The sequence below is a fragment of the Leishmania major genome, chromosome 16 (genome assembly GCF_000002725.2).
Source record: "Leishmania major strain Friedlin complete genome, chromosome 16".
NCBI lineage: Eukaryota > Euglenozoa > Kinetoplastea > Trypanosomatida > Trypanosomatidae > Leishmania > Leishmania major.
In genome coordinates, this window is record NC_007257.2 from 632,553 (window position 1) to 699,530 (window position 66,978).

Below are 66,978 nucleotides of genomic sequence, written 5' to 3' on the forward strand. Positions count from 1 at the left end.
GGATAGAGTTCCGCTGAAGTTGTTCACCTCGCAATCAAAAACAACGTTACCACGCTGCGGCGAGGCCGTCACCATGTTTGCGCCTTCAGGGACGACGACATCAAAGGCTACTGGCTGGAAGCACAACGCATTGTTCTGCATGAGCTTGAAGCCGTTCCTGGTGGTGACCTGACCCATCAACTTCGTGTTTTTCTCGGCATCGCTGCGCTTGCAGTCGCTGCAGCACACACCCATGGCGCCAGAGCCGCTAGTGAGGAAGAGGGAGAGGGAGAGGTGAGAAAGCAGAACTAGGAGGAGAGGCGAGGGAGGGCGATGCAGGGGACGGCAGCAGCAAAGCGATCCACAAATTTCACACATGCGCACTCATGCATTCGTGGGTGACAGAGAGGGTGTCGCGTGTCGCGTGTGTGTGAGCAGAGGAAGAAAAAAGGCAAAGGCGGTGCAAAGAGATGCTCGATGAGATAGAGAGGGAGAACCGCGCTGACGACGATGGCGATGACGGTGCGGCGGTTATAAGCAGGGAAGCGACACCGGCAAGCGCGTGCGAAGGAGACTGCGAAGACACACAAAAGAAAAAAAAACGTGAAAGCGAGTAACTAGAAAGAGACGAGGAAAGAACGTACAGAGATCACACGAGCAGGCGCGGGCGCACCACACATCGAGGCCGAGAGAGGTGGTGGTGGTGGTGGTGGTACTCGCGAATGGCACAGCAGGGGGAGGGGGAAGACGGCGGCGGCGAAGAAAAGAGGTGACCGAACGAAGCAGAATAATAATACGAGAGGCCAAGAGCAGCTGCACACTGATAACGCAGGAGTGCTGCTGCTCCTGCTCCTGCGGAGGGGACCTCAAAAACACTAGCAAGTACGACAGCGGAAAAGAGAGACGGACAGACACAAGAGCAAGACCGCTGTCGTCTTCCGATGAGGTAAGCACACACCGACGAATGGCGGCCTTGTCGGCACACGCTCCGCCACACAGAGAGAGTGAGAGAAAGAGGGGGGAGGGGGAATGAGAGTAAGCGAGAGACGGTGAAACGGAGAAGCCCGTTTCCTATTTCTTTTTGTTTGCTGTTGGGGCGAAGGGCGAAGACGTGGTTTGAGTCGGACCGGTGCTGTGCGCTTCGTTGCAGTGTGTGCGTGTTAGCCGAGGCGTGTGTGCCTGTATGACGGCGTCGGAAGCACGAGAGGGGAGACTGGAGTGAACTGCGGAGAGAACACAAGAGCAAAGCGACAGGCGAAAAACTCTATCGAGTGGGAGATGGGGGCAGAGGCGGTCCAGTTATGCGTGTGCACGTGTGTATGAGTGTGGGTATGCGTAGTGTGTGTGGGGGGGGGGAATCGGAGAGAAGACGCGAGAGGGGGTGAAAGGTGTATCTACGTATGTGTGAGGTGGAAACATACAGGACTCTACACTTACAAAGAGCGAGAACGCTGCTTCGCATATGTTGGAGTGACGCGGTCGAAAGAATGTGTCGACGGGAGCGAAGGAGTTCGGGAGGGGAGAACAACACACGGCCAACAGTCGAGTATGTCGTTTGTCTTCTTTCAAGATGCCCGTTTCTCTGCTGTGCAGCACGAGTTCAAAACGCCGCCCCACTCGGGCCTGCCACAGGGCCCCCCCACCGCGTGGTGCAGTGCAGCGGGGAGATACGCGTTAGAATGCTGCCGGCCCAGTCATCTGAGAGCGCGGCCCCTGCACCAGACTCTACTCACCTCCGCTTCGCACGTCTCCTCACAGCCGCTTGCACCCTGCCGGTCGCCACCCCTGGTGCATGCATCTCGGGGTGGCTCTCAGGCTCCGCATCACCAGCAAGGGCAGTGTGAGGGCCGGGTGCGACGCGTCCGAGTCACGCTGGCACCCCGCCCTTCGCATGGACGGCACTAGCGCGTCCACTGCCGCAGGTCTCTCTGACCTGCAACCCCATCCAGGATCTGACACGGCCGACATCAGTAGCGATAGGTCGCCCTGGCCTCCCTATGTTGTAGGCGCTCGGCCCTGTCACCGCCAGGGGTGGCTCGGCATTTCGCAGGGGTTGCATGGTTGCCGGGGTGCACGGCTTCTCCAGAGAGAGTGCAGGTTTTTTCCCTTGTCGTTCTTCAACGTGTCCATGCTGCCACCAGCACGTCCACAGATGTGCGCATGCACAACCACATTTCGTCTTCCTCCGCTGCACTACGGCTGTGCCAAGGACATCAGGCCAACCAACACCGCTGGGCATCGTTCAGCCCACTGCATGCAGTGGGAAGCCAGGTTCCGAATCGCGCTCAGCACCGCCACGACGCAGCCAACGCAGAGGGGTGGTAGGTGGATGCGCATACTTGTTACGTCGCCGACACGATACTTGGTGAGCTAGCACGAACGTGATCATGCCAGCAAGTCTCTTCGGCACAGCGCCAGCGCAGCTCTGTCTGCTAACACTAAGAGTCCGAAACCATACCCAATCGCAGGCGGAAGGCTCTTGGGTTCCCCACAGAGTGCGTACTGGACACTAATGTCACGCTGCGGTCCTCCCTCATCAGCGGAGGTGGGGGGCAACAGCCTAGGCGATGTACACCAGAGCGAGAGCGAGGGAGAGAGGAGTCGCTCGAACACGGGGTACTCGTATGGAAGCGCCTGCCAGGTGTACGTGCGTGTCCCATACGAGAAACGCGCATCTAGAGGATCGATCGCGCACGCACAGCGTTGCAGATGCGTGCGAGTTCACGTGCGAGTGTCTTTGCCCACCGTCACCGTCTTTGTTCATCATTAGGGCACGCTCGTCGGCGAAGGGAATCAACCAGGCAAGGGAGCTGTTTCCAGACGCTCGATCATTCCTTCTCCCCACCCTTTCGCTCTTTGGGCCGCGGTCCCATCTTCTGTTGTGTTGCTGCGCTGTCTTGCTCACCTGCGTGCGTCTCCCCATTACCACATAGCGGATGCAGCCTCCTTTTGCGCAGGGTGTGCGCTACCCTTGCCCGCATCCTGTAATTTTAGCGTAGGCACACACACACACACACACACACTTGAGCCCACTGCAGCACAACTCGCACCCGCCCCTCACTCGCACAGCAGCGATGCAGAGAAAAAGGAGGGCAAACCCCAAAAAGAATGCGGAGGAAAGGATGCAAGTCCTCAGCTGCACTTGCTGCTGTCTGCGACCTCTGGCGCCCGCTCGATAAGCTCCTTTGGTACGCTGAAGGGAACTTTGGCGAACAGCTCATCGGCTTCCACGAACACGAGTCGTGGTGGGGCGTGCTCGATTGTCACGGCCGCGCTAGCGCCACCACCTGCAGCGGCTGCCTTGGCACTCAGTCCCCCTGGGCCCGTGGAGCTCCTTGTGCTTGCCTTATCACTCGGCGACGCGGCGCCAGCGCTACCGCTCGCGCCCGTTGAGGAAGCGACACCGCCGCCATTGGTGTCGACGGCAGCACTAACAGACTTGTTTCCTTCTAAGATGTAGTGGATGATTGCCTCGGTGTGGAAGTAGCCCCATGGGATGATCACCTCGCCGTCCGTTTCCTGCTCGAACCAGCGGGTACAATGCATCCGCGCCACTTGTGCCACCTTGCGCTCGCGGTGCTTGCGAATTACAGGGAAGGAGCCAAGCTGGCTTACCGCGATGCTGGATGGAAGGTGTTCGCCGAGCGTTTGAAGCCTCGCGGACTCTTCCTCGAGTAGGCGCTGCACATCGCGCATGTGCAAGTCGGCGTGGTTGCGCAGGTTCAGCCCGCACATGGCAGCCAGCTTGGGCTTCAGGTAACACTCCTGCAGGCGCACCGTGGACTCCATCGACTGCAAGAGCTCGTAACGGATGCCCACCTCCTGGCAAATCTCCCTCATCACCTCGGGTGAGTAGAGGGTGTTGTCGTCAGCCTTGGCAAGCATTGTCTGCCGCAGGGCGTCGTTTTGCATGATGTCCTGGTACTCCTGCATCTGCTGCTTCTCAGCCGCCTCGCTGTCGCAGATGCCCTCCAGTAGCACCAACGTGTCCTTGTTGCGCTTCACGGCGTGGTCAATGTACTCCAGCACGCGGTCGTAGAACTTGATGCCTGCTACGTGCAGCGTCGGGATAACAGTAATGATGGGGTGCGCCAGGTGGCTCTGCACGTGCGGCGGCCCCACTTCACCGGCATCGACGGACACAGCCAGTACTCGTGTCCAGCGGCTGCCGACCACGACAAGCTCGTCGTACGCGGAGTGCAGGAAGCGATTTCGCAGAAAGGACATGATGCGGCAGCGGAGAACACAACAGGAGAGTGCTCGAGGGCGGCCCCTATGGAGGGTGGAGGGTGAAAGCAGAAGGGAAGAGGTGTGATACAGACGACCGTTGCGAGGGGTCCAAGTGCCGTAAGGAGGTCAGCGGGTACGTGTGTGTGTGTGTGCGTGTGTTTGTGCCCCCTTGCACCGCCGAGCCATGGCAAGAGAAGGGGGATGGGAGAGCTGCTGTGTGCAGGCGTGTGGCTCCTTTCGGTTGCTTCTTTATTCGCTCACTTCTGGAGAGAGGGAGAGAGGCGGGCGGGCCACAGCGTGTGATACACCGAGAGGGTGGAGATCGAGGAAGAGGATCAAGCTGTATAACCGCCACACGCGGACTCCGCTCATCACAACGGCGGAGAGATCGGTGATGCTGGCGGGAGGGGAGGTATACGCCTTCAGCACAGCAGCCTCCTCACTCACTCATCCCCTCCTCCGCGCACGTCCTGCTTGCGTGCCTTGACCGAAAAGAGGGTCGGGAAGGTGAAAGGGGATGGGAACAACGTGAGTGCGTGCATGCCGCACACTTTTTCCGCTACCCACTGCCGCCAACAGTGCCTTGATCGCGTGCTGTCTCGCCAGAGGATGTCTCTCTACGCTTGGTTTTGTGGTTACTTGGTCTTACTCGGGCGTTAGTATGCGTGTGAGTGAGAGCGTGAGAAGAATGTTAGAGGGAGAGTGGAGCAGAGGGGTGGGGCTCAGACACACAGGTGAAACGCTAGGGATGTGATGAGAAACCCCCGCCGCTGTCTGCTGGTGCAGCGGCGTCGGGGAGGAAGGAGGTGAACGAGTCACGCAAGCACAGACGGAGGGAGGGAGTGACGCAGGAAGTAACCCGCGACGGAACGAACCCGCACACCCCACACAGGAGGGGACATACAAATCCAAGAGGGCCGTGGACAGCGGCGTAAACGTGTTCCAGACGCACGTGGGTACGTGTACGTCAGCGTCGGCTATGCGACCGGTGGGCCAGCATCGCGCATATCTCCCTCTAGCGCCTCTTCCTGCCAAAGGGCAAAGCGAAAACAACATGCCGCCCTGCGCACCCTAAACTAAGCGGCGCACTTTCGGGATGAGCGCAGTCGACAGGCGGCGCTGATGCTCTGCTCTGAGCTCAGTGAGGGCCCTCAGCCTCTGCTCCAGCGCCAATGCGGACTCGGTTGTGAGGCCATCGATGTCGCGCGTGATCAGCTCCTGCACAGCAGCCGCGACGGCGGCATCCTGCACAGCGGCACTGCCCAGAGTGTTCGCCTGTTCGAGGAGCTGAAGCAGTTCGGCCAGGGAGAGGGACTTCATGTTAGCAATCAGCTTGCTCGACACGAGTTGCAACGCCCGTCGGGACTGGGGTAGTAGCTGCAGCAGATGCGCGGTGGCATCCCTTCCTGACCCACCGCACGTGTCACCGCCGCCCATGGTGCCACCCATTGCCAGCTGTTCCACGGCATCCACGTAAAGCGCCACAATCTCAAGCTGGGACGCCACAGAGAGGTAGGCAGACGCGCTGTCGAGCATCTCGACGAGCTGAGCCGACAGCGCGTCCCCGACACGCTGCAGTGTAGAGAGACTTTGTGCGGCTTGCTCCATCTCCAGTACGCGCTGGCGTGCAGCGGACGGCGACGACAGGGAAAGAGGAGAAGTCAAGAGAGCAGCGCTGGAGAGAGAGCCGTGCAGCGCGGCGGTGACATCCACCCGTGACGCCGTACCAGCTGGGAGCGCCGGCGTTCGCAGCTCTGCAGACAAGGCAGAAAGGGAGACCAAGCCCTCCACGTAGACACGAAAGACTGCCAGCAGCTCGGCAGGCGTGAAGTCTGTGGACAGAAACAGCGCGCGATCCGCCATCTGCTGCGCCAACTCCAGTGCAAGCGAGTGGGTGCCGCGGACTGCTGAGAAGAGCATCGCTGTGGAGCGGGGGCACGCGCGGGATATGTCGCGCACAAATGCTTTCAGCAGGCGCCGCTGCAACGCCTCCGACAAAATCGGATCTGCCCCGCCCACACTCACCGCTCCTTGAAGGCACGTGAACAAGACTGCGATATCCATGCACTCCAGCTCCTCGAGGTGACACAACGCGCGCTGCCGAACAGGTTCCATGACGTCACGAACCCGACGCTGCGCGGCCGCTGGCAAGACGCTCCATGTGTCCAGCACCTCCACACACTGGGCAGGGCTAATCTCCTCTAGGTGCTCGGTGAGGTCACGCAGCACCGGCTCCGTCAGCTCCGGTGGCGTCTCGGCGGTACAGGCGCGACACACCGCCAGGCATTCCTCGGTTGTCAGGTCTGGCACGAGGGGGACGAGCTCCATAGCCACGCGGCGGTACAGCTCGCTCTCTTGGCGGCGCAGCTGCGGCATACAGGCAAAAAGTGCGACGAGCTCTACCGCTTCCATCCCCTCCAGCTGCAGGAAGAGCTCCGCCAGAATTTGGTCGACCTGCGCCGCATCCCAGAAGCCGAAGAACGCGGCACATTGCAGCACCACCACCATATCACCGAGGCGGGCGGCACGCAGGTCGCAGAGCTTGCCCGTGAAGTACTTGTACTCACCACGAAGCAGATTGCGCTCATGAAAGTCGCGCGTGTCCTCGTAGCGGGACTTGACGCGAGCCATCCGCCGCGAAATCTCGCCCAGCGGCACTGGACGCTCCGAGAGAAGGTAGTTGCGCTTCGAGTGCTCCAGCTCCGTCAAGCTACTCTGACGCCAAAAGACATACCCGGGCGTCCTCTTGCTAAGCCATAACGATGGGCAGCGGAGCATCACGCACAGCTCTGTCTCGCGATTGTGCGCGTGTGCACAAGTGCGTCTGTGACTGCGTGATGCAATATGGGGGTGAAGGCTGGGCGACAGGAGAGAGAGGGCCGGTTGAGCGGTGTGGGGGAGAAGACAACAAAAGTGGCAGCGAGGGGAGATGCGCACACGGACGTAGACACAGACGCGCTGGCTGCCCCGGCACTTCCCTTGCTTTGTGTGTGTGTGTGTATGTGTGCGTCCTGTGCGCGCCGTCTCGGCAGGTGAGCGCCAAGAGAGAACCAAAGGGGTGCCAGAGGCAGACGGTAAGCGTAGAGCAGGGGAAAGGGAGGAGGGAAAGACGAGCGAGAGCATCGGTCATGATGGCATTTCTCCTTATCCGCCCCTCCGCTCGGTAAAATGGACATAGCCACCCGCGAGAAGAGAGGTATAGCCGGGAGAAGCATTGACGCTGCCTTCTTCTCCCCTGGCCACTGCGGCACTTGTCGGCATCGCGTTTCTTCGCAGACGCGCGCACGCAGGCACGCCGCTGACAAGGTGAAGAGGCGTTGGCAACGCACACAAGGCGGCGACAGACACGGGGGTCAGAGAGAGAGACCCACAGAAGGACTCTTCGCGAGCCCTTTCGGACATCATCTTTCTCCTCCCTCCTCTCTCGTCCCGCGTCGCCATCGCAGGTCGATCCGTGCTTCCGGGGAGAGGAGAGACAGACAACGAAGGGGCGGCGCTTTGGAGCAAACCTGTCTGCTCCCTCTGCCCCTGGTTGACACGTGGGTGACTACATGCTTGCTTCCTTGGTTGGGTAGCTGGGATGGGCCTCCCCCGGCAGGCCATCGCTCAATCACATAAACATCCATTCAACAACGCTCCTCATCACAGCAAAAGCGAGGAGGAGGGGAGGGAGGGAGGGGGGGGGGGGAACAACGAAACACAAGAAAGGGAAATAAAGAAGGCGGGTGTTGAGAGAGAGGCGGAGAAGACAGATGGCTGCTCTGTGGGACGCACCATCAGCTTCGACGCCTGTCTCGCGCTCGCTCCCTCATAGAAGGTGACACACACACACATAGACACACATACATGTTAGCTCCAAGAGACTCTTGTTCTCTCCGTCGCTCGTCTACATCCGTGGCACCGAGCCCACACAGCGAGGGTGGGGCGGGGCAGTAGGAGAGAAGAGCAAACACGCATATACACACACAAGGAGACCATCACGGCGGAGTGGGTCTCGCCGTAACGCCAAGCGCAGACCAAAGGCAGGAGGGGCTTTACCAGAGAAGCGCAGTGGAAACGGATGCGGAGTGCTTGTCCACACAAAGGTAAGCGTGACAGCGGGACACAACGGCGGCGGTGTTGCCAACTTGCGAGAAGGTGCCCACGCAGAGAAAGAAAGAGTGTATCTGTGTGTGTGTGTGTGTGTGTGTGTGTGTGTGCGTGTCTGCACCAATGCACCAGCACTAAACCATTGGCCCCTTTTCACCTTCCTCCGTTATGGAAGCCTTACCGCAATGTCAGCGCCGGTGAGATGCCGTCACGGGTGGACGCCAGGAGCTTCTGCTGTGTCTGCATCGATCCTGTTGTGTCAAAGAACTGCATGCAGAAGATGCAAATCTCCTCCCGCTTGTACAGCTGCGACGGCGGCGGCATGTACTCGCCTCGACGTACGTCCATGCCCCATTTCTGGCGCAGCTCTAAGATGGACTTGTGCGTGATGGCCCCGGGCAGCTCGTTCACGTAGAAGATCTGGGTGCACAGGGAGCACTTCTTGCGCCTCTGCAGACCCTGGCGCACTCGGAGGTTGATCTCCTCTTGCGTGAGCACCTCCTGCGTCTTCTGGGACATGGAGAATACTACGTCAATTGCTGGTGCAATGAGCGTCCCTGTGAACACCCAGTCAATCTGAGGAGGACCAATCAAGCGGGTGGTGTTGACTCAAGGCGCTGTCGTCGTACGTGTATCTGGAGGGAGTGGGGTTTTGGGCGTCGCATTACTGGAGACACATACATGTGTGTGTGTGCGTGTGTGTACGTTCGAATGCAAGCATGTCGTCAGTGTTGTGGTTCAGAGACACACAGCAAAGTAGGGAACGGAGCAAGGAAATAGAGGCACCATCGAGTGTGGAGAGATGAACGGAATCGCGACAGATGAGAAGCACACAGAGGGCCTGCGTGCGCCACCTGTGCGAAGGAGTATTGTGCACTCACACTCTTTGCCACATCTTTTCACCACGAACAGTGCGCTAAAGTCGCGCAAGTGAAAGACGATGAAGATGATCGTCTTCCGCACTCTTTTCCCTCGCCTCTTCCGCGATCTAGCAAGCAGTCTCCCCTACAAACCGCCCCGCGCCAAAATCGGAGACTGTTGTGACACTTCCCTACCTCGACGCCTCTTTGTGGAGAGGGAGGACAGCACACACGAACACGGGTGGGCTCCTCCTTACGCGACGGCCATGTTCCGCTTCGCTGTAGCGCTTGCAGCTACGTGATCTCCCCTATGGCAACTCTTCTATGCAGGCAACGGAAAAGTAGAGAGGCTCGGAATCAAACCGGCAGAGGAGGAGCAGGAGGGGGGAGGGGGGAGGGGCGCCTGTGCCTCACGCGCCTACACTCGCCATGACGCAACTTGTCGTTTGTCTTCTTTCAAGATGCCCGTTTCTCTGCTGTGCAGCACGAGTTCAAAACGCCGCCCCACTCGGGCCTGCCACAGGGCCCCCCCACCGCGTGGTGCAGTGCAGCGGGGAGATACGCGTTAGAATGCTGCCGGCCCAGTCATCTGAGAGCGCGGCCCCTGCACCAGACTCTACTCACCTCCGCTTCGCACGTCTCCTCACAGCCGCTTGCACCCTGCCGGTCGCCACCCCTGGTGCATGCATCTCGGGGTGGCTCTCAGGCTCCGCATCACCAGCAAGGGCAGTGTGAGGGCCGGGTGCGACGCGTCCGAGTCACGCTGGCACCCCGCCCTTCGCATGGACGGCACTAGCGCGTCCACTGCCGCAGGTCTCTCTGACCTGCAACCCCATCCAGGATCTGACACGGCCGACATCAGTAGCGATAGGTCGCCCTGGCCTCCCTATGTTGTAGGCGCTCGGCCCTGTCACCGCCAGGGGTGGCTCGGCATTTCGCAGGGGTTGCATGGTTGCCGGGCTTCCCACCACGGAGGGTGCGCCGGGCCCTGATAGCACGCTGAGGTGTCCCAAGTCACCAGGAACTAGCAGGGGTACTAGAAATAGTACCAAAGAATATACAGCCACGAGGAGATGATACACCTTTACAGGTTGCTGTGTAGATTCACGCAGAAAACAGAAAAGGGAGATACTACTGAGCATCTTAGATCACCGACGTTCCTTTCGCGGCATCAAATAAGGGCGCCGCTACGGCACCCAGCTGGGCCGCTGTGGCAGCTGCCCCGTCATCAGTCTCTGTCATGTCTGTGGCGGACTCGTTGTCCCTGCCGCTGACGTCGTCGTCGTCGGCAGCCACTGCATCGGAGACCTCGTGCCGCCTTCGTTTCTTCTCGCCGTGACCGTGACGATGGCGCCACTTCCATCCGCGCTCCCTTTTGTCATTGCCATCCCCTGCCGCATGGCTCTGACTGAGCACCGCCCGCTCATCACCGTCCTCCACCTCGGAAGCTAACTTGGAGCTATCTCGCTGGCTCGTGCCGCCGGCGGACGTCGCTGTTCGACACTGGCAATGTGCTCTGAAGTCTGGAGAGCGTGTGCTAATGGTCTCAGCCGCGACCGCCGTGAGCTCTTCTCGTTTCGCGTCGCTGTTCTCATGCGAAAGCGGTATTGCCGTGTAGCTCATCAGATGCGACATCCCTTTCTCCTCAATGTACGTGTAATCGAGTGTGCCCAGGTTGAACAACGCGCGCGTGCAGCGCAGCGAAACTTCGAACCCGAGATAGGACTGCGCGCCGCTCAGCATGCCATTCTCTACCTCATGTTGAAGCACGGACGCGGCACGGGCATCTTGCGCCTTTGCAAACGAAGGGTTGAAAAAGTCGTACACGATGCGATCACACACAGCATAAAGCGGAGCGTGCGTTTTCTCGCCGTTGACGAGCACCTCCCGCATCAGCAGTAAAAATGCGATGTTGAAGAAGACGCTCTCACAGTTATGGCGCACCAAAGCGTCCATCAGAAAAGTTAGTGCGATGTTAACGTCTGCGTCGTTCACGCGCCAGTGGCGGAGAGTTGAGTACACGAGGCTAATGTTTTTCGGCGACGCCAGACGATGAAAAAAGCCGCTAACGGCCACCTCCCGCTCAGAGCTCATTGTCGACAAGGCGGTGCGGTTACTTGAAGCAATGGAGGGAAGTCGTCCTTGTGATGTATCCCTTTCCGACGGTCCCAGCCCATCGCCGTCCACGGACGAGCTACCACCCACAGGCTCAAATGTCTTCTCGGGAAGGTCCGCAGCTGCAGACGGCACCTTTCGCTCCCCAGCGGCACTGCTCTGCACGCTCGCTTCAAAGTCAGGCCGCCACGCGTCGTCATCGCCTTTTTCGTCGTCAATCATGTCTGCCATACCCCGCAGCATCTCCTCAGAGAGATCCTCCAAAGCGGCAGAGTCGACACTCTCGTTGTCGCCTTGGTTCTCTACGCCACCCATATCCTCCGCCTCGTCCGCCGGCACTGCCTTCTTTTGCTGTTTCGAACGCTTCGGAAGAAGGAGGTTTCCCTTGTAGCTGCATTTTTCCATCAGCTGAAAGACTGAAAACGTGAAAAGTGTGAATACTTGGGCTTTGTGAATGGCAATGACCCATCTCGAGTACTCAGACAGCAAGCCGAATACGACCTTGATATTCTCTTCCTTGTAGAGGACAGAGGACGCCAGGGCGTGAGCGGCAACCTGCACGGCAGGATCGGCAGCCATCTCGCCCTGCAGCAGCGAATTCAAAAGGAGAAGTATCTCGGCCAAATACTCCACAACAATCGAGACATCCTCACGACGGCGAATATCGGTGCAATCGAGGAAGGAGCTCAGGACAGAAAACCCTAACTCCACGTTGTCCAGTGAAATAATCGCCGAGACACTATGCCACTGCTGCGGAAACACAACCGGAAACGACTGCTGCTCCGTTTTCAGCTGCTCAGTGATAAACCTAACGTATCGTAGGATACACCGACATATTGTCATATAGTGCAACACGTTACCCAGGTTTTGGTACATGGCGCTGTCGAGAGGCGACGTTACCTCCACTGTCTCACCAGAACCCTTGTATCCCACAACGACCTCTTTATGCTCCTTTGTGGCACGCTCGACGGCTGCGGCAGCATCTTGCACTTTGCTGAATGTCATCACCCTCAGCGGTTCGAAACCAAAACTCAAAAAAGCGCTGTTTTGGTGCGAAAGCTGTATTTTCGTGGGCAGTGGAATATTACACTGCGGCGTGAGGTCTTGGTACATGCCCTTGACAAAGCGGCCACGCTTGCGCAGATCAACATCCTTCATCGCCTCCAGTGGGTCTTTTCGCCGTGGTCCTAGCAAGGAAAAGACAGTGCCAATGGCTCGGCCGCCTGTCACGCTTCCAGACGAGGGACGAACAAGAATTCCATTGGAAGCGACGGCTCCATTGCGGCTGCGAGCCACAAAACGCCACTTGTCGCTTGCTTTCTTGCAGTCACGAAAATGCTGGCCGTTTAGAAGTGAGGAAAGCACTCGGTCTGGCGAGGAGTCACTCGTGTGACCCAGCATTGTCAGATGTGCCAGCTCCTCTGCGGGGACACACCAGATAATGCTTGCCATTGCACCCAGAACAAGGCGATTCCACTTCCAAAGCTGTTCGTCGCTTTCCAGGAGATTGTCGACTTGTTTTTGATACTCCTGGTCAAGGGCTCTGTGCATCATATCTGAGGATCGCGATGCGGACAGTGAGTCATCATCTTCGAGATCGACATCACTCCCTTCCTCCTCGAGGTGAATTTCACCCCTCACCTGATCGAATTTGAGGTCGACGCCACTTGTATCTCTCTCATGGCTCTCATTTTTTATACCGTTCAAGCTGTTCAAGACCTCGTTGTTTGTATCTCTATTTGCAGCCGCGTTGATGTCGTGGATCCGGGAGTAGTTCTGGTTTATCACCACTAGAAGGAGCTCGACGCCGTGGTTACGACAGAAAGCACCAACAATTCGCTCCGTGTTCATTGGGTGTCCGTCCAGCAAGTACGTTATTACCGTGAGAACAATCTCAAGAATAATGGCATCCTCAAGTCGCAGCTCGCCTGCTGTTCGCTTTTCTGCAATAGGTGCTACGCACTGCACTAGCAACGCAAAAAACTCGTCTGTGCCACAGCGCATTTTTATCTTTTGCAGCATATCTTTCTGGAGAACCTCGTTTGCCGAAAAGCGCGGTATCGGTAACAGCATTACCGCCAACAGCTTGAGGAGCTGGGGAAGCAGTGTGTCACTGAAGTTCATTCCATGCGCCAAGAGCAACGGTACGACTAGCTTTTCTGCCACCATCATTTCACACATAAATACGAATTCTGTGCGACTCACGTCGCCTCCGGCAAGCTGCGCTTCAGCGTCGCCATTGTCATAGTCGAAATCCTCATCACTGGCTTCATTGTACATCTGACGCTCTCGAAGTTCCTCGATGCGCTCTACAACGCGAGTGCGCTCGCGCAGGAGTCGGTTGCGAAGCAGTTTCGCCGCCGCGCATGCCTCAAAAATGCTAGACGAAGAGGGAACTCGGTTGAGAGAAATGGCCAGAGAATCCACGGAAAGAAGGATTTGTCGTTTCACTGCTTCTGCAGACATGGCTCTATGTTTTTTTTTTAGATGTAGTGTATGGCTGTGAAGTAAAATGGAAGATTAATAGTCTATAATGCAGTCGAGATGATTTGCATTCTTGAATATGGGAAGTTGCCTGCAACACCCCGCAAGAAACTTAATTCTCCTGCAGCTGTCTCAGCCTTCAACGACGATACGACAAAAAAAGATATATCTATCTATACATATATACGTATATATAGATATGCATATATATATATATACATATAGATTAGATAGATATAGATGGTACATATTATCAAAGAGGTGCAAGTATATATATATATATATAAGATGAAGTATTCGAGTGAAAGTGATATCTCAATTCGCTAATGCTACGTTCAATAGAGCTAACGAAATGATTGCCATGCACGAACATGCGGAACGAAAAAAAAAATCATAGTAGCCAAACATTTCATTTTGTTTCACCCCGGTGAAAGTGGCGGGTTTGTTCGCGCAGTTCGGGCAGCACATGCGTGAGTTACCGCATCGCAGACCGACTAGGCTCTCTATTTTTGTTTTTTTTTTAGTGAAATACGGACACATATTGCGCCGTTAATGAAAAGCGTTTTTTGCTCACAACACAAACAATGTGCTAAGATTCGACACCCGTGCACATTCATTCTAGAGGGTGAAAAGGCGCAAATTGGCGGAGAACCGTACTGGCTGAAGGCATTTCAACAAGATCGAATCAACCCCGCGGAGACCGGTTATTGCCCGTTTTTGTAACACCTTGAACCAATTGCAGGTGATGTATTTGCAGGCAGTGTCGAGAAGAGGGTTCGATCTCGTTTCGCTTCGCGTATCATTCCGGTAGAGCGTTGGTAGCAGCAGACAACAAAAAAGCACCGCAGCTTTTCAGCTTCGTAGAACGGGCGAAGCTACGCAGCAACGAATTCCCTCAGAAAAGAAGAAAAAGACAAGTGGGACTTTTCAGAGAGGGAGAAACTTACGGCTAGAAGAGCGGGACCCTTGCTGCTGTCGTTTCTCAGCTTTAATCTGACGCAAGACGTTTTGTGAAGCCAGTTGAGAATAATTGGTGCTTCGCCTAGCGCCACGGAGCTCTTGCCGAACAACGGTAGAATCAAACGCGTTGTAGGCTCGACGTTTGGTATTACCGTTCACTTCGTTCATCATTGTTCTCTCGTGAAAAGGTGTCCGAACGCGCTTGTTAAATTGTGCGCCGGTGAGGCGACCATCTGCGCGACCTTTTCGCCAAAGCACCGCCCTGCGAGCACCTGCAGCGAAGTAGTTCTTGAAGCACATGAATATGTACTGGGCGACCTAGAGGGCAAGCAGAGGGGAGGACAAGGGAAGGTTGAAGGTCTGACATGATGCAGTGCAGGGCAGTTTATACGCTCTTTGAACCGACAGGGCCTGACTTCTTCAGTGGCTGTGTGGTGCTCTCGACACGTGGGTGCAGTAGCAAGCACGGCTTCTTTGCGCTTGCTATTGCTGATTGAGAAACCGTTGAGATCTTGGTGTTTTTTTTTCGCGCGACGGCAACAGAGCCTCATTTTTGAGCGTCGCAGCGATGCTTCTGCCAAACACCAATGGGACTGTAGAAGCAAACGAGCACCAAGGAGGGGCTGAAGACGTCAGGGGGGGGGGGCGGAAATATTCTCACTGCAAGCGCAGAGTTGAGCAGTCCACGCAAGAGGCTGCCGCCGCTTCACGTTCGCAGAACATTCCTTCTTCCTGTCGCTTTGCTCTCGCAAGCGAGCTCGACTTTTTCAATGTCCTAATGTCAGTTGTACCAATGCTGAGAAGGGGAGCAGCTCTCAGACAAGAAGCAAAAGCAGGAATGCATGTTGCTCAGAGCGACCGCCGTTTTATTCTTTGCAGAGTAGCTGCATAAGCTTTGTTTTGGGAGGCACCATGTTGCTCTCAGTATCTCTTTTATACGTCGGGCACCTCTCATAAAGTCATTGGGGCCGACAAGCTGTACAATCTGCCTCTGGTCTTAAGGTTTCGAGCAGGGACGTTGCATTCGAATTTAGAGGATAAAGTTGTGGATCGCACCCTCAACCAGCCGCCTTTGCCCCCCCCTCCCCACTATCTTCACGGCAGCGCTTGCTTATCTATTTTTTTTGACTTGACCTCGGTTTTCTTCTTCCTTACGTATCGCTGTCTCCTTCCGCTGCACGATTCCATGAAGAATCTGTTACTCAAATCCCTTTTCAACACCAGCTCGCACTTGCTTTCTCGCAATAGTCGACATTCATCATGGACGCCGAGATTGTCGTAACATACATATACGCCGCCATTCAGATGGTCTTTTCCTTCGTCAGTTTTTAGGGACCCAAAGCCTCCGCTGACGGTGCTGCAAAGACGGGATGCGCGCCGCGGAAGCTTATGTACGCTGTTCTCCAGGTTGTCGAATTGCAGCGTCATACAGCAGAGGATGGGTGTGTAGTGTCCGCCTTTGTTGCCGCGAGTAGAGCACGAAAAAAAAAACATCGCCACCGTGTGTGCTGTTTTCCTTTTCAACCGATGGTGGGCATCATATCTGTTTGTATGTGAGTGAATATCGGTAGTATAGGTGACTTTCATGACATCTGAATCACAGTAAGAGCCTTTTTTCTTACCACCTCAGTGTACTGGGTATAGGAAGCATTGCTCCTGTCCATGTCTGCATTGCTTTGTAGTGCCGGATCACACTCTCCGAATCGACATCGATTGAGCATATTCTGGTCAACGCAGCCTGTTGCCTCCAGCAAACGCCACTCGCTTTTCTCTTTTGACTCCCCTTCAGCATCGGCTTGGAGGACATGCTCTATTTATCTCCTTCGGCTGATCCAAGGCTCAGCTGTGCTCTTTCGCTCTTTCGTCTCTCCATCTTTCATTCTGTTTCTGCATTTCTACACGCATTCGATTCTTTCAGAGAAACAACCAATTTCTGTTGTGCGCATGTGTCGAATGAATATCGAGGCTACTATTAAGTGCGCTTGCAGTGTGCTTCTCGTCCTGTTCCTTGTTTTCACGCACGAGGCACCGAAAACAACGGCTGGCCCTGCTGTGGACTTCGACAACCCCGTGAAGCCTCTGATTGTGCTGGACACTACAAAGCTGGACTATGGGTATTGCCACTCCTCCCCTGGTGAGATCGATGAAGGCACTAAATCACTTCTCGATATTCTCAACCGTATCACAGTATCACCTTACTTTCGCTATTTCAAGGTCAACAGCGCAAAACCGTGCCCTTACTGGGCAGTAAGCCTTTTGTGCACCAGCGCCGAAAACACCTGCGATGTGTGCAAATGTGACGAACATTCCATCCCGGAGGCCCTACGCGCCAATGAGGATATGAGCGAGCTCAACACCCCCGATGGCAGCGTTGCGAAGACAGTGCTTCAGCCTGTGAACCTTGAAGACTGGGGAGATTGGGTGAAAGCAGACGACGGGGCGGAGTACGTGGACCTGGCATCCAATCCCGAGGGCAACACAGGATACTCTGGTCCTCTTGCAGCGCAGGTGTGGCGTGCCATCTATGCCGAAAACTGCTTGTCGTCGGACATAGGCGGAACATGCCAGGAGTTGTCCATCCTGCGGACGCTGTTGAGCGGACTGCACATGTCCATCAACATTCACGTCTGCACGAGCTTTTACAAGGACCCCGAGCTTTCTTCACCTCAACGCAATGCTGGCATTTACAACAACCCAAATATTTCTTTCTTTCCAAACTGCGAGATGTACAACAAGCGTATCGCGCCGTTTCCTGACTTTGTGGGCAACTTGTATATTCTTTACCAGTTCACCCTTCGCGCACTCGCCAAGTCAAGATCGTTCTTCACTAATAACGTCAGCATCTTCAACACGGGTGCTAGAGGTGAGGCTACGCTTACCGACCTGCAGCTTCATGACAACATCAAAGAGCTGTTCAACTCACGCCTTCTATGCTCTCCCACCTTTGATGAGGGGGCGTTTCTTGAGTCTGAGAAGGCCCGGTCTCTGATCCCCCAGTTTAAAGCGATGATGCTGAACGTGACACGCCTGATGGACTGCGTGACGTGTGAGAAGTGTCGCATTTGGGGCAAATTGGAGACGAAAGGCATTGCAGTAGCAATGAAGGTCATAATGAACCCGGAGAATGAGCGGATCACTTTGGATAGATCGGAAATGGTGACATTGGTGAACCTTGCACGCCAGTTGGCGTTTTCCGTTCGCAACGCACAACGCCTTGGCTTAGTTTGCAGAGAAGATGATTAAGCGAGAGGTTTGCGAAAGCCGCACCCATCTCAAAAGGCTCGCTAGCTATGAGAGTGTCACATTGTTTGCCTTTTTTACTAGGCATCTGCAGATCAGATTTGCTTGGTTCTAGAGCACCCGTGCCCTGGTTCGTACGACTTCGTGGTGCATGTAATTCCTTTGCTGAAGGTCTCCGCTAACCTTGCAGGGTGGGCTGTAATTTGTTGGGGTTATTATTCCGTTGAACGAACAAATGAACCTCGCACGATAGAAAACGAAGGAACATGGCAATGAGAAATGCCTGTACGCTTCGAAGTGCACACCCATGTGTGTCACGTACCCTCAGGATACAGAGGCCCCCAGCCGAAGTTGTCTCGGCCTTGCTCGCACGGCTGCATGACATTTGGAGCACAACCCTTACTTCTCTACCTCTTGCACCTGTCCACGTCGTCACACTCATCACCGCTCGCCACACTAGAACGCTTGTCCTGTTTTTCTTTGGTTGTTCACTGTCTCGTGCTTCTAGTGAGTAGCTTTACTGCGGCACAAGTCTCATCCGCTTTCAAGCCGTACAGTAAGATAGACTCAAATGGCATCATAGACGCTCACCCTTCTGTATCCCACGCACAACATGCCGGGCGGCAATGATGGAGCATCGTGGCGGCCGTCCCGCAAGCCCAATGCTCCCAACTTTGACGAGACACAGGAGGATCAGTGGAGGTCGTTGAGGGAAGAGATGTTTCAGTCGGATGAGGACGAGAATATCCCAGAGTCCGGCGACCTTGCCATTCCACAGTTCCCCTCAGCGAAGAAAGCAGCGAAAAAGCTGAGAAAGCCCTCATCGGGTGCAAAACCGACCCCAAAGCCGAAGCAGCAGACTCTTGCCCAGTCGATGACCGACATGGACATGGAGCGCTTGTTGAAGCGGTACCGCATTGACGAGGATGTCGATGTCGCAGAGGATATCGGCGTGTCGCACCTGCTGCAGCTCCAGAGTGATTCCGACGATGGCGGCGATGCGCAAGAGGCTACTCTGACCGCCGACGAGTTCCTAGCGAGGCTGACGAGGGCAGAGGCAGCGCCGGCAGCGAGCATCGCCCAGGAAAAGCACGAGAGCGAAGAGAACACGACTGTGGTTGCACTGAAAGAGGAGTCGTTTAATTTTGAACGAGACCGAAGTGCAAAGCCGCTTCGCCCAAGGCCAAACCCAAGAGCAGGCGATGGCGCCGGCTACCAAAATGAGGAAACGCCAAAGCAAGCCATTGAGCTTGCCGCAACGTTGGCACCACAGACGGACGCTGCGCAGTTCGTGTCGCCAGCAGTGCCATACAAGTCGGAGGAAATGACTGAAGGCCTTTTTTACTGGTTCGACGCTCGTGAGCAACCGCACACGCTTTCTGTCGACCCTGGATCACTGTTTCTCTTTGGAAAGGTGGCGGTGGAGAAGAACGGGCGCACCTCCTACCTATCGTGCTGCGTGCGTGTGCGCAACATGTACCGCAGCGTTTTTGTTCTACCGAAAGCGGGCTCCTCGCAGCAGGATGTCGTGAAGGAAATCAACGACATCTGCCGCAACCAGGGAATAGAGCAGCGGCGCATAAAATTTGTGGAGCGCTACTACGCTTTTGAGGTGCCAGGTGTACCCCACGAAAAGACGCAATGGGCCAAACTGCGATATCCTGGCCGCTACCCACCACTGAATGCGAAGGGACCGTTTCGCCATATTCTGATCATCATGGGCGCTTCCTCGTCCCTACTGGAGCTATTTTTGATCAAGCGAAAGTTGAAAGGCCCCAGCTTTCTGCGCATCAGCGGTCTTGTCGCGTCGCCGAATCGCATTTCGCACTGCGCTCTTGAGTTTAGTGTCGAGTCCCCCAAGAACCTTCGCGCAGAGGACACAAAGCTGCCGGTTCCACCGTTTACGCTTGCAAGCATTCAGATACATACCCAGCTCGACAGCAAAGGCGCCTGCAACGAGATTCTCATCGCATCAGTTGCCATCTACAAAGACGTCAACATCGAGAGCACGATCCGCCACATTCCTGACAGTATTCTAACTGGCGTGCGCCCTGCCTCAATGAACACCCCTCTGCCGATCGACCTGGAAAGCTACTGCAGCGCCAAAGGTCTACCCGGCGTGCGCCGCTTTGCCAACGAGCGCGCACTGCTCGACTGGTTCGCACAACAACTCGGCAAGATCGATGCAGACATGATGATTGGCCACAACTTTCTGGGTTTCACCCTGGATATACTTCTCCGCCGATACCAGGAGCTGAACATCTCGTCGTGGTCCACCATTGGCCGCCTGGACCTGAAACGACTTCCGCGCTTCCAGGGAACCGCGACTAACGTGAATCAGGAAAAAGAGACGTGCATCGGGCGCCTTGTTGTGGACTCCTACTCACTCTCGCGCGAGCACTACAAGACAGTGAATTACAGGCTGCTGTCGCTTGCAGACCAGATGCAGCTGCAGGGGATTACAAAGGGCAGCAACAACTTCGAGCCTGGCACCTCGGTGCTCACACCTGCGATGCTGTCGGCATCGCGCGACATCTACGATGTGCTGCTGCAGGTGTGCAACTGCGCTGTGCTGTCCACAGCGGTCGTCTCACATCTCGATGTGATTCGACTGACCAAGCGCCTCACCACGATTGCAGGAAACCTGTGGAGCCGTACCCTCTTCGGTGCTCGCTCCGAGCGCATCGAGTATCTCCTGCTGCACACGTTCCACGACCTCAAGTTCATTACCCCTGATCGCTATGTGCAGGACTTCAAGCGGGGCCACGACGACGAGGAGGAGGATGGCAAACGGAAGGCCAAGTACCAAGGCGGCATGGTGCTCGACCCCAAGTGCGGCCTTTACTCGGATTACATTCTCCTCCTCGACTTCAACTCCCTGTACCCGTCGCTGATTCAGGAGTTCAACATTTGCTTCACCACCGTCGATCGTGAAAATCGGAGCGAGATCGATGTGCCACCACCGGAGAACCTCATCTGTGCCTCGTGCGCCGCAGCAGGCCTCTCCGCTCCGTGCTTGCACAAGTGTGTGCTGCCGAAGGTGATCAAGAGTCTCGTAGACAGCCGTCGCGAGGTGAAGCGGTTGATGAAGACAGAGAAGGACGCTAACAACCTGGCGCTGCTGGAGATTCGCCAGAAGGCGCTGAAGCTAACGGCAAACAGCATGTACGGCTGCCTCGGCTTCGAGTACTCACGCTTTCACGCTCAGCCGCTCGCTGAGCTTGTCACGCGGCAAGGCCGTCTAGCTCTGCAGAGCACGGTAGACCTCATCCCCCAGCTGAACCCTTCCCTGCGCGTGATATACGGCGATACCGACTCCGTCATGATCCAGACAGGAATCAAGAACGACATCAAGGCTGTCAGGGACCTCGGACTGGAGCTGAAGGCAAAGATCAACAAGCGCTACCAGAGCCTCGAGATCGACATTGACGGCGTCTTTCGCGCTATTCTGCTGCTGAAGAAGAAAAAGTACGCCGCACTGACGGTGACGGACTGGCAGGGCGAGGGCAAGACATACAAGAAGGAGGTGAAGGGGCTCGATATGGTGCGGCGTGATTGGTGCCCGCTCTCAAAGAGTGTGTGTGACTCGGTGCTGAGTCGCGTGCTGAACGCGGAGGGCAGCGAGGACATTCTGGACTACGTCATGAACTACATGCGGGATGTGGCGGAGCAGGTGCGGGCCGGGCGCTACACGCTCGACAACTTTGTCATCTCGAAGAGCTTGACAAAGGAGCCGGAGGCGTACCGTGGGAACAGCTTTCCTCACGCCACAGTTGCGCTGCGGATGAAACAGCGTAAGGAGCTGGTGCGCGTCGGTGACCTGATCCCGTACGTCATCTGCACCGGCGACCGGCTGAGCGACAAGGCGTTTCATGTGGAGGAAGTGCGGCAGAACAGCCAGTTGCGCATTGACTCGGAGTGGTATCTCTCCGTGCAGATCTATCCCCCCGTCATGCGCCTGTGCGAGCACATTCAGGGCTTCTCAAACGCGCAGCTAAGCGAGGCAATGGGGATCGCCTGCCACACCGGCGCCAAGCTGGAGGAAGAAGAGGCGGAAACGATGAACGACTTCTCGCACAGCTCCCTCTTTCAGAGTCGAAACTTAGAGGAGTGCTTCCCAGCAGCCGTGCCCCTGCAGGTGGCATGCACACATTGCCGCCTCATGACCCCAATCAATCCGCACACGCGCGTGATGGAGGTGCTCGCTGACCAGAAAAGTCAACGAGACCGGTTCGACCTATACGTGTGCGTCAGCTGCCGCAAGTCGCTGCCGGTAGACTACGTCGCCAACTGCTTCACGCAGACGTGCTACGGCATTATCCGGCAGTTTTACCAGTGCGGCGGCAGCGCGGCTGCCGTCAAGGCAGTTCGAACACAGTTCACGTACTACCGCGCACTGTTTGATGTGCCGCACGCGCCAGGCTGCCCGGCTCGGGTGAAGGATGCCCACTACTACCAAGCGCGCCGCTGCCTCGGCGTGGATCGCCGGCTGTACACATTAGCGGAGGCGGCAGATCCGGCGGTACAGGAGGTGGCCGACCCAGTCGACCCCCTCAACGCTGCTGTGGAGACTATCTACAAGCGCATCGACCACCTGTTCATCAACCTCGACTCCCTCTTCGCCGGCATCTAAGTCGTCCGCGCCGCCTTCTCGCCGCTTCATTCGTGTGAGTAGGGCACAAACGAACGGACAGGAGGGCGTGGAGAACGAGGTGGACGGACACGCAGCTGTGGGCGGGTGCAGCTGCCTGGGAAGGTAGGGGTTGAGCGGGGCGGGGTGGGGCTACGCTTTTTGTTGTTGAGGCTCTACGTGGAGCGAGTCGACTATTCCATGCTGTTTTTGTTTTCATTTCGCATGTGCTCGCCTGTGTATGTGTGTATGTGTGTGTGTGTGTGTGTGTGTGTGTCAAGAGGTCAAAGGCGCGCCACTGCAGGTTTCACGGCGTTTTTTTGTTCGTGCCTATCATGTGGAGTCTTCGCTGCTTCCCTCTACCCTTTCCGTCTGCCTGCTCCCCGGCTGTGGGCCCCCCTGACTTATTCTGTTGTCTTTCAACTCACCCTTCCCTTCGGCGCGTCTTCCAAAGGCTGCCGAGGTCGATGGAGGAGTTCCACAGTCGCTGCGCCGCGCGTCTTTATCTTATCCCCTCTCTCTCTCTTCGGCCTCCGCTTCTGCCCCAAACCCTATCGCTGTTTTTCCACACTTCATAGACACAACGGCCGCGCACACACCCTTGCTGTAAAGGATGTGTCGGAGGGCCGTCTAGTGCCGATACCCCCCTCCCCCAAGGAAAAAAAGTGAATGGGAGGAGAGGGTTGGGGGTACGTGGGTAGGGGGCTGCCGTTGTCATAACGAGGTTGCCAAATGTGGCACAGCACCTCCCTGCGTGGGTGTCGGAGCTCGCCTGCATGCGTGCGCATCGTTGCATAGATGGTTTGCCCGAACCTGCAGTGGGTGCTAAGGAGTTGAGCACGCGTGCTCTTCTTTTTGCTCACTTGCCTGTTGCCTGATTCGTCTGTTGCACAGGTCCGCCGGGTGCGCCGCATTCTCTCCAAGCACCGTCACCATAGAAATCAACAGGGCGGCTGCGCGTAACCCTCAGTCTCCACATCCATATATCTCTTCAGGATGCTACACGTTTTTCGTCTCAGTAGTGAACGCACCAACTAAACCAGGGCCAAACAGAGGGATAGACCAGGACGGAAGGATACGGGGGGGGGGCGGCCAGTGTGGTGCGAATGGGTGGGGGCACGGCGGTTCAAAGCCCATTTCTCCTATGACAGGGTCGCCGGGTGAAAAGAAGGGCATGAGCTCACGACTAAGCGCCGCCACCTCACTCGTTACGCACTTCGCGCGCGGCGAGAGGGGAGGCGGGTACTTCTTGCACGCGCTGCGTTGTCAGCCAGCACGAAATTGTTGCCCCCCTCTTCTTTTTCCATCCCCTTCCTCGCCCTTGTCTTCCCTTGCCGCTCTTCGGTTCGACGCACACGAAAGTCGGAAGGGTGCACGCGCCGTGCTGCCATCGGTGGTTCCACGGGTTGCGTGCCGTGTGTGGTTTTAGCTCCACCTTTCCGCCTCTCACCGTTTCGCTTCGCTGCGGTAGAGCCGATGCGTCGGTTGGGCGCGCGGACTGCGCAGCTCACTCGCTCTCCTCGCTGTTTTCGCAATGTACGCGATGGCATTCGCCTCTCTTGCCACCTTCACTTGCTGCTTTTTCCTCTTCGCCTTCCTCCCAACGTAACAGCGGCCCACCCTCATCGGCTCCCCCATCCCAAGTAGCAGCTCGCACGACGCGCGGCTTCTGTTGCCTGCCGGCGAAGTCATTCCCTCTTCACGGGTGCTACTGTGAAGCTTGATAGCAGTGGCGGTCGTCGGCACCGTCGCTCGGTTGTGCTGTCTTTTCGTATACCTGTTTTGGGCTTTGCGGCTTGGGAAGCCATGTCACAAAACCCGCGGATGATTGAGCGCCGCGTGGTGTTCGGCGTCTGCGAGGATGTCAAGGACGGTGTGCATTACCTTGGAGAGGACTACATTGTGTGGGTTGCCGGCGAGAGTCTTGTGCTGCTCGATACACAGCAAGGCACGCAGGAGCTCGTGCAGTGTACACCCGGATGTGAGAGGGTGACAGCGATGGCTCTGGCCCCCAGTCGCCGCCTCCTGGCAGTGGCCGAGTCGGGCAAGACTCCGTTCATCGTCATTTACCTCTTTGACTCCACCGCTTCCCCACGCATCAAGCGGCGCTCGGTGCTGCACCTCTCCGACCTCGGCTCCACCGAGTTTGTCTCGCTCTCCTTTTCACAGGACGGCCGCTACCTCGTCGCTCTCGGCGGCTTCCCGCAGTGGAAGTTGGTGTACTGGGACGTGGAGAAGCACAAGATGCTTGCCCACGACACGGCACTGGAGAACACCATAGCGGCCAAGGACAGTCGTCACCTCAAGCAGTGCTCCATCTCCCCCTACGACGCTTCCCTTGTCTGCGTCACGGGGCAGGGCTGTGTTAAGTTCTTCTCCTACACGGACGGCCACCTGTTCCCCACCACCGGCGGAGTGGAGGCGCCGGATGTGCACTACCTGGCCCACACCTGGCTGATCGAGGAGGAGAGGCGACTTATCGTGTCCACTGACAACGGAGACCTACTGCTCTTTGAGAAGCAGCAGTACAAGCACCCCCTTCCGCTGTCCCCGTCTGACGGCATCGCCATCACAGCGCTGGCGTCCTACACGAAAGGATTCGTCTGCGGCGGTGACATGGGTCTCATCACGCTGTTCGAGCGGACACTGAGCAAGGAGATGTATCGCAAGGTGCGCACGTTCCGCTTCGCCGCTGACGGGCGGTACGGCGCCGTAACGGACTTGATGACAGCATCGAAGATCGGCGCTCAGGTGCCGGTCATTCGCGCCTTCACTTTTACTCCGCCTCCAGCGGAGGAGATGCTTGCCTTTCTCACGAGCACAAAGCAGATTTACTCGCTGAATGTGCCGAACGCCGATTTCACCAAAGCTGAGGACATGGTGTTTCAGCCAGTCGGGCAGCCTTTCCACACGGGCGGCGTCGTTGCCGTGGACACGTGCGTCCAGCGGCCGCTTGTCGCCACCGCCGGCCGTGACGGCAGCGTGTTTCTGTGGAACAGCATCACTAACGTGGTGGAGATGCGCAATAGCTTCCAGGAGGAGATTGTCTGCATGGCGATGCATCCATCCGGGCTGCACATGATCATCGCCTTCACTGACTCCATGCGTGTGTTCAACATATACGAGAAGGAATTGTGCGAGTTCAAGCGGCTCAGCATCCGCAACTGCACCGCGTGCCGCTTCAGCCACGGCGGGCAGTACTTCGCCGTTGCCAACTCCACCATCATCCACGTGCACTACACGTACACGTGCGAGCTCCTGGGCCACCTGCGCGGGCACAACAGCAAGGTACGAAGCCTCAGCTTTGTGCCGCCGGATGACACCCGCCTCATCTCGTCTGGTGCCGATGGAGCCGTCTTCGAGTTTAGCCTGTGCGACTTCCACAAGGTCCGCGATAACGTCACGAAAGCCGTGACGTACCACTGCGCCGCGGCGGATGTGCACACTGTCTGGGCTGCTGGAAACGATCGAAAAATGCGGCAGGTGGACCGAGCCACGATGCTGCAGACGATTGAGTACAACCTGCCCGACGCATCGATGCGGTGCATGCTGGTCAGTCAGTCGCTGAAACTCCTTTTTGGCGGCTGCGAGGACGGCACCGTTCGTGTGTTCAACACGTACCTGGGCGAGAAGCTGAACGGACAGGGAGTGGACCGAGGTGGTGGCGGCGCCGGCGGTGGCGGGGTAGGCGGCGGCGGTGACGGCCATCACGGCAACCCACGCATCGTGATGGCGCAACGCGACATCACGATCGAGTCGCACGTCACTCACATCGGTGTCATCACGGACATGGCTCTCTCGTACGATGAGGGCATGCTCATTACTGTTGGTGAGGATGGAATGGTAGTCTTTTGGGACGTTGTAGCCCCGCACCGTGGCACTGTAAAGCAGGTTGAGCACACGACAGAGCTCCTTGTCGATCGCCGTGACCTGGACGCTTCCATGCAGCTTCTGCGCAACATCACCGCTCAGGTGAAGGACCTGCAGCAGCGCATGGCACAGCAGAAGCTGAAGAAGGAGCGGCAGCACGAAGAGCAGATCGCCCAGCTCGACCGAGACTACCAGAGTGAGATGCAGAAGCAGAAGGCGGAGATCGCGGCTCTCCAGGCGGCCAAAGGCGAGCAGGCCATCCGCTTCACCGAGTTCACGGCGGAGATGGAGCGAAAGTTTGCCCAGACGCTCAGCCAGACCGAGGAGGACTACCGCTGCAAGATCGAGTCGCTCAGTAGCCGTGCCGACCAACTGCGCCACCTCCTTGCCGAGGCGGATACGAATCACGAACGCGAGAAGGCGCTCTTGCAGGGCGAGGCCGACACCCAGCGCCTGGCCGACAAGCAGCGGCAGCAGAGGGAGTTCCACGCTCTGGACGAGGAGCAGCACCGCATTGCGGCCGAGAAGGAGCGCAACGACGCTGAGACGGAGGCGATGTGCGCCATGATTGAAGAGGACAATGACACCGAGATTGTGAAGGCTAAGGAGTACTATGAGAAGCGTCTCCGTGAACAGGAGGAAGAGGCGGCAGCGCTGCAGTCGGCCAACAACGCGCTCCTCTCCAAACTGAACATGAGCCGTGCTGAGCTGGAGTCCAAGATGACCGATATCACCGAGAAGCTTCGGCAACAAACAGTGCTAGAGTCGCACATCAACTCAGCCAAGCGCGACATCGAGGCCCTCACAAATGAGGTGCGCGAGCGAGGGGAGACGATCGCTGAGAAGGAACGCCGCATCCAAGACCTGCGAACAAAGAACCAGGAGCTGGAAAAGTTCAAGTTCGTGCTCGAGTTCAAGCGCAAGGAGCTCAAGACACAGATTGAGCCAAAAGACAACGAGATCAGCGCCTCCAGGCTGAAGCTGGAGCACATGGAGGCGGAGACGGGCCAGTATGAGTCCAGCAATGAGCACCTGGTCTTGCAGATCAAGAGCCTGCGACAGAAGCGAGCGGCCCAGCAGAAGGAGCTCGACGGCCTCGCGGCCCGCATAGCCGAGGCGAAGTCGCTTCAGGGCCGCATGTGGGCAGAGATCAGCGATACCTACAGCGACTATCAAGCATCGAAGGACAAAAAGCGGCTCAAGTCGATGGCGAAGGCGCTGTACGAGAACTACACGGATGGGCACAGGCCAGCCAATCAGCGTCAGTTTACGTCAGCTCGGACCGCCACCGATGAGGTGAAGGACTACCACCGGGAGCGCGACCACCTGGAGGGAAACCTGGCGAGCTTAAAGAGGAAGATCGCCAAGGACGAGGATAACCATCGCGTGGAGAAGCAGCGCATCACCACTGAGAACGTCATCCTCATCAAGGAGATCAACGACCTGCGCAAGGAGGCACGAACACTGGCTGCAAAGGCCGGTGTGGTGCGTCCCACCGACCCCAACGGCGTCTCTGTGTACGACGAGCAGTACGCGCGTGAGGTCAGTGTGCAGCAGGCTGAGATGGTGCGGCTGCGCGCGATTGTTGAGCAGCTAGAGGCCCAGCTGAAGGCGAAGGGGCTCCCGCTACCCGTCACCGACGCCTAGCATTTGTGGTGGGGATTGAGGATGCAAACGCAGCGTACCATCGCATTCCCTTCTCTTGCTCCCGCGCGCCTCTTTTTCTTCTGCGTAGCTGGTCTATGCCGACAACTCGGCATCGTCGCTGATCGACCCTACGCTTGCTCTTCATCTCTGTCCCTCTCTGCGCAGCGAACGCGTGCGCCTCTGCCTGTGGGTTTCAAGGAGCCGCCGCTGCTGGTGGTGGTGGTGGCGGGTGCGTTCGGCGAGGCTCACGCCTTCTTGTGCACTCTTTCCCGAATCCTGTGCGCTGCCGCTTGTCTTCTTTTGTAGGCGCGCAACATCTCACCCCCTTGGGTGTGCGTGTGCGTTGTCGTCTTGCACACGTGCTCACGATGATACAAAAAAGGGGGCGTCGGGGGGGGGCAAAGAATTCGTGACGAAAGGAACGCGTAGACCTGTGTGTGTGTGTGTGTGTGCTCACGCGCATGCCCCCCCCCCCTCCCTCCCTTCCGCGGTTTATTGTTCTTTTTTTTGTGCTTTGGTGAGGCTGAGGGAATTATGTACAGCGCCGGAAGCCTGCCTATGTGTTTGTGCACTTCATCTATGTACCGTCACGGTATGTTGCAACCACCCATCGCTACCAGTGCTACCGTCTTGCAACCAACTCTAAAACATCTACACACACACACACACACCAGCAGCACCTTCAGCACGAGACAGTGCTGATGGAGGCTGAAGTGCTTGAGGTGGAGGAGAGTGAGCGTGTCCAGATAGCTCTTCCCCCCCCCCCCCCCCCCCCGTGAAGGATAAGAGGTGCGTGTGGGGGGGGGGGTGAGGTGTGTCTGCGGAACTCCCAGTTTCGCTTTACACCGCACTTCTCTGCTACTATCGTGTACATTTTCGGCACACGTGCTCTCTACTGACGATGTGCCCGAGGATGCAGCGTCGTTTCAGGCGCCATGCACGTAGAGCACTGCTTTCTGTGCGCGGTCAAGGTGCTTGGCGTGTGTCGTTGCCGGGTTTCTTACACATTCCTCCTCGCCTCTTCTTCGTGTCTTTCCATGCGTCACCTTTCCGCATCAAAACTGTGCCCTTGTCCCGTTTCTCTGTCTCCCTCTCCTCGTGTTCTTCATTACCTTCTCGCTCATCTGTGAGAGTCATCTCGTGCGCGTCGCCGGCTGTGTGTGTGTGTGTGTGTGTGTGCATGCCACCGCTAGTCCCGCTTTCCGCCCAGAGCTCACACACATACGACTCGCTGTCTCACACGCTGCAGCATAGGCCACCACGCAATCGCATTAAAACAAAGTGAGCCAAAGAAGGGAGGAGGCAGAAAAGGAGCCCTACATACGCACACGGGAGCGACAAGGCTGTGCTAAGTCCGGGGGGGGGAGGTGGACGCAATGCTTTTCAGCACCGGCCTGCCGCGCTGCTTCGCGTCTCTCGCGGTAGCTTCGGCCTCCAGCTTTATGCAGTCTCACCCGACGACGGAGACGGCGCTTCACACAGGGGACAAGCTGACACTATGGATCGATGACACAGCGCCGGCGGCGAGGGCGCTCGAGGAGCACATTCAGAGTGCGGCTTACAAGGAGCTGCACCGCCCAGCTCTGACCACGTCGGCAATGGGGCTCTTCGGCGGAGAGCCTGGCTTTGAGAAGGCCCACCGCGTGTGGGTGGACCCGGACCGGCCGCACATGAAGCACATGTACAATCAAACACCGCTGGCAAAGAACCTGCGCTATACACGGTACGGCTATTTCAAGAGAGACATGCATCTGCTAGACATTGATAAGCTGGTGCGGCATGCGCGCATGCTGCCGACACCGAACCGGCTACTGACTGACTTCCTGTACCAGCGCGTGCCGCTGCCGGACAAGAGCTGCGCGGCGATTCTGCGCTATCAGAGGGACCAGCTGACGCTTGTGGCGGATTGGCAGCGCGTGGCGAGCTTCCAATGTGCGGAGGAGATCTTTGAGCGGATGGTGGTAACGAACATTCCGCCGGTCGACGTCGGGCCCGAGACACACGCGGAGATGATCCGCTGCTGCGCGGTGTGCGGGGAGTGGGAAAAGGGCTGGGATGTGTACCTGCAGCGTGCGCGGGAGATGGAGGCGGACGCCTCCGGCGACGCGGCCGACGCGTTCACGCTTACCACGTACCTGTACGACGCAGTCTTGGAGCTGTGTGTGGCGTGCCAGAAGCCGTCGCACGGCATGGCCATCATGGCGGAGGTCATTCAACGGCATCTGCGGCCGCGTCCCTCAATGTTGGCCAAGACGATGATACTAGTGTCGATGGCTGCCGAGGAACTGCAGAAGACGCCCGCTGCGTCCAGTGCGTTTACATCCGGCGAGACGACTGAAGCGGCATCAACATCGAGCGCATCACCGGATGCTCTGGGTGGAGTGAGCGGAGTACCGGCTACATGGGAGGCCTACACAGCTCGCGGCCTCGATACGTGGTCGCTCTATGACTTCTACTCGCTGAAGCGCAGCAGCGAGTGCGTGGAAGCCTACATGCGCATGTGCAGTATGCTGAACATGCCAACCCTCGTTCTCGAGGCACTCAGCTTCGCTGACGGCGCACAAATTTGTGTCTCGCTGGAGTGCTATCAATGGGCGCTTTACTCCATCCGCCACGTCCCTGGTATGGGGGACTACATCGTCGATGTACTTGGCCAGTTGTCGCAGCGTGGCCTGACCGCAGACTACCTCCTCTTCACCATGGCGTTTTTGGACTGTGCCACGCAGGCGGATGGTGAGCTGGCACTGACGGTTTACGAGCAGTTCTTTCTGCATAGCGACATCAATCCCACCCCAGAGATGGCGTTGCTTTTCTTGCAGGCCTGCACAACATGCGACAAGCCGACAGTTCAGATGTACGCCAGCTGCGAGGCGATGATGCAGCGACTCGAGGCGGTAGGGAGCATCGTCGACAATATCCTGCCCATGTACGACCAGTGCATCGAGCTGGCGGCGCACGTTGGTGCGGTGAGCAGCGCCTACGGCAAAGTGAAGAAGCTTGTCAGCTATGGCAAGCCGCTTACGACGCGCATTCTCAACTCGCTGCTGCTCGCCAACGCACAGGCGGCGGAAGGTTCGCTGAGCATGACCTCCGACGTTATTCGGCTGTACTCCTTGTTGGGCATCCCCTTCAACGATGATACGCTGACGTGTCTGCGCATGTGCCAGGATGTGCACGGCACCTCGGCTGAGGTGGCCTCGTTTGCTGCCGCCATCGAAGCTGCGCAAGCCGCCGCGCCGTCTGGAACGCTCGGTGAAGACGCCGAGACGACGGTTGTCGACACGCCGCCGCACCGTCTGCGTCAGCTGAAGACGAAATGGCACCTGCGACCGCGTGACACGGTATTGCGTCGCTTCGGCCAGCACACCAAGCCGATGGGTCGTGAGGATGTGGGCAGCATGCTGGGCAGCGTCATTCCCTTTGGCCGGTCACCAGGCGAGCGAGCGGTCTAGAACGGGTGAGGAGAAGAATCCTTATCTTAGTGGCGGCATGACACGTTACTGTCCTGTGCTCACCACCGGTTGTTGCAGCACACAGCGCATAGCAAGAGGAGAGGACGACGCGTATGGTGCATTGTTCTCGCCTGTCCAATGTTGCATGTGTATGCGTGTACGCATGTGCACTGCTCATCCTCTTCACAGCTTCGATTATGCATCTCCCTCTCGCGCACCTTCTCCCTACCCAGCAGGCGCGCGTAGGTGCAGCGCCGATCTCTTTCCTCTCTTTATGTGTTGTGACTCGTACTTGCTAAGCCAAAGAGTTCCTCTGGATGGCGGCCACATAACTCCATCTCATCCAAGTTGCCCTCTTCCCCCCACCTCCACTCTCCGCCCTTCCTACAGCGGCGCAACCAGCTGCAGCACTGCCCCCCCCCCCCCTCCGCGCTACTCTGGTGGAATCGACGGCGGAGCCAGCCCTCGCTGGCGCAGTCTGACTCACTCGTCTCGAATGAGCGCAGGAAGGGATGGGGAGGGAGGGGGGGGGGCAGCCATTGTGCTGCCTTTCCTTCTTTACCGTGTCATCATGCCATACGCGCCTCGACGCCGTACGTGGATTCACTGGCGCATGCGGTTATTGACTTGGTGACGTGCGGGGGAGACAACGTCTTCTGCCTGACTCCTGTAGGATCGGGCATGACTCACCGTGTATGTGCATGCGCGCCTCTCTGCCTGCTTCTAGCCACACTGGCAACTCTTCGCATAAAACTTTGTCCTTCTCTCCCTTCTCTCTTGCTCACCCAACCGCCTTTTAAGCAGTGCTGTGCCGCCTTCGCAGCCTCCATCTCTCTCTCCCTCTCGCCGCGCCATCCCTCTTTGGCCGCACTTCCTCCCTGACGGTCATAGAGACGCTTCCGCTAGAGACGCGGCCGCCACATTCAACGCCACGAGTAGGGGAGGGGAAGGGAAGGGGGGGGGTGGAGGATGCTGCGCTGGGACTGGCCGCAGACGTGGAGCCTGGAGAACAGAGAGGCGATCCGGGTTGCCCTCGAGACGGCCATTCGGGGTGCGATGGCGAAGGGGGAGAGCAAAGTGGTCCGCGGCCTCGTTCACGTGGAGCTGCCGGAGATCGGGAGCACACCGCCGCAGGTGATGCTGACGGGCATCCGCGAGCTGTCGCTGGAGCACACGGCGCTCATGGTAAAGGTGCGCTACGACGGCGAGTTCTCCCTCAAGCTGCGCGGGCTGCAGGTGAACGTTGACACCGTCGGTGCTAACTCAACGCTGAGCAGCGACCTCAGTCTCGCAATGCCCTTCTACTGCCCGCTGGAGATGACTGTGAGCGACATCCACGTGGACGGGGTCGCCTCCATCGAGGTGTTCCAGGAGATCGAGGATGTGGCGAACAGCGAAGACGCGGCGCTGCTGAGTCCGGACTCCACAATGGGACTTACCGGCACACCGCGCACCGACGAGGTGGAGTCGCTCTCATCGCTCTGCCGAGTGCCGCGCAGTGCACGTTCGTATATCCTCTCAGCGGCCCAGTCGAGCACGGGTCGCAGCGCACGCTCTGGCGGGTACCCAAGCTCCGGCTACGGCGTGCTGCTTGGTGCTGGCGGACGGCGAGCGATGCGTCCGCCAGAGCTGGCTCAGGGCGGCCACACAACGGTTGCCCCTCCCCCCCTCACATCCCCACATGGAAACTCTGTTGCGACGGCAGATGCCTCGGTGACGGGCAGCAGCGGCACTCATACCAGCGCAGGCCTCTCGACGGCGCCGAGCCAGCCGCGGCATTCCCTCATCGACTTGGCGAGCAAGCGCGCTATTGTGAAGAAGCGCCGCATCAAGGTACAGCTCTTCGGCGACCCCATCAAGCGCTACAAGGTGGAGTCGAATCTTGTGGCGGTGCCGGGGGCCGGAAAGAAGGTGGAAGAGCACATTCAAGACATGCTCGAACCTCTCATCGAGCGCCTCATGGCAGAAGGCGTCACGATCGAGCTCACGCCGTGAACGCGTAGGTGTGCGTGTCGTGAGTCTGTGTGTCTTTGCGCGTGCCAAGGCCGTGCTTCAGCGCCGTGAGCCATGCGGCACGGTTGGTCACCCTCTTCTCGCTCCTCTCTCTGCTCTCTGCTCGTACTGAAGCGCAGCTGGAAGTGCTGTGTTGCGTGGACGGCAGGACAAGGTACTGTCGTGCGACGCAGCCCCCTTTCACAGGCACCTCTCCCCTCCCCCTTGACCCTTGCTGTCGGACTGTCTGCGTTGTTGTGTTGCCCCCCCCCCCCCTCCCTCATACCCCGGCGATTCTCTCTGTTCCTCTTCCACTGTAAGCGTGTCGCTCTGTCCCTCCGGCCCGCCTCTCTCCCACGCCGGAGGCGCGGGTGGTAGAGAAACGACGCCCAACTCGGGGTGTTTCGTTGGAGATGCACGCGACCCTTGGCGTCAGGCGTACTCTTCTCGCTCTGCATTCTCCAGGTGTGCCGTTGGTCGATGGCGACGAAATTGTCGTGGAAGAACACGACGCAGGCGATAGGAGCAGCCGCGAAGGAGTGGGGGATGAGACTCGTTGTGACGATGCGCTCATTGCGTCTCCCTCCTCTTCTACCGTTTCTTCTCTCGCCGCCTCTCTGCTCCGTCGCTGCGCAAGGAGCTAAGAAGAGGGATACGCATCGAGCGACCTTCACGTGGGCTGTCTTGCATCACCTGCCACTCGCGCACACCATGACTTGATCGTTCAAGAACGCCTCTCTGCCTTCACCTCTCTCTCTCTCTCTCTCTCTCGTCACCTCGGGCTTTCACTACCGCGCTCTTTGCCGCCGCTGACGCCCACAGGAAGGCGAAGCAGTGCCCTCTCCAACACCGTGCGAAAGCGCCCACAGCGTGCCGCTGGTGCCGAAGCCCATGCCTGGGTGCTGCAGGCCATCCTCTTTTCTCCTCGCTACGACTCTTGTCGTCACGGTGGCTGCTGCACACGCTCTTCTTTCTCACAGGCGCACAACAGCGTGTTCTGTTTGCATTGGAGTGCAACGACCATGGCAGATAGCGGCGATTGTGAGACGGCGCGCGTGACGGTCTCAGTGCGCGTGCGACCGAAGCTTGCACATCCGCTGACCCCCCTCCAGCAGAGTGAGCGCTACGAGAAGGTTGTTTGCATTCCTTCTTCTGACAATTCGCTGCGATTCGCCGACTGTCGTGCAACGAAAGGCACTCGCAACCTCTACTTCACCTACGACCACGTATTCGACATGGACGCGACGCAGGAGGACGTGTACGAGGCCGCCGTGCTCGACTGCGTGGACAGTGTACTGGCCGGCACAAACGCTTCTATTCTCACATACGGGCAGACCGGCAGCGGAAAGACGTTCACGGTGCTGGGAAAGACGGCCGCCGTGCACGACAGTGGGAAGGGCGTGCACTCCGTTGGCGCCGACACGGGCTTGCTCTTACGCTCCATTCAGGGCATGTTGATCTTCGCTGAGCGCATGCGCGCCAAGTGTGAGCGCCACGTTGTGCTCGGCATGACCGCCCTTGAAATCTACATGGATGAGATCCGTGACTTGTTGCACGAGGGAGTGGCTGGCCGGCCGCTGCAGCCCATCATGACGCGTGACGTCCTGCATCTGCCGCACCTCACGCATGTGCCGCTGCGCACGCTACAGGACGCGTTTCGCTTGTACGAGAGAGCAGCGGCGCGCCGGGCGCAGAGGGCGACATCTGCGAACGACACTTCCTCTCGCTCGCATGCTTTCTTCACGATCGAGGTGTTTCAGACCCCCATTGCACCCGAACACCCATCTCCGCCCACCCTGGCTGAGTGCTGCGCGCTGCGGGAGGCACGATGCGCCGCATCGATAGCAGCGGAGCAGAAGAAGAGAGGGCCGCAGCCACTGCGCAGTGAGTGTTTTGAGGGTGCCGCGAACGCGCTGCTGGGCACACGCGCCGCACCTGTCATGTACAGCACACTGACGGTGGCGGACCTTGCAGGCAGTGAGAAGGCGAAGCACGCTGAGGTGCGCGGAACAGGTTTCGACGAACTGCGACACATCAACGCTTCCCTCACCGCACTCGGCAACGTTGTCCACCACCTCTACCACGGTACGCCACACATTCCATACCGTGACAGCAAGCTCACAATGATGCTGCGCGACACGTTTGCGGCTCCCCGTGCGCAGGTGGCACTCTTCGTGAATGTGAGCCCGACAGCTGTGACGTGTGAGGAGACGCTCTCGTCGCTCTACTTTGCTGACAAGATAAAGAGCATGAGGGTGCTTGACACCGGCGCCGAGTCGCCACAACATGCCGCACTCCAGTCAGAGTACTTGGAGTCCATTCACGTCCACGACGCTCTCCTCGCTGAGGCACGCATCCTTCAGGTTCAACAAGAGCACGCGACGGGGCTTCTGCAGCTCGCGGTGGCGTCAACGCTGCGACACCCTCTGTTCCAGCCACCTTTTCACACGCCTCTGGCCAACGGCACTGACAAGACAGCCCGAATGCAAGTTTTGTGCGCGCACCTAAGGGAGCGGCTGGCGCATGAAGAGAGCCCCGATGCTCGCATGCGCAATTTTCTCGAGACGCGACGGAGAGAGCTCTTGAGGGACATGCTGAGGCAGTATAGTCGACGTCGCGCTGAGGTGCAAACCCAAATCACCACCGCTGATGAGGCGGGTGTCGATCTACGCGCCCAACTGTCTCGTGATGAGTCTGCCATGCGCCAGCTTCTCAGCAAGGTGAAGGAGGCTGCTGCGGCCATCACGGCAACACGGCAGGAGCTTTCAAAGGTCAAAGGCATGCGATTAGGGGAGCTGCAGCGCTTGCGCGACTTCGAGGAGGCGTCAAACGAGGGTGAAGGGGGCATCGTAGACGCGCGCGCAGCCGATACCCACGATGAGGCGAGTCTGGCCGCCTTTGAGCAAGAGCGAGCTATATACAAGGAGGCGCTGGAGCTGGCGCAGCTTCGTCTCACGCTCGTGGGACTCATGGCTTCTGGATCTACTCCTTCACCCTCTACCCACACAGAGGGTGAGCCGGCTGCCGGTCATTGTCGACGGAACACCACTTCCTGCAGTTGCAGAGACGCCACATCCACCACGGCGTCTTCCACCCCTTTCAAGCCTCCTTCTATTGAGGGGTGGCTGCGAGGCGCTGTACTGGCGATGGCAGGCAACGCTGTTGTGCAGTCTTCAAGGAAGCACCCGAGGCAGGAGCCGCCGCAGCAGGAGAGGCTCCAGCCGATTTCTCTACCACAGCCGTTCGGCACCTTCGGCAACTTTACCAACGTCAGTGGAGATCCACAGCCTCTTCCCAAGTACTGGAGCGTGTGTCACAGGTGCGAGGAGACTGGGAAGATAGAGGCGGACGCCAACGCCGGCGCTGTCGCCCCCGATGCGATTGGGAAGGGCACCAACCGAAGGCCCCGCCACCTCTCCTCCTTCGACGACCCTGCGCTTCTGACACGGGTGACAGCTTACATGGACATGGGCGCCTCTCTCACGAAGCTCGACCGCTATGGCCGCCCACACGCGCGTTGGTTTTACCTCTCACAGAGAAACAACCGTCTGCTGTTGTGTTGGGATGAGTCGCATCATGGGCCGGGGCTAACGGGCGGCGGCCGTGTGTACTTGGATGCCGTGGTGAAGATCACGTTGGGACGCTCCTCGCCTGCCTTTCGTAAGTACGCCCTCCATGAGCGCAAGGGCGAAGTTGGTGACTTCTGTACTTCCTTCACTCTCGCCTATCACACCCGCGCACATAAGCGGCAGTTGAAATTTGTGGATGTCATGTGCCGTGATCGGGCAGAGATGGAGACGTGGGTTGTCGGTCTCGCTCAATTGGCGGGCGTTTTCCCGTGCTTCGAAGGCATGCGCCAGCCCATCGGGCCGGAGGATGGAGACGAGGAAGAGGCAGCGGTCACGGGCAGCGCCGCCGCCGCCAACGCCGATGCCGCAGCAGCCGAAGAGGCGCAGAAGGAGCTCTCTGTCGTCGAGATGATGCTGTGCCGTAGCTGGCACATTCCTGCTCAGACGATGCTGCACACTCGGCGAGAGATCGAGACACGTCGACGGCGCCACCAGCCTGGCCGCCTGCGCCTGAGCCCTGGTGAGCTGCGCGACCGGACGGGGCTCGACATCTTCAGAGCCAGTGCGTTGTGGCTGCACTTCAGCCGGGAAGGCAGCGTGGTAAATCCGTTCAAGGAGCTGCACTGCTACGTATCTGATCGGGTTGCGTCGTCGGAGCCGGCTTCTGGATCGCTTCCTCGAGCGATGTCCGGCCGCATTGCCTGACAGCTGTCAGCGCCGCCCGAGAAGGTTCTGTGCGCGCACTGCGTCGGCAGTGTGGGGGGGGGGAGTGAGGATGGGACGAGGAGCGGCATCCATGTTGCCCTTCTCAGCCCATTGTTGGCATCTCAGAGCTAAACCTCTGCTTTTACCTCAGCAAGCCTTCCCTCCGCCTGATGTATCGGCTTCCCGCTTAGATGGTAACGGACAGCGGTGGGGGGTTGGTGTTGGAGGAGTGTTCGAGTGTACCGTGGTGGGGCGCGATGCCCACATATGCGTATACATACATGTGTCTCTGTCTGTGTGTGTGTGTACACGTGGTGGCGCTGTGCGCGTGTCGCCCTCATTTCTCTTTCCCTTTCGTGTTCACCTTTGATAGATGCATAGAAGATTCCGCTTGGCATCACAGCGGTGCCGCCTCGTTGGTGTGTGTGTGTGTTTGTGTGTGTGTGTCCCGTTTATCACGCCCCCTTATAAACTGTTGCGGCATATCCCCCCCCCCCCACCGAGACGGCTTCGTATATATGTGTGCTGTGTATCGAGTAGAAGGAGCTCTCCCTGCTGATGGCAGTGCTCCGTGCCTCGATACATGCCTCATACACAGAGAGAGTGTGTGTGAGTGCGCGTGGGTGTGCGTATCGATGAACCTGTTGGCTATTTTGACTTTTGTTTGTGTGCTACCACGGAGGAGGGGGAGGGGGTCTCTCTGTCGTGCACAGCGCGCGCCATCGCACCCCGCTGTCTCGCAGTGGCCCTCTTCTGCTCTTCTGCGTTGGACGCGTTTATGTGCCGCAGGGCTGCTGCCACGCCGTAGGGGACCGAGTGCGGCGCCATCGACACAGGAAACCCCCGGGGTCAGAACCAAAAGTGCAACAGCAGTGGCGGTGAAGACAAGAGGATGGCTTTGTGTTGTGAAGCTGTTTGCTGTGTGTTCTTTTCCCGCCCCAGCAGCTGAAACTGTCTGTCGCCTTCCTCTTCCCCGTCCTCTCTTCTGCGTTCGATCTGCAATGCTGAGGCTGCCGCGCAGAGCAGTAGCAGCGATGCTGCTCACCCTTCCCGAGACCGGCACGCACGCGCGTTCATGGACCCTTGTTGCAGAAGGTCTGTCGCCATCGTCTCACTATCCTTATCTTCTTGTGTTTCCACTGTTTAGACCCTGGCGTTGAGGTCGCTTCTCACGTGTGGGTCTCCCTTCATGTACGTTGTGCTTCAGGGGAGGGGAGGGCCGCCTCTCCCCCCTTCTCCACTTCCTCACACTCTCTTGTCCTTTCACGGTGCCAAGCGCCGCGTGCGACATGAGGGCGCCGCATCTTTTCTGCCCTTGCGCCCTCTCTCGCCCCGTGTTTCCACCACGTCACGACAAGGGAGGCACACGAAGCAATCTTGAAAAGGCAGATGCGCGTGCTCAAGCCTTTCCACGCTTGCGAGCTCAACGACGCAGGACTGACGCGTTCTCATTCTTTTGCGGGGCATCGGTGCCGCCGCTGCCGCACCTCAACACATCCCACAAACTCCTTGGGAACTGACCCGCGTCTCCTTGCTTGACTCGGAGGTAAGATCGAGGGTGGTACCGGGTCCACTGAACCCCCGCCCCCTCCTCCTACGTTTCAGAGCAGAGAGCCTTTGCTCGCTCGAGAACTTTTCTTTCAACTCGACTCGCAGCGCCCGCCCACTCTTCTTCCTCTTCACTTCTTTTCTTTGCGCTGCACGCATGCGCGGCTGTGTCGAGCGCCAAGTGTTCACGCGCCGCGGCAGGCCACGCACAGGGCCACACCGTCGCATCCACGGGAGGCTCACTTGCGTGTGCACGTCCCTGCGTGCACACTGAGGGCGAGTGCGGAACCCTATCGGCCTGCCCCTGCCCCCCCCCCCCCCTGGCGCACCTGCAGCGGTGCACGAAACAAAACGAGCACGAGACACCGCGCACAGCTGCAGCCACCCATCCACTACACACACACACACACACACTTCTCTTCCAATATATATATATATATATATATGATGGAGGGCGATGAAGAAGAGTCGCGACTGCAGCGCAAAAGGGTGGCAGCGCATCAGCGGCAGGAGATGCATGCCGCGTGGAAGCGCACTTTCTTCCAGGCGAGGCCGCCGCCGCCTTCGATTGGTCGACTGCACCGACGCCAACCGGGAATCACCAAAGGTCACTCGTGCCACAATGCCTTCAATACCGCACTGGCGCTGGCGAAGCAGGCGGATGAAGACGAGCCCACTCGTGATGCCAAGGTGGATGCCCCGCTGCCATCCTCGTCTACACTCACGAGAAGTGCAACAGCCACTGCGGCTGGCACATTGTCGAAGCAGGAGGCGTGGGCGGCCCAGCTGCAGGGCGAGAATGAGCGGCGCAACCCTTTCACCGACCTCAACGCCCGCTCAGACCCCTTGCGCACTGTCGTCATGGCGAACCTGCATCCCGAGACGGTCGAGGAGGACTTGCGCCACTTTGCCGATCAGTTCGGCCGCGTGCTGAGCGTGCGCATTGTGCGCCACCACAGGACCGGCAAGAGTCGTCGTTACGCCTTTGTGGAGTTCAACCTCGTTGGGGAGGCCCGCAAAGCCGTCCAGTTTCATCGCAAGAAGCGACTGAAGGGCTACTCGATCATCATCGACAGGGAGAAAGGCCGTACTGAGCCGGGCTTTCTGCCGAAGCGGCTCTTGACCGCCTCATCCTTTTGGACCCCCCCTGCGAATGAGGCGAGCTCTGCGACCTCAGCCGAGATAGAACAGGCGAGAACTGTGGATTCTGCGGCGCTGGGCACCGGGGGCGCCAAGGTGGTGCTGCCGATGCCAGAGAATGATGATGACTTCCTCAACGCCATTTTGAACAGTTGAGCAAGGCAGCCACACTTGCGGAGACTTTGGAGAGGTGGGAACCAAGCACGCAGCGCCGCGTGCGAGTGTGTGTGTGTGTGTGGGGGGGTGTTTCATGGGGCCTTCTCCGCTCGTCGAGCTGCGTCTTGAAGTGGTTGTTCTTGCGTTCGCGGTTTATCTATCTCCGTGTGCTCCCCCATCTAAGCACACCAAACCTTGTAAAGGTGAGGAGGAAAGTGACGCTTCGAACCACCCAGGGCTTCCCACTTTCATGGAGGCTGGCGCACGTGTGGACTACACAGCGTCTGGCAAGGGGCCCGAGGGAGGGAGAGTGTGAACATGTCGTCTCTAACCGCGCCTTCCGAAAATGTTGTGTGGCTGCATCTCTCGCATGGTTGCCGCTCTTCTTCCGCTTGTCGTCGTGCATCTGTGCCGGTACCTGCGAGGGCGGGTGGAGGGGAGAGAAAGGCACTGTCGCCGTCTGACCTTCCTCTCTCTTGTACCGCTGCTCATGCGGAAGCCTTCACCCTGCTCGAGCCAGCGGTTGTTCGAGTAAGAATCGCCCGCATGAGCGCACGGAGACTTACGTGGCCCACTCTCGCATGCACACGCGCGCCCCCTTTAACTTTCCTTCTTCACCTCTGCCATTCACCGCCTGGCTCTCTCTCCTGCGTTGCGCGCACGTGCGTTTTCTTCGATTTTGCGGCCGCTTCGGGTGCTGCTTTGACTGTCTTGGTGATCGGTCTTGCTGGTGGCTCCTACCCCTCTTCCACTCCCGTGACACAATTACACGTCTCTACTGCTGAGATACGCTAGGGCTATCTGCCTTCTTTACCGAGCAACTCACATCCCTACTCGCTCGCCACGCCTCCCTCCCCTTCCCCCGCCGGCGCACTCACCCACGCGTGCGTACACAACACCCCTCGGCCGTGGGCACACACAAAGCATTTTCACTGCCTCTTCTCTCACACATCTCCCCTGCCACCACCACCACGAAAGCTTGAGCACTACCCTCGGGGCTCTCACCATCTGCACCGAAGCACCAAGCTCGATCTCCCGTTTCTCTACACACACACACACACACACACACATACACGTACGACCATGCAGTTCACCGTGGAGCAGATTCGCAGTGTGCGAAACAACTACCTTGAGCCGCCGTACCCGGGCTTTTCTCTGGATGAAGTGGTGCGACGCCGTCGCTTGACGCAGACGAAGTTGGTGCGCGGTGAGAATGCTTGGGTTGCGAAGGGCACCGCTCAGACGACGGAGGAGTGGGTGCAGCGACTGCTGCACGGCACACTGAACAAGCTCACAGAGGAGAACAAAGACATCATGATCGACAAGCTGCTCACCAAGGAGCTCTTTGCCACGGAGGATATTATGAACATGGTCGTCAACATCATCTTCAAGAAGGCGCTGGACGAGCCAGAGAACAGCAAGCTGTACGCCGGCGTGTGCCACAGCCTTGCCTTATACGAGGCGAAAGTTTTGCGCGATGGGCACAAGGGCGAGCGACCCCAGTCGCAGCTGCGCGACGCCATCATCAGCACTGCGCAACACGAGTTCCGAACGCTCTCCAAGGAGCTGTCGAAGATGGAGGACAAGTCAGAGGAGGAGCTCGAGTACGAGCGCTCCAACGTGATGCGGCGCAAACGGTCGAACATGCGCTTCATCGGTGAGCTGTACCTTTGCACGGCCCTCACGCACTCGACCATGTTTACCGTCATGGATCTGACGATGCGCTGCAGTGACAAGACGGGCTTTCCCAGCAGCGAGAACATCGAACTGCTCGCCGCGCTCCTCAACACAATCGGCGATCGCCTAGATAAGAACCACAAGAAGACGCTAGACCCCTACTTCACCTCCCTCGAAAACTTCAATAAGAAGTCCGACTGCCCGTACCCGCCGCGCATTCGCTTCAAGATTATGGACCTGCTAGACCTGCGCAAGCGCGGTTGGGGCTTGAAGCCGAAGCCCGTCAAGGCGGCCCTACCGCCAAGCCACGGCAAGGATAAAAAGTACGCCACTGCCCCGCCCCCGAAGAAAGGCGGCCGTGACCAGGGCAGCGCCGCCGCTGCGTCGAAGAGCTGGCGCGACGCCGCCACGACGAAGACAGGTACTGCGGCAGCACCGGCACCTTCGGCTGATAAGGGGCTGAACGGGCGTGGCACATCGAGTGCAGCGCCGGCAGCCAACACAGCAGCCTTGTCCTCCTCAGCGGCGTCCACGGCCGCTGCCACTGCACCTGCTGGTGCCTCGTTCCGCGACGAGGCGTCACCGCAGGTGCCGCTCGTGAAGTTCGAGCTGCGTGTGGCGTCGATGTTCCAGGAGTGGGTGGCAGACCGCACGAACGACGTCATCCTCCACTGGGTCGATCAGTTCAACACATGCGACCGCTTCTTTGAGTCGGAGAGCGAGCTTTGTGTGGCGGTGGCGCAGGAGGTGATCCACTCGGCTTGCACGACCACCCGCAAGGACGCCCAGCGCGAGGCTTTCAGCTTCCTCGTCGTTGGGCTGTACATGATCGACACGGAGGTGTTCGACGGCTTTGCCAGCGCTCTTGCCTCTGCCATCGAGGACGGCCTTTTGGAAGATGTCCCAAAGTTTGGGGAGCGCTTCATGAGTATGCTGCGCCTCACCTCCACTGAGCAGGAGACGCGCGCCGATGTGTACTTCGATGCGGCGAACGTGCTGCGACTGACGTACAATCGGCTGGAGAGCCCCGACGACTCCGCCGTGGACACGCTGATGTCCTTCTGGGATCGCGTGCCGCTGCCGTCCACCGACGAGGAGAACATGATTCGCATGGACCTCGATGTTGTGTACAGCCTCTGCAACCCCGAGGGTGTGCAGGACGGGCTGGAGAAGCTGCTCAGTCGCATCATCCACTCGATGCTGCAGATGCAGCTGATGGACGCGGAGGTGCTGGACGAGTTCCTCTGCTTGGATGTGGAGGACGGGCTTTGTGCCAAGGTCATTGCCGACTACAAGGAGCGCTTCCCCAAGTAATGCGGCTCTCGGCTGCCCGTCTCCGCAGCACCGATGGTGCTCATCATTACCGTGTGTGCGCACAAGCTACTGGAAAGCAGTGGCGGAGATGTGTGTGGCCGCATGGCTAACGGTTAAGGTGGAGGAGGGCTGACTGTCGTCGTGGCGCGAAGCGTCGCTTCTTTCGGCTTTTTCTCCGCACCCTCGCAGTGGGTGGCGCGGTTGGCGGTGGCGGCGCAATCGCCGGGACGTGCGAGCGCACACGTGCGTGTGTCCTTCTTTCTGTTGCTGAGCTTTTGTCTGCGTTGCGTAATGGGATTGCCTTAATCGAATAAACGGCGCACCCCCTTCCTCCTCACTTGCCGAGCACACCACCGAATGTCAGGAAAGCATCGAGAAAAGGGAAGAAGCGACACACAGTGACGAGTGCACATGTATGAGGGAAAAGGATCGAAGGGGTGACAGGGCGTGTGATGCGCCCACCAGTGGCGATATTGGGCCTTTCAGGAGGCAACCACACCTAGATAGAGGGAGAGAGTGGAGGGGGATGGCGCGCTCACTTGAAGAGAAGACCTGGACTGGCGTCTGCGTGCGCGCGTGACGCTGATGCTGCACGTGACGGCTGCACTGCTTGAAGGCCGTCCTCCTCCCCTTTCCCTGCACCCTTCGCCTGTTGCTCGTCTTTGCTACGTGGACTGCCTTTTTCGCGTGCGCAGCAGCGGCGCTTCCCCCATGCGAAGCACAAAGTGCCGAGCAAGGCTGTGCGGAGCGAAGAAACGTGTTAGTGATAAGAAAGAACGTTAACGATCATGAGCACATGGACCGTGTCACTGTCGCTGTGTTGTGTTTGCGACGCCGCGTCTCTTCTGCTCTGTCTCGCACTCCGTGTCTGACATCCCTACCGTCTCTCCTCTCACTGCGTTGCCGTGGTGATGAGTGAGGCAGGGGATGAGGAGACGGAAAGCTCGCATGATCGGGCGCGGCGCAGGGCTGGCGGGCCGCAGTGGTGATGGTGTTGGCCATTCTGTTCTCCCCTTCTTCTTCGTCTTCTCCTTCGCACACTTTTTCTGCCGTGGTGGTGGTGGTGGTGGTGGTGACTGTGGAGCACTTCAAGCGCACGTTCGAGTGCGTGTGCGTCTCGCTATGTGCATCCTTGTGTGACCCTACCTTTCCTCTTGCGGTTCCGTCGCTCTTTGCGCCGCGACACGCAGGTGTGTGTGTGTGGAAGAGGGCGGAGGGATGGGGGGGGCGGAGCTCCTGAGCACTTGTTTTTGTCTCTCCGTGTTTGATTCGGTATGCTCCCTGTTTTCTGTATGATGCTGTGTTTGTGCATGCTGAGATACCTAGGCGTGAAAACCGTGTAGCCGGAGACAGAGCCACATACATGAAGGGCGCGGAGACAGGCGGGGGTCAGTGACTGAATTTCTAAAACTGATGTCTGCGAGCACGTTGTGAAGTAGAGCGGCTCTCTCGACGCTTGAGACTGCGCTCACTGTTCCTGTGCGGGTGCGTGCGCGTATGCACGCCTCGTGGCTGCCTCGTTTTCATTCGCGCATCGCTTATCATCGCGGCTGCACTCATCCCACTCGCGTTTCCCAGACCACACGCTCGCTCTCTCACTTCTGTATCTGGACTAACCCCTCCATACCCTTCCCTTGCACCTTTCACACTCCCACTGCGTATCTGCGCGCTGACACCAACATGAATGTCCTCCAACTCCATTGCCCCCTTCTGCTCGTCCATGCCGCACTTCCGCAGCTCTCTGTTCGTTTCCTTATCGCACAGAAAAAGTTGCGCGTAGTTTGTTGTGCCTTCGCTGTGGACTTCGCCCTCTGTGTTGCTCTGCGCCTTCTCTTTGTGTGTTCGTGTTGGCTTCTGTGCGCATCTTCAGGACGCGTGTAGCTGACTTCACCGGCGCGGTCCCCAGCTGCCATCCTCGCGCAGTCCTTGCATCTTTCGCGTATTCTTCTCCATCCACGAAGAGTTTTCTTCAATCACCAAGAGGCCCCCCCCCAAAAAACACAGGTTGAGTTTGCCAGCATCTCACAGCATCCACCGCTTCTGCTGTTGGCGCCTGCCTCCTGACTCTTCGATTTCTCGTCTCTCCTATCGTCTTGGCGATGTCGAAGTTGCTGCAGAAGGTTGCCATCGGTGCGATGGCTGCCGGCCTTAGCGTGTACAGCTGCTGCTTTGTGGTCTACCCTGGTGAGGCGTGCATTCTATACAACAAGATTAGCGGACTGAAGGACTCCGTGTACGGCGAAGGCCTTCAGGGGCGCATCATCGGCCTGGACGAAATCTTGCGCTTCAACGTGCGGGTGCGCCCGCGCACGCTGCACACAATGACCGGCACAAAGGATCTGCAGATGGTGAACGTGCGGCTGCGCGTGCTTTTCCGTCCCATGGCTGACCGCCTCCCGCAGATCTACCGCACCTTCGGTCTCGACTACGACGAGCGCATCCTGCCCTCTGTCAGCAACGAAATCCTGAAGGCGGTTGTGGCGGAGTACAAGGCGGAGGAACTCATCCAGAAGCGCGACGCCGTCTCCGCGCGCATTTACCAGCTCATGCAGGAGAAGGTGAATCAGTTCGGTCTCATCATCGAAGACCTCTCGCTGGTAGACATCCAGTTTGGCGCTGACTTTATGACGGCGGTGGAGCAGAAGCAGGTGGCCCAGCAGGAAGCAGAGCGCTACCGCTATGTTGTGATGGAGAATGAGCAGAAGCGGCGTGCTGCCGTGGTGCGCGCCGAGGGTGAGGCGGAGTCGGCGCGGCTCATTTCGGAGGCCATTCAGAAATCCGGCTCCGGCCTGCTGGAGCTGCGCCGCATTGAGGCAGCGGTGGAGGTGGCCAACCAGATCGTGCCCATGCAGAACGTCACGTTCGTACCGAAAGACGCGAACATGCTGATGAACATGTCGAGGTGAGGTGCTTGATCTCTGGCCCTCCATTCGTTGCATGCCGGATCGCTGCCGCTGGTGAAGTTATTCGTGTTGTTGTTGCCGTGTGCCTGCATGTGTGTCCCTCCTTTCCTCTGTGTGCGCATGCGGTGATGCTTCTTCGCGTTGACTCTCGTACTGTGCGGGCATCTTGTCGCGTTGGCCCGCTCCGTCTGTGAAACGATGGCTTTCGCGCCGCTGTCGTCCGCGGTGAGCGTAGGGGGAAGACTGAGGCAGAGAGTGTGTAAGAGAAAAGAGTTCCTCGGAAGCCGCTCTTGTGCATCTACGTGTATGGGTGTGCGAGCACGCGTACCTACACGATTGTGGTGGGCACGTCCTTCTTGAAGTATTTGAGGGGCCCAGCATCTCAAGGTGAGCCAACCGTGATGAGCCGCGCACAGGGGTCGTCGCGGTCCACAAAGTGCTTGCACTGTGATTACGGCCGGGCAACTCATGTTAAGTGTTTCGTTCTTCTGTGCGTTTCCTTCTTCGATTTTTGTGTTTTGTGTTCCGTTGTCGTGTGCCATCTTTCACATCGTAGGCGTAGTCTCAAGTGATCCATGCTCAGCGGTCGGAGAAGGTGGGAGTTCGCCAACTCCCGCACTAGCCCCCCTCCTTCACCGTCTTCCTCTGCGCTCTATGTGCGCACGCGCGTGTGGCCGCTGTTGTCATTGGAAGGCCGAAGCGCTTCGACGGTGCATGAGGTCAGCCATGCCCACCACGAGGAGAGAATGACCTGTGAGTACTGACCTCACACACACTCGTGTCTCTCAACTCGGAAGGGGCCGCCCACCGTGCGCATCAGCACGTGTGCACACATACTCGATACGGAGGCAGGGCGTAGACGCTACGTATCAACGGGCACCTCTGCCACCCGCTTCATCTCTCTCGCTTTGCGATTGCCGTCCCTAGGAGGACACTTCGGCATAGCCGCGGACCTGCTCTCTCACTGGCACGTATGCCGGACCTCCCCCGCCAATGCCCTTTCACGACTCCTTGCTGTTGTACCTCCCTCTTTCCTTGCCCGCGTCCTCTCCCCTCGGCGGCGGGTGGCCTCGGGCTCTGTGTGTGTGTGTGTGTATGTGTGTGTGTGAGCGCACGAGTCACTTAGGCGCCTCAGAAGTGACACCGGTGCACCGACGTCTCTGTGAAGCGCTTCTCTAGGAGAACAAAGAGGGAGCAGGCCAGGGCTCATCTTCTTCAGCAAGCGGACACGCCCCCCACGTCTGGTGCCGTTACGGCCAGCCCCACTCTTACCCACGTCGGCATCCTCTGCGTCTCTCACTCGCTTCTCTTGCTCTTTGACCCCGTTTTGCTGTCGCGTGCAAAGACCGTTGCCGGTTTCTTTTTCCCTGGCCCGTAATAGTGCAGCCTCTGCCCACCCCGACCAGAAGCATATGATCACGACGGCTGGGACACGATCATGTCAGTGAAGGAGACCACCATCGCTCTGCCGCTCATGGTGGAGTCGGTGCTGGACGTCGACAGTGGCATCACGGCGACAAGCGCGATCTCCGTGCTCGACGATCGCGCCGTGCTCATCGGCACCAGTGAAGGCAGCATCCTGCTCTGCGCTCCAGTGAATGAGAGTGCACACGTGCTGACGCCGTATTCCGATACGACGCTGCACTGCGGGGCCATCTACGATCTCGCCGTCAGTTCGGACCATCTTGTCGCAACGGCTGGCCACGATGCCGTCAGCTGCGTCTTTCCTTTGCACACTTTCTTCCGCGCGAGCGGGGTTAGGCAGTGTCGGCGGATCACAGGGCACACCGTCCCCGTCGTCGCAGTCCGGTTCCTCTCTGATGGAACATCTTTGGTGACTCTTGGGGCTGACGGACGTGTACTCGTGGCCGAGGTGCACAGTGGACATGTCTTGGCATCCCTGTTATGCGGCTTCGCTGCGACCTGCCTGGCGTGCTCGATGGATGAGACGCAGCTGTTCGTTGGTGGCCGCTCCCTCGCGTCGATTGACCTTCACCACGCGATGCGGCCGATGTCGTTGCAGTCCGTCGCCGCCGCAGCCTCTGGACCCGATCCATGGGCATCTCTCTCCAGCGCCGCCGCAGCGCCCGGTGCCGCGGCTTCTCTTCGCACCCCAGCATGGTTGCGACTGTATGCGTGGGAGGAGAAGTCCGAAGCAACGGCTGGTGCATCAAGACGGCAGTTCCGCGCACCCCCCCACACGTTCATCCGCTCGCTGAGCGTGGACTCGCGTGACGGTGCCTTGACTGCCACATTTGCTCGTCACGCTGGGGGCACCTCATCTGTGGAGGTCTGTGGCAGCGCGCGGTGGGCCGCCACAGGCGGCAGGACGGCGTCCGAGGCGACGTGGGCCCCCCAGGCCTTGCAAGGTGTCTCCGCTGCACTACGCTACCCCATGTCTAGAGACCGCTCTACGGGTGTAGCTACCGGGAAGCTTCGGGTACGGTGCCGTGTAAAGGCATCCGCCCGCCCGTCCGCGAAGCAGACTCCTGCGCCGCCAGGATCGTTTGCGTCCACCGCGGCAGCGCTCTGGAACGGTCGCTGGTACGCATCCCCCTTTGAGCTGGCAGGTGGCACGCCTCGACTCACCGCATCTCACGGCCTTGCTGAGACGTCAGTTTTCACGGCTGAGAAGAGCGACCAATACGGCTTCCCATCGGCAGGCCCTCGCACCCCAGCCGAAGAGCTGCTCATTGCCCAGGCGCAATGCGACGAGCTGCAGCGCGAGTGCGACGCACTGGTCTTTCAGATTAAGAGTTTTCTCGCTCGCAAGGCACCGATTCGATAGTCGTAATGCCTCGAAGGAGTACGCCGGGATCGGGGGCATATGCGGCCACTGCGGTGACTCGTGCTTGTGCATTGCCCTTCTTTCTTTCTTTCTCTCTCTGTGTCATCGCAGCCCGGCGCCACGTGCCCAGCGTGCGCCTTCTCCATTCTCGCGCATCGGAGGCGTTCTTCCTTTGATTGTCTGTTATATATTTGTGTGTGTGTGTGACCTTTCGATGGCCCGCCAAGATGCGGTGTGTCGCGCCTCCAGGCGGGAGAGCAGAGGCGGCCGACGCATCTGTCGCCACCACTGCCTCTCTCCCATCCCCATAACTCCGGATAAGACGACGCAAAAGACGACGAGGATTGAACAGCTCAGGCGTACGCACTCATGCCTATTCGCTCTGCAATGATCTGCCGCTGATGCCTTCAGCAGATCCCGAGCCCCCAAGTTAGGGCGTGAGGAGCAACAACGCACGACGCCGGAAAAGGTGCCGGCTCCGCTTGAGGGACGTACATGTATGTGCGTACATGTGTTGCGTGCACCCATAGGGCGTGTCCTGAGACTGTTTCCTGCGCATCCTGTGGCGCCAATGCCGCATGCCTTACGCAAGCACATACACACACACACACACACACACACACACACGCACACGCCAGCCCGCATGCCACGACAACGCCTCCGTCGCTTTCCTTTTCGACCTCTTCTTGGCACTCCTTCCTACGTTCTTCTGCTGTGGCTGCCTTGTTTTACCACATCCTGCAGCCTCGGTCCATCGCTTGCTCCCCTCTCCTCCCCTCGGTGCACTTCCTCGTGCCCCACACCTGCCACCACCACCGATACACATTCGCAGTCGCACACCGGTGTACGGCACACGTGGGTATGTCCACGCCGAATCTCGATGCCCTCCTTGGTGTTCCACTGGCTGCGGAGCTAGTGGCAAGAGCAGGAGGTCTTTTGGCGTTGTGCAAGCTGAGTGACGCCGCACTTCGCATGCTGGGCACGGAGGAGTTCCAGAGCATAGCGAGCAGCTCACGGGCGAGGCAGCTGCACGCAGGCCTGTTGTTGAAAGCCCCACTGTTCACCAACGCCTTTGGAGACGAGGAGGAGGTGGACACGACGGACCGGAAGGCTGCGCAGAAGGGTGCTGCCCAACTGGGCCGCAAGTGCGCGCTAGTCGCGAAGGCAGACCTCGCCGGTGCCTTTTCCGATGGCTCCCTCGGTGAGGCGGAGAAGGAAAAACTCAACGCCGCCTTCACCCGTCTCCTGGCGGAGGGCAAAGTGACCGCCGAGGACACGCAGGCGCTCGCCGCACCGTTTGTGTACGTCCACGGCGATGCAGCAAAGCACAGGCGTGGCGGTGTCAAGGAGCGAAAGAAGCGAGAGTCGCAGCAGGAGTCCATCAGCGTCGTTGCTAGAGCGACGCAGCGGGTGCGCATGGGTGTCAGTGAGGAGGAGCAGGTGCAGCAGCTGCTGCAGCGAGAAGACATACGTAGCGAATTCGCCAAGGAGCGCGCTCAGCAGCTGCTGAAGGAGTCGCGGAAGCGTGCTCGCGAGTCTGTCCATGATGAGTACGATGACCTACAGAACATTTCCCTCTAGCGCGCCCGATAGCGTTTGTACCTGCGGTTATGCTTGAGTGGGCAGCTGCGGGGGGATGAGACATGCCCCCCGGAGCTTCTGCTGCTGTTGACTCCTTCCCTTTGTCCTTGGATCTCTGTGTTGTGCATATGAGCTACTGGTGGCGTTGGCGGCTGGCGGCGCTCACGGTATGACCAGGCTCCCCCGACCACACCGAGCCGCCCCATCGCCGCTGCACTCGTTGCGCTGCTCTGGGGCGAGCAAACGGATGTGAGGAATTCCTCATCCTCCGCACATATGCCTGTGCTGACGCGTGTGTGGACACGCGTGCGGAAACCGAATTTTCAACATCCAGATGAGTCAGCAGTTGATTGTCGGTATTGAAAGGACTCCAGAGCGGTGGAAAAGGCTGGCGCCTTGAAGCCGCGACCAGCAATTCAACGTCACCAAGTGCCGGAGGAATACCGCCCCCATCCCTGCAGCTGCGCATGCTACCACGGTTGTGCCTGCCTCTCGTCTTTCCCTTTCGAGCTTTGCTGTCTTCTCTTGCCCTTCGCCTCTCTCTTATTGCGCGCTACACCCCTCTCCTCGCTGGCTCTGTCGACTTCTCCACATCCTCCACGTGTTGCCCACGATGGTTGTTTGCCAAAAAAAAAACGCGCGCGTGGACCCGCATCTAGGTGTTTCCCGCGCCCCCAAGTAAGCCGCCGCAAACTCGCGCATGCGCGCACGCCTTCCTCTCTTTGTGTCCGTGCGTCGGTGCGCGCGCATCGGCGTGTCGCGATTGGTGCGGCGCTCTTAGTCTTCATCAGTGACTGGCCGGTACTACCCTTTCCACCTGTCGACCCCGCTTCACTCGTACCCGCCTCCCTCCCCCCTCCCCCGCTTGGGGGCGCTCTGCCCTTTCGCCTTCCAGACTTCCGTTTTGCTTCGCCTCTCTCTCTCGTGCGTGTGTACGCGTGTGTGTGTAGCTTCCTGTGCACTCACCAGGCCCCACCCCTTGTTCCACGTGTTCTCTCATCGTTCTGCTGCTTTCCATTTCGTCCAGTCCGTCGCGTTTTGATCGCCACGCTCCGCCGTCTGTCGTCGTCGCTCTTGGCCGTCTCTTCGACTCGACACGTCGCCGTATCGCGCTCTGCTCCTTTTCGGCTGATGGTTGAAACTCACTTCCGGGCGCTTGTCTATTTGGAGCGCGTCGTGTGTGCGTGTGCGTATGTGCAGTCTGTTCCGTGTTGTCCTCTCCGCCTCTCACTTTCGCCGGTGCTTGGATGGAGACAGTGCGCGGCGCGCTAGCCCAGAACGCGGCGGCGCCGACGACGCCTAGCGATTGTGCCCTCTATCGATCGCTGCCTAGCTTGAAATGCAACACCCCTCCTCCGTTGCGGAGCGATTCGGCACGTACGAAATCGACGGCGGGCCACGCCGTCAAGTCACGGGTCCCGCCGCTGCATCGAGGCCAGAGTGGCCCGCCAGCCGCGGTGTCGGGTCCCTTCAATAAGAACTCGGTCCCGCTGGCGCCTGTGGATGCGGCTCGCAGCTGGCGCACTTCCGCTGAGGTGCCTATCTCCATTGGAGAGGGTACTGTCGCTGGACCAGAACCGCAGGGGCCATCACCTCCGCGGCTGCGGTGCTCTCCTTCCCTGCGCGACACGGCAATCAGTACGACCTTCTTGACCGCACATCTTCCCTTCCTCACGGCCGGTGCTGGCCCCATCGATCGTGGCTCGAGGGACTGGAACGCGGAGTTTCAGTGGCTGTGGGAACAGCAGCTGCACGGCGAGGTGTGGGGGTATACTGGCCACCAAGAAATGCACGATTTTCTGGAGGAGTTCGAGGGCTTCGCTAAGGTACTGGTGGAGTCGCTATGGCGGGAGGGAGGTCTTCCACCTACTGCTCGCCCGTCGTCCGCGACGACCACGTGCGCTCGCTACGGAAATGTGCTGGTGCACGTGTGGCCCGACGGAAAGCTGGGCATGTGGATGCAACGCAGTTTTCGAGTACTGATGGAGTGCTGCGTGCCGCACCTCTCGCTGCCGCTGACGGCGACTTTCCGCTACTTTGGCGATGTCGTCACTGTTGCCGCTGCCATTTCGCTTCAGCGTGCGGGGCCGGCCGAGTACGCAGGAAACAGACGCAGCGATCCAGTGATGCACGTGCCCCTGCAGGAGCTTTTGGGTATGACCCAAGACGCACTAAACTTGCACCGCGGTGACCCTCGTGGCGAGGCGACGGGTGGGGCAAACGACGAGGCCACCAAGCCACAGCAGCGCAAGGTGAGGGGGATCGAGGTGCGCGAGGGCATGGACACGCGTCTTTACGTGGTGAACTGTCTTGGCCTTCTGCCGCCGCTCTTCTCCACCGACGGTCGTGTGCTGACGCTGCGGCGGTGGCTTCACTTGATTCAGCATCCTCCGATGCCCTGGGCCGGTAGCGTCGTGTGCACGGACATTTACCGCCGTGAGGCGGCTGCAGCTGTTCAGTACCTCAGCGGTGCCCTTCAAGCACCGGTAGAGAGGCGCAACACACGCCTTGTGCAGCTGCTGCACAAAAATGGACTTAACGTGTCTTTGCTGGGCCTTGTTGCGCAGACCATGCTGGCTGCCGCCAAGGAGGATCTCGATGACACGTCAGAGCTGGTGCTTCGCCTCATCGCAGTCGAAGTCCTCGCCCGCGTGGTGCGCCGATCTTTGTTCCGCTCGATGGAGCGCGAGGGCAGCGCGCGGTCGCTAAAGACCGCCAACAACTACCTTCAGCGCACCGCCGGCTCGCTGTTGTGTACGACGCAGGCGCACTTTGAGGAGAGACTGCACCCGCTTGTCCGGGAGATGTTTTGGCTCGACGAGGCGATGAGCACGGAGCCGTACATGCAGCTGCTCAAGCGCACACTGCAGCGGCAGGTGGTGCTTATCACGAAGCGTTTGTGTGAGCTGTGCGGGCTCCGTGTGGTGCGGGGAAGCGTAGCGGAGATCATGTGCCAGGCTTCACACCACAACTACAGCTCCTTCTACTCCGCAGAGCACCAGGCACTGATAGCGACCTTGGCGCGGGACGAGTCGGAGTATCCACCGGCCTTTAGGACCGCCTATCTCCTCCCACTGCGCATCCGCTTTTACTGCCGTGGCGGTCACCTCGCCGAGGCGTGGCGCGAGGCGACGCAGCTGGTGGAGTTGCGCAGCCGCCACACGTCGGAGTGCTTCCTCAACGCCGAGGCGTGGACGACAGCTGCGCTAGTAGCTGCCCAGGTCGGCAGAGAGGAGGAGAGTGCGGACCTCATCGAGCGCGCCACCCGCGTCTTCTTCGACATCCCAGCGTTTCTCCTCCAGTCGACCGCGCCCCTGGTCCGAATGCCGTCCTACTTGTACTTCCTCCGAGGGCAGGTGCACGCCAAACTCGCGCATGGGTTCATCTGCATCCAGCGACAACTCTTTGACGAAGCCGAGGAGCTGTTTACAGCGGTGCTGCGCCTGCCGGACGTGCTCGAGGATGAACGACAGCCACATGTTGCGCACCTTCGCCAACAGGCTGTCGTCGGTCTGTTCAGCATCGCCGTGCACTCCGAAAAGGCAAAGGTGATGCAGCTCGACGCGCAGTGGAGCACTGAGCTGCGCTCTATGGCCCCTTCGCTGCAAGGTGCCCGCATCAGCGAGCTCTTTGGGTCTCTGTTCTTCGATCGGGACATGTTTCCTAGCGCCGTGGCGAGACTTTGGGAGTGCCTCGAGACAACTGAGCAACTCCTTGGCGCGACGGCTCTCCGCGTGGGCGAGGTGCTCAACAAGCTGGCCTACGTCTACTACCGCTGGGACGTGCGGCAGTATGGCCTCTTCTGCAGCTGCATTCTCCACCGAGCCGAGGCCATCATGGTGGAGCGAAGTGGACTGTACTCGCCACTGCATCTCAGCATTGTCGAGAACATCGCGTCCGTCTTCATTCTGCGCGGCATGTTTGTTGCGGCGTCGCAACGGCTGCACCTATTGAGCACCCTCCCACCTCGATACACAGGACGCCTCTCGCGCGAGCACCCCGCCATCATACGCATAGCCGTCATCAAATCCAAGCTCCGGCATGAGTTCGGCAACATCGCGATCGTCATTATTCAGCGATACTGGCGCAAATACCGCAGCCGCGCTATCCTGCGCGACGTCTGCGAGAGCAGCGCGCAAGAGGTACAGCGGCTGGGACGGGCATATCTTGTGCGGCGCGCGCTGCTGCACCTATGTCACGGCCACGTCACTGCTGACGGCATCGCACTAGCGGCGCAACGCTACGCCATGCGTACCTTCTCGCGGCCGCTGATCTGCGCCTCTGCCCTCTTTTCGAAAGAGCAGCGGCACTGGAATTCAGAGCTGCAGCACTCTTGCCTCTTTACGATCTGGTGGGAGCGTGTGGAGCAGCAGGTGCAACTCGATGAGCGGCAGAGGCTCGTAGCGGAGTTTGAGGCGGCCGCGAGGTCGTGCCTGCGGGGCATGCGTAGCGGTACCGCTTCCGGTGTGCGGGTCCCGGGGTGTAGCACGTCGTTTGTGATGCAAAACATGGTATTCACGCAGGTTCCAGCGGGCCACCGACTGTCTGTGTTGCAGCTGCGATTGATGCAACACCTGCGCTGCAGCTCTCCTTGCCTGCTGACGGTGCCGCTGAGCACCTTGGTCGAGTTCACCGACTGCGCCTACTACGCTGAGGCGCTCATCCCTCTACACCATCACCCGCGCATTGTGTTCACTGTTGATGGCCACAGCAGTGACCCACACGCCGCTACAGCGAGGTCAATCGTGAGGTACATGATGCGCCAGTACCGCGACGCCGGCCTGACGACGTACCGTGCCGACAACTGCCAATGTGTAGAGATCGTGTCTGGTGCCGATGGGCTTCTTTACCTCACCAATTCTCTGGGCCTGGTCAGCTCACTAGTGCATCAGCAGCCAACGATGGATGTGTCAACGCTGACGTTGCCGGCAAACATCTTCTCCCTCGCGCGGGAGAAATGCAACGCCGGAAACGCGAAGGAGGCGGTCGACATGCTGGAGCTTGCGCTGCTTTCGCAGGGCTCAGACGAGTACGGACTCTTGGGCATCTACTTCCTCTCCTGCCTTGCCTCGGCGCGCTTCGCCAGCGGAGAAGACCTCGACGCAGCCATGCGTCTCTTCCAGCGGTGCTCGACGGAACTCGAGGAAAACACCGCAGCTTTCCCCGCTGCGCTCATATTGTACACGGAGGGGCGCGCGTGGCTCAGCCGCGGCGCCACGACAGCTGCTTTGGGTCCGCTACTGCGCTCGCTAAACATCTACGCCGAGCGCATCCGCCTGCACGCCTACTACGGCGCCTTCTGCATCTTCGAAGTCGCCCTCTGGGTGCTGCGGAGCAACGTAGTGTGGGGGTCAAGGGTGGATGCGGCGGTGCTGCGCTGCGTCGCTCACGCCGTAGAGTTCGGCGAGCCGACACTGTCTCTCTTCATAACCTGCGGGCGTTTTATCTTGTACACGCAAAAGGTGGGTGACACGGCCATGTCGCAGCAGCTGATCCATCTACGCAATATCCGGGCGAGGGAGCTGCAGCCCATTGAGCTGGACCGGTACTTGCACGTGCTCCTACGGCGCAGCGAGAGCCTGCAGCGGCGCGGTGGCAACGAGAGCTACAGTGACTGCGTCTTCGTGCACCAGACGGCGATTCACATGGCGGAAGCCACACACAGTGAGTCGCGGATGCTTGGCGTGCTGCTTACCAGCCATGGTCTGTTGCTGACGAAAATGAACAGGCTGAAGGAGGCGCGGCGCGTGCTCAGCCGCGCCAACGCGGTTCTCCTCAAGACGGTAGCTCCAACCAGCCCGGAGGCGATGACGTGGCGCAAGAACAACCAGACTCTCAAGCACCGGATGCAAGACAACGCGGTCGCTGTAATACGGCGCGCTGTGCGTCTCTGGAAAGAGCGGCGGCGACTTGAGCGGGATATGTGCGCAGAGAATCCGGCGGCGTACCAGGCTCTGCAGGCAGTGCGCTTCAAGCGGCGAATCAAGAGTCTCGTCGTTTCTGAGGCCACCGCCCGCGTACTCATCGCGGACTCGCACGCCGACGAATACCACCGTTTACAGAAACGGAAAGGACGTATGCGCAACGACGCAATGCTGAAGCAGACTTATGGTGCACGCGTGCAGATCTTCCTTGACAAGCTCGACACTGCCCTCATCGACGTTCGTGATCTGGCGCTTGCGACAAAGGCAGTGATGGCTGGTGCCTCCAAGGATATGTGCCAGTGCATGCTGAGCGCCTTCCTTATGGCTAGCCACCGCATAGAGCGTCGTGGCGTCATCGGTAAATGGCGGGCTAGTCTTCTCGTGGTAAAATTATGGCATCTGGAGCACGTCGATGCGGTCATCCGTGTCGAGTTTCTTGGTGCTTTTCACGCCTTCATGCGGCGCTGCGTGGCAGCCGAGGAGCGCGCGTGGCGGCGCATCATCACAGGAAACCAAAAGAACTCGAAACAAGCGCTGGGCAAGACGATTGGCCGGGCACTGCGTCCTAAGCCAAAGCGCGTACCAGCTATCGATATCCGTGCCGTTCTCCTTAACGAGGCCCGCAGGCGCGAGGGCATCCTCGCGAGAGAGGAAGACGACTACCGAACGCTAATGGACGTATTCACGTTCAGTCCCGAGGTCGATGATGACGAGGAGGTGGGCGTTGAGGCATCGCTGCAGTACACGGCGATGAACGCATTGACGGGGGGTATTTGATAGTTTGTGTGATTCTTAGTTCTTTATAGAACTTTGTTGTCTGGCCACGTATTCTGCGGCGACTGCCTCTCCGTCTTCCTCTACGTCCCTTTCACGTTCCCGTTCGCAGACGCGTTGAGTCGACGGTGCCGCGACCTTTGGTTGGCGTTCGCACCACGAAACGAGCACGCGCGTCTTTTTATTGCGATTTTTTTTATTCACGATGCGAGCAGCCGTCTGCATCTGTGCGGTCTTTTGCTCGGTTGTGCTCTACCGAAAGCTCTTGTAGATAGCCCCTCACAGCAGATGCCGAGAGGAGCAGGATGCCAACACTGACAACACGGCGAGGCGCCGTGGGGTGTACGGCAGACACGCCTAGGCTGTGCGCACGGTACCGTTCACTGTTATTCACGCTTTCAAGCTGTCAAGGGCATGTGCATCCCTGACGCGTGGCGGGGGGGGTATGAACTCAGTACGAGCTCATCATTGCCCCTTCCCCCTTCGGAGTTGATGAGCATAAAACAGTGCATTCACATGCACCATGACTCTGGCAGGTGTTGCTCACACACACACACACACACACACACACACACACAACGCGCGTGAGCCCAGTTCTCCTGATGTTTTCACTGCTGTCGCACGTCGCTCTCATTCGAACACCCACCCACCGAAGCGTCCTCTCGGGCGCCTGCCTGTGTGTCTATGTGTTTGTGCGTGTGTGGAAAGGGCCCTAGCGGCGTTTCAGGCACGTGCCAGCCGTTCGCAGAGTGAGCGGCAGCGCAGAGACGCACAGGAACGCAAACAAAAGAGGAAAACGAAAACGTGCACACCATCTCTCGCCTTTCTTGCAGCTGTGCCTGCGTGATGCGTCGGTGAGAAGTATTGCACTTGTAGGACCCTAACGAAGCTCTTGAGGCACCGCCCTTCGCGACTGTTTTTCTCGCCGTTTTTCTGTGTGCACTGCTGCCTCCCCCCCAAACACACACACCGCCTCCACTTTCACACCTCCCTCCCTCCCTCCATCTGGAGGCCACCTCTGCCTCTCGACTTCATCTTCCGTCCGTGGCACACAGTCACCATTGCGGACGCGTAGCACTCCTGGCCCCTTCACAGCTATCCCCCCCTTTCCGCCGTTTTTTTTGTGTTTTGTTCCCTTTAAGAGCGGAGTTTTACATTCATCGTAGACGCCTTTTCCTTCACTGTGGTGGGTCTTCATCCTGTGGGTGAGCCAGATCTGAGTCCCCCCCCCTCTCCCCCTCTCCCCCTCTCCCCCTCTCCCCCTCTCCCCCTCTCCCCCTCTCTCCTTCCACGACACGCGCAAACAGAACGGCTCTCGCTGCTCTCTGCTTTATTCTCTCCTTTCCTTTCTGCCCATCGCCGTCCTCCATTCCCCGTGCCCATTTTTTCCCCTGTACGCGTGCGCGCTCTCCCTTTCCCTTCCCCTCTCCCCTCTTGTATATTAACATTGTTACTTTATTGCATGCGCGTTCATCCCGCTACTCTCACTCTCGGTTTTTCGGTTGTATGTCTTCTCCATTTCTTTTTTCGTAGGTAGCTGCTTACTCGCCCCTTGCGTGTGCGTTGTGTGTCTTCTGTGAGCTCTCCGGTGCGTGGTGGTCCTGCTTATTATTCTTGTCGTCCCCCTTCTTTGCTCAGTAGCGCGTCAGGACGTCGTCTGTGGCGACACCGTCTCGTTCTCTCTCCTCTCGCCATTCCGACGTGCCTGCGCGTCTGCGTAGGTGTCACCTTTCGGCACACTCATTCCCGTGCACCGTTGCTCTCAATCTCCCCATCTCTTTTTTCTACGTACACAGACACACGTGTACATGAACGCCCGTGCAGTCGCCTGTCACAGGGCAGCCTGCAAGGAGTACGGTAGTGCATCTGTGCCAACCTCGTTGCTTTCCCATTGACATTCTTAACTCCCCACAACTCTGCCGCTCGATCGTGGGGGCGTCTACGACGGGGACACTCCTCACCTCCCTCGCTGCCGCTTCTTTTTTCGTTGTGCCTGCATCTCTTCTCGCTTTCCGCCTTTGTGGAGGTCGCTTCACCTCCCGCCGCCTGAGCACTCTCTTGTACTCCCCCTTTCAACTGCCATCTCACATCTCCAGCGCGCTCACGCCTCTGCCTTTCTCTTTCTCTCGAACTCTGCGGACCGTGCACATCAACCCAAACAACAGAACGAAAGGCCACATCCACACCACCGCCAAACAGCAGTCGCTCCGTGCGTGAAGGAGGAGGAGTGTGTGTGTGTGTGTGTGCGTGTGAACGAAATACGTTAGCGAGGATGGATCGCGTGTACATCAAGTGCTGCAGCACCTTCTCCCTCGCTGCGGCCAACTGGAATGAAGCGTATCAGTTGGCGCTGGAGATGGGGGACAGCACGATACAGCTGGCGACAGCACGGCAGGACAAGCTGCGTCAGGTGGAGAAGGCCTTCGAAGAGGAGGTTGTGCAGGGCGCTGTACGTATCGTAACGATGGACCCCAACGCGCCGCGGCCGGTGCCAAAGGAGCTACTATGCTACCGCGACAAGAACGTCTTTTACCGCCTTCTTCCAGATGGTCGCTCTGGCCGCAGCCTCGTGGCCGCCTTGCGCGGCGTGTTGCAGAGCCGCAGCGCTCTGCTGACGGTGCCGCTCACGTCGGTCATTATTTACCGCGGCACCCCGGTACTCGCCCAGGCGCTCGCGCCTTTGGGCGCGGAGCCGATGAAACTTTACGGCGATGGCGCCGAACCCGATCTGGAGGTGGCGGCTGAGGTGGAGATCATGGCAGATGCGCTGAAGACGCCGCTGCCAGACGAAATCTTATGTGAGGTGTACCGCGGCCTCGACGGGCGCATGTACGTTACGAACACAAACGTTACGACCATTGCCTTGGACGACTCCATGCTCATCGGAGGCCCACTGAAACGGCCTGAGATGCTCGCGCTGTGTCCGTGTGTCACCGCCACGTGCGAGGATACGCTGAGCGTTCTACGCAACCCAGTTGTGATGGAGGCTCTTCGGCGTGTGCTGGACACCGCCGCGGACCAGCAGTGTCGCCACCTCAGCGAAACGCTGCACTTCTATGGGGTCAATTTGTGCCTGCTGAGGGCCGTGGTGGATGCCTTTGCGGAGCGGTACGGCGACGCCGCATATGATGTGCAGCACTTCACCGAAGTTGTTGCGCTTGAGATGATGGCACGTACGATCAAGCAGGAGTTCTACATGGAAGTGCAGGCGAAGCGGCTTGGCATTGACGTGGTCGGCATCAACAAGTGCTACGCGCTGAACCTCCGCGCGGCGCTACACTCGGAGCAGGACGATAGGTTTATTCGATTAGTGCTTCTCAAATACGCTATCCACAACGAAGGCGGGAGAGCAGACGGCTTCGTAGAGACTCTTCTGACAGTGCGTCGCGATCATCGCAGCGCGCTTGTGAAGCGCGTTTCCCGGCTGATAGGAGTCCGCTCCGCTCCCGCGGCTGAAGGGACTGAGAATGAGCGAACGGTGGTGTGGGCCCCTCGCATAGTCGGACGCATCACGCCGCGCCTGTGCGATCCAACGCTCACGTGCTCCCTCGAGCCCCTGTATCGCAGCCTGCAGTCGTGCGAAGGGCACTACTTCGCCCACTGCTACCCGCTTCAGGTTAAAGTAGCCCTGTGGCAGGGCCGCGTCGGCGACGGGCTTAACCTCGCCAGCACCGCAGCGGAGCAGGCCAGAGCGCGTTACGGAGACGTCTCACTCCGCACCGTGCAGGCGCAACGCACCTTCATGAGGCTTCTCTTCACAGTGCAGTCTCTCGAAAATGTGCGAAAGGCGTATGACATGGTGACTTCCATCCTTGAGGCGTACGAGGACTGCGCAGGGCCCATCACGAGAGCCAAGTGCCACATCGAAGTCGGTTGCTGCCTCCTTGCCGCCTCCGCCGTAATAGACGCCGTCGGCGAGGCGGCTCGACACTTCCGGGCAGCGGGGCAGCTGCTGCCAGCCTCGCTCCGCAGTTCCAGCGGGGCCTGGCTCTACCTACAGCCGAGCCTCGGCCTTGTGCGATGCCGCCAGCTGGACCGGAAGAGTGGGCTGGTGCCTCTCAAGGCGCTTGTAACGGACGCCATGTACTTCTCTCGCGTTGTTAGGCCAGCCGACTACTGCACGGAGTACTTGTGGGAGCTAGGGATGGAGCTGGCGGCGGAGCGGCACTATGCGGAGTCGACACAGATTTTGACGGCGGCGTATAGCATGGCAAAGCGCACACAGCGCACGCAACTGGATGTCGACAGGCTTCGCAGCGACACCATAAGCGTTTACAGTGTGTGCGATCCTGAAACGTACGCTGCCTACTGCAGCGCAATCTCTGAGAGCGCGCGCGTCGCCTAGGGTAGAGGAGCACAGGGGACGGGAAAGTCTGAAGCGTGCACTTGCTGCACCTCACCATTCCTCGTTGCTTGACGATTCCGCAGATCAACGCGCTTCGCCTTTCCCCTCTTTCACTCTGATGTCCCTGTCTATGAGGTGCTCTGCTTGTGTCTGTGTCTGTGGCGCTGGTGGTGAAATAGCTTCTCCCCCACTCTCTCTTCGCCAGTTCACCGTGCTGTGCGTGCCCTTCCTCCCCTGTTGCGGTCGTCACTCCCTACGGTTCTCTTTGTGCACCGGTGAGTGTTGCCGGATGGGGTGGACGCCAAGCCTTCGCTCGTCGCCTTTTTTTCGTTCTGCGTTCAGTGCGTGAGGGAGGGCTGTCGGGGCCATCGCATCCCCTCGTCGGCTCCGCCACATGCCGAAAGGGGGAGGCGTCCGCGGGAAGAAAAAGACGGAGCAGCGGCACTAAAGAAGCTAGGCGGCGGCCTGGAGTGCGAGAGTGCGAGAACAAGCTGCACGCGAGTGTGCCAATGCGCGACAACTTGGAGGTATGATAGAAGTGTTGTGAGGTGGCAGTCGTCGACTCCCTTTTTCTGTCTTTTGTGTCTCTCTGCCTGTTGACAGCGGGCGCAGCGGTGCCGATTCTTTGAGAGGTCACCACTGTATATATTCGTGCTCGGCCCTTCCGATTGGATCACGTCTTGTTTTCGCATGCGAAAGCGGAGAAGCTCTACTCGCATGCGATCTCTCATTTAGTTTTTTCTTGTCTTCTTTCAAGATGCCCGTTTCTCTGCTGTGCAGCACGAGTTCAAAACGCCGCCCCAGCCGGAATGCCACAGGGCCCCCCCACCGCGTGGTGCAGTGCAGCGGGGAGATACGCGTTAGAATGCTGCCGGCCCACTCATCTGAGAGCGCGGCCCCTGCACCAGACTCTACTCACCTCCGCTTCGCACGTCGCCTCACAGCCGCTTGCACCCTGCCGGTCGCCACCCCTGGTGCATGCATCTCGGGGTGGCTCTCAGGCTCCGCATCACCAGCAAGGGCAGTGTGAGGGCCGGGTGCGACGCGTCCGAGTCACGCTGGCACCCCGCCCTTCGCATGGACGGCACTAGCGCGTCCACTGCCGCAGGTCTCTCTGACCTGCAACCCCATCCAGGATCTGGCACGGCCGACATCAGTAGCGATAGGTCGCCCTGGCCTCCCTATGTTGTAGGCGCTCGGCCCTGTCACCGCCAGGGGTGGCTCGGCATTTCGCAGGGGTTGCATGGTTGCCGGGCTTCCCACCACGGAGGGTGCGCCGGGCCCTGATAGCACGCTGAGGTGTCCCGTTGTCATTGGGGCGTATGTCGTTTCACAGCAAAGGAGCACAGCACGGATTAACAACGAGGACCTTCTCTCGTGGCGGAAGCGCCTCGGATCAGTGTGAATACACGGTGCTTTTGAAAGTGACCGCGAGACTCCGCGATGGCAGGCGCGACCCCCGTTTAGACCCTCCCCTGCACGGCTGTCTCCTTTCAGCCGTTATGTACAGTAGCTCTTTTCTCTCTGCTTCTCTCCCATCTGCGCGTAACTCCTTGCTGGCCTTTTTCCCGCATCGCACACCCTCGAAAGGAGCGGTATCCGTATCTGCACGAGCAACCACCATCAAGAAGAGTGCACCTTGCAAGTAGTCTTTTCGCACAGCCAATATACACACCCACGCTCCTGCATACCTTTGATCGTCGCTTTCTGTATCTTTTTCTCTCTCTCTCTCTCTCTTGCCGCAGGGCGCTCTCCCCACGGCGGAAACACTTTGGCCTTTCTCTCGTGTACTTGAGTCATTGCGACATCAAAGCGCTCCTGCCCTCGCGCTCTTCCGCTCACCTTGGACACCACTTACACACTAGCCATCGGTACGTTCAACGAGGCGGACGTCGGCTCTCCCCCGCACTCCTCAGCTGCCCTCGCGTGGCTTCTTCTTCGCCTTTTAGATAGTTCATTTGCAAACCTCTTTACTCTCGCGTAGTGCTCTGTACTGTTGCTCACTGTCTGTTTGCCGGCTTGCCTCTCCCTCCATATCCGTCTCATCATCGTCCCTCTCTCTCTCTCTCCGCTGTCAAGTGCGTTCGTGGTCAATCTCTTCGCCTGCTCACCCCACCTTCCTTTGCTCGCCTTTCTACTTGCGTTTTGGGGTTTCCTTTCGGCTGCTTTCTTTTCAACTCCACTCAGCTCTGTGCGTGCCTCTGCCTGTCTTTCTGCACACCTGCTGGTGCCCTTGTGTTTTATCCGCTGATTGGCGGTGTAATTCTCGATCGTGCTGCCATCGTTTCCCCGCCAACCCATTCATACGTGCTTTTGCTTTCCTTGTCCTTTCGCACCGGACTCAGCCGTGTCTTGGTACATACGCACCCAACTGGACTCACAACGTGACGGCAGCTGCAGGAGAGAGAAGGAAACGCTCACGCAAAGCCAAAGTCCCCTGGCTCACGGCTCCGTCTTCGAAGACCCCCGCGGTGCTGTTCAACACTGAAGTAGGTGAGGTCTTCATTGCCGCTTACAAGTACACCGTCACCCACACTCACCTGTGACAGACGCCGAGCGCGTCCACTGCGGCAGCTCCAGCTTCGCCTCTTCTTCGTTTTTTCCCCATTCTTTTGTTCGTGTTGTGACCGGTTTACCTTTCTCCTCGCATTCTCCGTTGATCACCGCACCCCACCCCCTCTCTCTAACCCTCTTTGTTTCTCCCCCCGTCACCACCATCAGCTGGTTAGCCGCCTTTTTGCTACTCGCCACGGGGGGGGGCTTTGCTTGCACGTCAGCATCTTCTCCTTGGCATCTCCTGCGCTGAAGGTTACGCGTTAGCGCGTGTGGCGGTTGCTCTCTGTGTGGTAGCGAAGCCATGAGGCGGCCAGCGAGCGCCACACCAACCCGCAGCGCGGTGTCAGTGGCATTCCGCGATGAAAGTCTTGCTAAGGCAACCCCACTGAGTACTACATGGAACGACCACTCCCCCAGCTCCACTGGCAGTCGGTGGGCAATGGAGTCTCAACTCGCTATATGCAAGAATCCGTCATTCCCCATTCAGCAGACCGCCCCCAAGCCGTACTTGGCTGTGTGCGCAGAAATCACACCGAAGGGTCGCAACTGGAATGCCGAGTTTCAACTGGCCTGGGAGATGGAGAATGACAGCATCGAGCAAGCGGAGCTTCGGATGCGCATCCTTCATCAGATTGAGCGCGACTTCGAGAGAGAGGCGGCAGACACGATTGTCAAGATCGTGCGATTAGAGAAGGACATGCCGGCGGAGCTGCTGAACTTTGTGCAGTGCTTCAGGGTGCGCAACATTTTTTTTCGTATTCTGCCGGACAGTCGTTCTGGCCGAAACTACATCGCTTCCTTGCGAGGAATTCTGCAGAGCGACAGTCACCTCCTCTCGGTGCCGCTCTCCACCATGTTCTACTACCGCGGCATGCCGGTGCTAGCCCAGGCGCTAGTGCCCATGACGAAGCGACCGAAGCGGCTTTACGGGGTGCATTCCGCCAACGATGTCGAGGTCGAGGCTGAGCTCGCGTTTATCGCGGAGGCGCTCCACATTCCGCTCCCCGACACCGGCATAGAGGTCTACGAGGCACTGGATGGGCGCTACTACGTCACCAACTCGAATGCAACGCTGACGCCGCTGTTTGTGGATGACACGATCATGAAGCGCCAGGAAATGCTGCGGGTGTGCCCCGAGGTGGTCGAGGGCGCCGACAACACGATGGAGGTGCTGGACGATAGGGCCCTCCAGGAAACTGTTCTCCAAGTATGTTGCAGCTCCACCACCGCGACTGTTTCTGCTACCCTCACTCAGGTATGTGAATCCCTCCACGCCCGCGGTGTTAACTTGTGCCTTCTCAAGCAGGTAGCGCACCGGCTGCTGTTTGCCGGTCACTACGACATACGTGCGGTGGAACAGACGGTGCAGTTGCTTGCGTGCGAGATGCTCTGCCGTGCAGTAAAGCAGGAGTTCTACATCGAGATTCAAGGTAAACGCATGGCCTACGACGAGCTTTTTCTGACGCGCACCCTCTCCAAATACTTTGCATTGGTGTTCGCTCCCTCGCCGCAGTTCCGCGCCAAATTCCTTGACGTGGTCTCGAAAAAGTACGGCATCACAGCCGAGGATGAAGACCTCATCGACGTGCTCGTCTCCTTCAGGACAGAGTGGAAGCAGCGCATCATGGACCGTGTGTGCCACCTACTCGGCGCCACGATTCGCAAAGAGAACGGCGCCATGCAGGTGACGTGGAGACCCTTCGCAAACTCGTCCGTAATTCCACAATTGGTGGACCCGGCAGTGGCAATACAATTGGCAGCGGTGTACAACCGCGTGCGCACGGACCCGCCACACTGGTACGCGTTCTGCTTGCCTCTGCGCTGGAAGGTGGCGTGCTGGCAGCGCAACTTTGCCGAAGCACTTAGCCTCGTGCGCGAGGGCGCAGCCGCGCAGGAGGAGCGCACCGGTCCGCAGCATCTCATCCGCTTGATGATGGAGCGCTCGGTCTGCCATGTGTCTTTTCAAACGCATGACTGGCAGTGCATCCAGGACGGGCGGTCGCGCTTCCCTACCGTACTGGCAGGGTACGAGCAATGGGCTAGCCGCAAGACCCAGGGGCGCCGCTGTATCGAGTACGGCTTTTGGCTCGTCGACGTGGCAGAGGCGCTGATCGAGGCGCCGGCAGAACTGCGCAGCTGCGTTGAAGAGGCCGTGTACTACTTCTACAATGCCATCGCGCGCATGCCAGCTTATTTGCGCAGCGAGCACGGAGCGTGGCTGCACCTGCAGCCGTACATGGGTCTTCTGCGCTGCAAGAAGCTGCTGCCCTCGTGCTCCGTTGACACACATGCTCTTGTCCAGCATTCAGTGGAGCTGAGCAAGGTGGGCTGGGCCTCCGATTTCTTCATCAGCTACCTCAGTGAGTTGGGCCGGCAACTGGAATACGAAGGGAACTTTGCGGACGCCATTCAGGTGCTACTGACGGCCATCTCGCTGTCGAAGGAAAAGC

At 58.8% G+C, this 66,978-nt stretch overlaps 19 protein-coding genes across 19 annotated transcripts in view; 14 read left to right on the forward strand and 5 right to left on the reverse strand.

The window, feature by feature from the left end:
- LMJF_16_1480 (conserved hypothetical protein) overlaps positions 1–357 on the reverse strand; it is a gene marked incomplete at both ends in the record, with an annotated part of 1,923 nt that extends 1,566 nt beyond the window's left edge. Inside the window, one exon of the mRNA XM_001682179.1 lies at positions 1–357. This exon is cut by the window's left edge and continues 1,566 nt beyond it. Coding sequence (XP_001682231.1) covers positions 1–357 — 357 coding nt within the window.
- Positions 358–3,111: 2,754 nt separating this feature from the next.
- Positions 3,112–4,206, reverse strand: LMJF_16_1490 (conserved hypothetical protein; the record flags this gene model as incomplete). Its single annotated transcript, XM_001682180.1, has 1 exon — positions 3,112–4,206. The coding sequence occupies one exon, from the start codon at positions 4,204–4,206 to the stop codon at positions 3,112–3,114; it is 1,095 nt and encodes a 364-aa protein (XP_001682232.1).
- A 1,074-nt stretch (positions 4,207–5,280) lies between these two features.
- On the reverse strand, positions 5,281–6,987 carry LMJF_16_1500 (conserved hypothetical protein; the record flags this gene model as incomplete). Its single annotated transcript, XM_001682181.1, has 1 exon — positions 5,281–6,987. One exon carries the CDS (start codon positions 6,985–6,987, stop codon positions 5,281–5,283), a length of 1,707 nt encoding a protein of 568 aa, XP_001682233.1.
- Positions 6,988–8,475: 1,488 nt separating this feature from the next.
- LMJF_16_1510 (conserved hypothetical protein) lies at positions 8,476–8,817 on the reverse strand (the record flags this gene model as incomplete). The annotated part of the gene is made up of 1 exon (XM_001682182.1): positions 8,476–8,817. One exon carries the CDS (start codon positions 8,815–8,817, stop codon positions 8,476–8,478), a length of 342 nt encoding a protein of 113 aa, XP_001682234.1.
- Positions 8,818–10,301: 1,484 nt separating this feature from the next.
- On the reverse strand, positions 10,302–13,739 carry LMJF_16_1520 (conserved hypothetical protein; the record flags this gene model as incomplete). Its single annotated transcript, XM_001682183.1, has 1 exon — positions 10,302–13,739. The coding sequence occupies one exon, from the start codon at positions 13,737–13,739 to the stop codon at positions 10,302–10,304; it is 3,438 nt and encodes a 1,145-aa protein (XP_001682235.1).
- A 2,922-nt stretch (positions 13,740–16,661) lies between these two features.
- LMJF_16_1530 (putative endoplasmic reticulum oxidoreductin) lies at positions 16,662–17,960 on the forward strand (the record flags this gene model as incomplete). The annotated part of the gene is made up of 1 exon (XM_001682184.1): positions 16,662–17,960. The coding sequence occupies one exon, from the start codon at positions 16,662–16,664 to the stop codon at positions 17,958–17,960; it is 1,299 nt and encodes a 432-aa protein (XP_001682236.1).
- Positions 17,961–18,570: 610 nt separating this feature from the next.
- On the forward strand, positions 18,571–22,590 carry LMJF_16_1540 (putative DNA polymerase I alpha catalytic subunit; the record flags this gene model as incomplete). Its single annotated transcript, XM_001682185.1, has 1 exon — positions 18,571–22,590. The coding sequence occupies one exon, from the start codon at positions 18,571–18,573 to the stop codon at positions 22,588–22,590; it is 4,020 nt and encodes a 1,339-aa protein (XP_001682237.1).
- Positions 22,591–24,393: 1,803 nt separating this feature from the next.
- On the forward strand, positions 24,394–28,104 carry LMJF_16_1550 (conserved hypothetical protein; the record flags this gene model as incomplete). Its single annotated transcript, XM_001682186.1, has 1 exon — positions 24,394–28,104. One exon carries the CDS (start codon positions 24,394–24,396, stop codon positions 28,102–28,104), a length of 3,711 nt encoding a protein of 1,236 aa, XP_001682238.1.
- A 1,376-nt stretch (positions 28,105–29,480) lies between these two features.
- On the forward strand, positions 29,481–31,556 carry LMJF_16_1560 (conserved hypothetical protein; the record flags this gene model as incomplete). Its single annotated transcript, XM_001682187.1, has 1 exon — positions 29,481–31,556. One exon carries the CDS (start codon positions 29,481–29,483, stop codon positions 31,554–31,556), a length of 2,076 nt encoding a protein of 691 aa, XP_001682239.1.
- A 969-nt stretch (positions 31,557–32,525) lies between these two features.
- LMJF_16_1570 (conserved hypothetical protein) lies at positions 32,526–33,551 on the forward strand (the record flags this gene model as incomplete). Its single annotated transcript, XM_001682188.1, has 1 exon — positions 32,526–33,551. One exon carries the CDS (start codon positions 32,526–32,528, stop codon positions 33,549–33,551), a length of 1,026 nt encoding a protein of 341 aa, XP_001682240.1.
- A 1,019-nt stretch (positions 33,552–34,570) lies between these two features.
- On the forward strand, positions 34,571–37,822 carry LMJF_16_1580 (putative kinesin; the record flags this gene model as incomplete). Its single annotated transcript, XM_001682189.1, has 1 exon — positions 34,571–37,822. One exon carries the CDS (start codon positions 34,571–34,573, stop codon positions 37,820–37,822), a length of 3,252 nt encoding a protein of 1,083 aa, XP_001682241.1.
- Positions 37,823–39,814: 1,992 nt separating this feature from the next.
- Positions 39,815–40,666, forward strand: LMJF_16_1590 (putative U1 small nuclear ribonucleoprotein; the record flags this gene model as incomplete). The annotated part of the gene is made up of 1 exon (XM_001682190.1): positions 39,815–40,666. One exon carries the CDS (start codon positions 39,815–39,817, stop codon positions 40,664–40,666), a length of 852 nt encoding a protein of 283 aa, XP_001682242.1.
- Positions 40,667–41,749: 1,083 nt separating this feature from the next.
- EIF4G3 (putative eukaryotic translation initiation factor 4 gamma) lies at positions 41,750–43,657 on the forward strand (the record flags this gene model as incomplete). Its single annotated transcript, XM_001682191.1, has 1 exon — positions 41,750–43,657. The coding sequence occupies one exon, from the start codon at positions 41,750–41,752 to the stop codon at positions 43,655–43,657; it is 1,908 nt and encodes a 635-aa protein (XP_001682243.1).
- Positions 43,658–45,756: 2,099 nt separating this feature from the next.
- On the forward strand, positions 45,757–46,563 carry LMJF_16_1610 (prohibitin; the record flags this gene model as incomplete). The annotated part of the gene is made up of 1 exon (XM_001682192.1): positions 45,757–46,563. The coding sequence occupies one exon, from the start codon at positions 45,757–45,759 to the stop codon at positions 46,561–46,563; it is 807 nt and encodes a 268-aa protein (XP_001682244.1).
- A 1,435-nt stretch (positions 46,564–47,998) lies between these two features.
- On the forward strand, positions 47,999–49,348 carry LMJF_16_1620 (conserved hypothetical protein; the record flags this gene model as incomplete). Its single annotated transcript, XM_001682193.1, has 1 exon — positions 47,999–49,348. The coding sequence occupies one exon, from the start codon at positions 47,999–48,001 to the stop codon at positions 49,346–49,348; it is 1,350 nt and encodes a 449-aa protein (XP_001682245.1).
- An 861-nt stretch (positions 49,349–50,209) lies between these two features.
- Positions 50,210–50,929, forward strand: LMJF_16_1630 (conserved hypothetical protein; the record flags this gene model as incomplete). Its single annotated transcript, XM_001682194.1, has 1 exon — positions 50,210–50,929. The coding sequence occupies one exon, from the start codon at positions 50,210–50,212 to the stop codon at positions 50,927–50,929; it is 720 nt and encodes a 239-aa protein (XP_001682246.1).
- A 1,787-nt stretch (positions 50,930–52,716) lies between these two features.
- LMJF_16_1640 (hypothetical protein) lies at positions 52,717–57,630 on the forward strand (the record flags this gene model as incomplete). The annotated part of the gene is made up of 1 exon (XM_001682195.1): positions 52,717–57,630. The coding sequence occupies one exon, from the start codon at positions 52,717–52,719 to the stop codon at positions 57,628–57,630; it is 4,914 nt and encodes a 1,637-aa protein (XP_001682247.1).
- Positions 57,631–59,899: 2,269 nt separating this feature from the next.
- LMJF_16_1650 (conserved hypothetical protein) lies at positions 59,900–61,972 on the forward strand (the record flags this gene model as incomplete). Its single annotated transcript, XM_001682196.1, has 1 exon — positions 59,900–61,972. One exon carries the CDS (start codon positions 59,900–59,902, stop codon positions 61,970–61,972), a length of 2,073 nt encoding a protein of 690 aa, XP_001682248.1.
- Positions 61,973–64,967: 2,995 nt separating this feature from the next.
- The window catches only part of LMJF_16_1660 (conserved hypothetical protein), a gene marked incomplete at both ends in the record, with an annotated part of 13,248 nt that continues 11,237 nt past the window's right edge, over positions 64,968–66,978 (forward strand). The window contains one exon of the mRNA XM_001682197.1: positions 64,968–66,978. This exon is cut by the window's right edge and continues 11,237 nt beyond it. Within this exon, the coding sequence (XP_001682249.1) occupies positions 64,968–66,978 (2,011 nt within the window).